The following is a 70583-nucleotide window of genomic DNA, read 5'->3' on the forward strand; positions in this document are numbered from 1 at the left end:
TCTCCTGCCCTGGAGTCCAGGCTTGGGGGCAAAGCGGAGGTGAGAGGTGGACAAAGGACCTTGGCCTCTTTCATATGGCTGTCACGTCCTTCGGCCTGCGAAAAGGAAGGGGCCTGCTTAGCCCCTGACCGGCTCAGAGCCTTTTGTGAATGAGCCAGGGTGTTGGCGGGAGGACCACAAAACTGCAAATCCTCCGCACGGGGAATCCGGGCGCTCTAGCTGGGTTCGTTGGGCAGGGTGACTGCTCTCCGGGAGCGGCTGTCACAGCATCAGGAGAGCCGAGGTCAGTGGCCGGGGCAAGAGGCGACAGCCCACCCCGCTCCGCCCCTGCCCTCCTCGCCTCTCTCAACCCAGAAGAATCGTTGGCAGCGGGCGCGGGGACCCTCGGGCTGGAAGGGGACGCGCAGCCACAGCATTGTCTAGCGGAGGAGAGAGGCTCCGCCCCCGAGGGCGGGGAAGGGGAGGGGAGGAAGAAAGGCGAGAGCACAGGGGTGGGAAGAGATGGGGAGCGAGAGAAAGGGGAGGAGAGAGCACCGTCCGGCACGGTAGGGCTGATAAAGGAGAGGAAGCGGGAGGCAGGGGCGGAGGGGCCGAGGGGCGCAGGAGGGCGGGCGCGGACCCCCAGTCCAGCCGGCCGCGGCCCGGCCTGCCCAGATTGAGCGCAGCCGAGAGATCGCTGGCCCAGCCCTGGCCCCACTTCGGCGCCCCCACTTCCCAACTCTACAGTGTCCGCGGGCGAGCAGGGCGCCGCTGACGGGCAGCACGCGGAGCGCAGGCAGGACACGCAGAGCAGGCAGGGCTCGGCACGCGGGGCGCGGGGCGCGGGCGCGCATTGCCGGGCGCAAGGTGCGGGGCTCCCGGGGTCCTCTCCCCCGCGTCCCCTCGCCTCGCCCAAAGTTTTCCCGCGGTGGCCCGTGCCCCCTGAGGGTCAGCGCCTCTGTCTTCTCCCGAGCGGGTCCGGTCTCTTGTCCCGCAGCCGCTGGTGAGATCCCAGGCGCGCTGACGCCCCAAGGGCCGCGTGGGCGCGGAGTCCCGGCGTGCCCGCCTCGCGGCCCTAGAAAGTTGCGCCTCGGAGCTCGTCCCCCGCCTCCAGTCCTGCTTCCCCCTTCGCCCACGGTGGCGGCGGGAAGGTGTCCGTGCCCCAGACGCAGGGTCTTGGGCTCTCTGGTGAGGCGGGGCCGCGCAGCAGGTGCAGAGGTGGGCAGGCCGCGACATCCCGGAGAGTGTCCTGTCCAATTCGCTCCCTTTTTCCTGGGGCCGTGGACAGTCCCGAGGCGGGTCCGCGTCCCCAGAGCCACGGGAGGACGCAGGGGCCCGTGTCTTCCGGGCACTTCCCGGTTGCGCTGCGGTCTCGGCTGCCTCCCGAGCCCCGCTGAGGTCGCCGTCGCCGGGGACCTCACTGTGCTGTTTCGTGCCTGAAAGAGGCAGGTGCCTTGGGCGGCAGGGCCACTTCTGCTTTTCTGCTGCTTATTTTGCACTTAGCTCTGAGCCAGAGGCCTGGGGACAGCAGATGGTGACGGCGGTCTGACAGGGAGGCCGAGGCGTCTTTTTCATGTCTTGGGTGCTGTGTACGTTCTGGACCGTCCACAGCACCTGTGCGCCACGAGGACAGGTAGAGCGCTGGGCTTCTCAACGTGCTGTGTGCACTTTTTTCCCAGGAGGCTGCAGCCCGGGGAACAAGAACACATTCGCAGAGGCCAAGTCCACAGCAGGTCGGGCTCATAGTAAGTACCTTCTGTGTGGTGACTGAGTATGTGGAGGAATGCACTGACAACGATTTGTCACGGGGAAGATTTGGTTCTGGCAACAGTTGGTCTGGGACAATGACAGGAAAGAAACTGGGATCCCTTTAGATGGCCAGAGACCTGCCAAGACCTTCTTTCCAAAGCCTGTGAGCACAATCTGAGGTCCTCTCTGTCTTATTCCCACCCATGTTTACTCACCGGAAGCTTCTCCTGCAGGTGATCTGAGGGCTGAGCAAAGCCTGGCTAAGATATATTGGGCTCGGGAAGTGTGCAGTGCTGGCTTCCGGGTGCTCCTTTGGGCTCAGAGAGCTTGAAGTAGGGCCAAGAGTGTGGCTGTGTTTCAGACGGAGGTGCTCTTCTCGCCTTGGGGCAAAGTGTGGGAGGAGTGTGGGGTGCACCTGGGCATGTGGGGGTATGGGCTGGTACAGTCTGGTATTCTTCGTGCTGGAAGCCTGGCAAGAGAGGCTCTGCTCCTCCTTTAGTGAATGAAGAGCAGAGGTAGATAGAGTACTGGAGAGGCAGGAGAAAGCTTGGGGACAGCTAGACAAGTCTCAAGGGCTTCACCCCTTCCTCTTTATGCTGTTGAAATCTCTTTAGGAGGATGACAAGTGACTTGGGGGAGCCCGCTGAGAGGACGCCAGGGAAGGTGGGGGTTCCCTGGCTGAGGCATTGCTGCACCTGTATCTGCTTTGTCCAGCTGGCACCAGCCTCACCTTCCCGAGATGCTCTCTGCCCATCCTGGGGGCTGCATAGTCCACCTGTCTGCATCCCCATGTGGCTGTGGTTCGGAAGTCCAGGCCTACTTCCCAGTGTGCATGACACAGGAACCAACGAGGGGGGTGGTTTGCGTGGAGGACCCCACTCTGTTTCAGTTCCAGTCTCTTCCTCACCCTGGGTGAGGGTGCCACCAGGGTGGCAGTGCCCTGGCCACCAGGGTTATCTTTTTGGGCTTGGCTAGTCCCTGGCCTGTGTCCTGTGCCCAGGGCCCTCGGGCTTTGTGTCTACACTCTGGCCAAGAAGGCTGGCTGGGGAGCTCCCTTCAGCCCCTCAATTGCGTCACCGGGAAGGAGGACCCATCATGAAGGCAGAAAGAAGCCCTGGGCTTGATTATACTCCCAGTCTTCTGTGGACCACATTGGCAGGAGGTGTCCTCACTACCTGGGATCTGAGGGTGCAGAGGCAGCGCCGGGTCACCCAGAGAGTGTATGAAGAGGCTCGGAGAGGCAGTGGGTGTCACCAGCCCGTGACAAACAGTGCTAGGTATCCAGTCTCTGTCCTTGAGTCAGGGTTGCCCAGAGCTGTCCCCACTGGCTTTATAAACTTAGGGTAGCAGACCCTCCTGCCACCTCCTCCTCTTGCTGTCACTCTTTAGTTAGGCATCCCAGTGACACCCTGTCCTGCCAAAGTACCTTGTTGTCTTTCAGAAGAATTTTTACAAGTCCTTAAAGTGGAGTGAGCTCCCACAGGTCAGGGGTGCTAGTTTTGTTTATTTGGCCTGCTCGTGGGCTTCCGTGGAGGATGTGGCCTTGGAGGGTGTGGGTCATTGGATGGGGAAGAGGCACAGTAAACAGGGACATCCTTAGACTCAGAGTGAACCCCCAGTGGGTCATTCTTTATGATCCCTGGGATGGCAGACTGAGCCTATAATCAAAAGCTGAATTAGATGTTTGGGGTAACAGCCTGGGGCTTCAGGACTCTGCCCAAGGCTGCTGTGGCTGAAAAGAGCGGGAAATGTCACAGAGGTCAGAGACCTGGAAGGGAGCCTACCAAGCTGATGGGCAGAGTGACTTGGGAGGACTTCTCCTTTTCCTTCTGTTGGTGAAACTTGGCAAAGAGATTCCTGTGCTTTCACTGGACACACTGACCCCTTGTGACTTAGCATAGCAGGCTTGTTCATTGACATGGTGATTTACCCACGGCTTGCTCAGCTGAGTCTTCACGGTTAACTCTCCCTGCTGCAACTGATGAAAGAGGGTCCGCTTTGGTTTCACCTGCACTCCAGCTTTTCTAGCGGCAGGATATGGGGTAAGAAAATAAACACTATCAGTGTCTGGCTTGCATTCTCTTGGCTTCCACTGGTGGTGACAAATACCCAGCCTTCTCTCTGTTCTGCAGGGGTCACTATGCTACATGCTCTGTGGGTCTCAAAGTTCCTTAGCAGGACCAAGTCCCAGGCACTACTCGCCGTAGCTCACTCCCGGCAGTGGCTCTGGTCCCTTTCCTGTCTCACTCATACATCTTCTTGTACTTGAATGGGTGCCTCAGGGTCTACTTCAGGGTGAAACCAACCTAAGACAATCTTTATTCCAGAATTATAAACTCCCTAAAGCCTCAGTTTCCCAAAGAGGCCTTTGCTTCCTTCTCCTGTCCACTTAGGAACAAAATCTTTAAACAATGAAAAACCTTTCCTACATTCAGACTTGGATCTATCACTGGGATCCCTACACTGGGCCATTCTAGACTCTTTCCTGGTGGACTGGGGAATGCAGAAGATAAGACAATAACCCAGTATATTTCTGTCCTCCTCGGGCACCCGTTTTACTTTGGATAGGCAAGGTGTGTCTCCAGAGAAGGCCTGGGAGAGGATTGGGAAGAGGCTGGTTTCTTATGAAAAAGACTTTTTGAACAACTGCTATTTTGTAGAAACCCAAGTGGAATCCAAGCAAGGCCCAGATAGAGGGAGAAATTTTTTAAAACATCAGAATTCAACATCTTTGGTGTAGTTTCCTGTTACTGCTCTGTTGATAACTCTGGGGTGTGTTATCCTGGCTCAGAAATTCTACCCACTGGAATTTCCATCCTAAGGCTGTAATTGGACAGGGAGGTCCCTTGCAGTGTTATTCCCAATCACGATAACAACATCAGCAACAAAAAGCAGAGACTCAATGTCTTATGATCATAAATTAGTTAATTTTGGAATATCTATGTACTGAAATGCCTTCATGTGGTTTGCAAAATAAGTAGGTCTATGTCCATCAATGTAGAAACATATTTCTAAGAAGTCAGTTACCAAAGTGTGTTATATTTGTAAAATATGCATCACCCATTTATATTTGCATCTGAAAGGACGGATGGAAGAACGTTAATGGTGACTGTCTAGCTGGTAGAATTTTAGGAGATTTTGATTTCCATCATTTGTTTTCAGATGTAATCTTTTAAAATTTGGTACTGTGGTAAAATTTTTATTTATCAGAAAATTTACCTTTTAAACTATTTTTAAGTGTCCAATTCCATGGCGTAAGTACATCACAATCTTGTGCAATCATCATGATTTCCAAAATCCCTTATCATCCCAGATAGAAATTTGCACTAGTTGGACAGTAGTCCCCTTTGCTCCCCCCCAAATGTGGTAACTTTGATTTTACTTACTGTCTTACTCTAGGTATATAACTGGAATCATACATTATTTGTCCTATTTGTGGACATTAGTATTTTGGCCCATCTATATTTTAAAAATAAAACATAAAAAGATTTCATTTACTTACATCACAGGAAAGAAAAGGGAAGCCCTGGGAGAGAGTTGTACTCTTTGGCCTCTGGTGGTTCTGTTTCAGGCGGGCCACAGGGCCCTGACCATCCTTCCTGCCCAGCTCAAGTGTCAGGGTTCCATCTCCATCCCTGCCTGGGAGGACAGGTGCAGGTGGCCTGGGCTGAGGAATGTAGCCCTGCTGCTGAGAGCTGGCCATGCCAGTGGCTTGCTGGTGGCTGGCAGCTGGACCTTAGGCCTCAGACCCCTCTGCTGAAGCAGTGAGCTTGGAAGGGCGGTTTGTGGTTCCTCATGCAGCCATCAGGTCCAGCAGCCATGCTGCTGAGAGTGCGTGACATCTGGTCATTGAGACTTGCTCCCAAGAAGACTGGGAAAGTCTTACTTTTTCCATTGCAAGCGTCTCTCATGTATTCCAAACCCTGTGGCCAAATGACCTGCTCAATGCCCTCTGTGCCACCACGGGTGTGGCCATTGCGTGTTTTGTTTACGGTGTGGCCAGGGGCACAGAGAGGCTTTAGCTGGTAGCCCCAAGTACTCCAGAGGGATGAGCAGTAATAGTCTCAGATAATTGGTACCCTCCCAAGACTCTGCATAGGATCATCCACTTGGGGCAAGGGCTGCTGGCTGGGTGTGTGGTGAGTGGGGGCAGAACTGGGTGTGGTGCAGGTGGGGAGGAAGCATTTCCCGTCTCTGAGGTGGAAGGGGGTTCAGGGAGCTGTGGGTCGCAGAACTAGGAAACAAGTCCCACTGCCGGACTCAGACTGCCAGGATGGGCCAGACGGCTTTTCTGTGGGTGCTTTGCGCCATGCAGAGGTGTTCAGTTCTTCCTTACCTGAGCTGGTGGCGAGTGTGTGTGTGTGTGTGTGTGTGTGTGTGTGTGTGTATGTCTTTCCTGGCCAACTCACACTTTCCTCTCTCCAGGGGGCAGAGTTAAGTAAGTGTAAAGGAAGATTCTCCGTAAACACAAACATTGAGGGCCAGGCAGGGGGAGTTCTGTTTTTCCAAGGCTGATTTTCCTAGCTTGTTGGGAGACAGGCTGAGGAGGGGGCCGGCATGATGCCGGGGCAGGCTCCCCCTCAGCCTCCCAGAAGCCTGCGAAAAGCCCCTCTGTCTGGCTCCAGGAAGGATGGGAGACTTGTGTGGTGATGAACTTTACACGCTGTTGGGTGTGTCCACGGGTTAAAGGGAGGTGGACACGATGCCCCACGGTGGCAATCACCCAGCAGGGCACAGGGCATGCCGGTTCCTTCCCATTTTCTCCCTCCCCACTGCTCCTCAAGTCCAAGGAAGCTGCCCTCCTCTGGGAGGAGGAGGAGGGAGCCATCCTGGCTTTGGGTTTCCAACTCTGACCCAGGGAGCAACGAGAGAAAAACCCCAAGGTTTCTGCACACGCAGCTGTGATTCTCAGCCTAAAGCACCAAAAAAGGAAGAAGTGTGGGGTTCCCTTCAGGAAGGGGATGTGAGGTCAGAGGTGAGTCTCAGAGTGGCCTGTGACTTGGAAACCACTAGTAAACAGGACGCAGGGCCATCATAGAGACCTGTGCTTGCAGGAAATGGGGAACTGAACCAGCCCCTCCTCACCTGCTGGATCAGTCAGTAGGTCTGCAGGGAGCTGCCCACACATAGGACCAGGACGTAGACCGTGGGCCTTGCCTGTGGGACAGCTTCCCAGGGGACCAGGACTCTGCTTACATCCTTAATTACTAGACTGGAAGGAAGCTTAATTGGTGCTTACCCAGGTCAGTCATTAAAGCCACCCTGTAAAATAGCTCTGGGTTTTGAGACATGCTGGTCGGGAAACGTCCTCTCATCATGCTGTCCTGGGCCAATGTCACCACTGCACCTGGGCCCAGTGCAGTCACATGGATTCCTCATGAAGGGCTGAAACAGGTGCCTTCTGCAGGGCCTCTTGTGGCTATGGGTAGAGAGGCTGCTTCCGGTCTGGAGGTCATGGGAGAGGGTGCCACAGTCTTAAGTCTCTGGATTCTCCAAGGCAGAATCTAGATTCCCCATCTGACGTGGTCCTATTGTAGGTTGAAAGACCCTTCTTATTCCACTGGGGTTCTCCCCAGACCCCATGGGAGATTGTTGCCCAGAGGCCAAGAAGAAAGCAGGCCCTACTGGCTGTCAGCAGCAGGTGTCACAGTCATAGCCCCACCTGTGCAAGGAGGTCCACATGAAACCCCCAAGGGATGGCATGTGGAGCCTTCCAGGGAGGACCCGGAGGTTCGGCACCCGGCGGGTGTGGGCTTCAGACTCTTCCCTCAGATGTGCCTCTGACAAAGCTGAGGAGATGAGGAAGTGTTTCTCTGAGATCCTCTGTGGTAAATTCATCAATCCTGGGAAGAGGTTCTGTGGGAACCCTCTCTTGTAGCTGGGGATTAGAAACACAGGTCACACCCGAGCGTTGGACTGATATGTGACACGTGAGGGGACATCCTGGGAACTGTGTCCTGGCTCCAAGTGGCAGGGTCAGAACCGGATGTGGGGGAAGGGCGGGCACTGGCTGGTGCGCTTTGTGGACCCATTGCCTGGTTGTTGAAAGCCCCGCAGGGCTGGTGTCAGTGCTGCTTGTGGTGGGAAGGGAAGGAAATTGGGAACTTTGATTTCCCTGGCACTGCCCTTCACGTCCATGGTGCACATTCAACGCATGTGCACACAGTCTCTCACACAGCCGTATGTGTGCCACCCCATGCACACGGGCGTGAACACCCCACTCAGATGTCTGCTCCTCCTACCCCACACAGACATACACATTGTACACACGCCTCGCACCACACCCCCATGCTGTGCACACCGGAGCACACTGCTCACACTTTCCCTTACACACTCACACCTGTTCGTTCACACCCACTGCCTTTTTGGTCTGCAGTGTTGGCCGCCCTGCCCACCTGGTTCTCTGACAGGTAGCTGAGGGCCTTTGGGTCTCCACCTAAATACCCACGGAAGGCCTAAGGCAAGTGGACACCCTGGGGCCTCCTGGAGAGCAGTCAGCTGTTGTCTGGCCTGGAGGTGGCTGTCTGAGTGTCACATTGTGCAGTGCGTTTCCTGGTGACTCACCTGGCCAGGGGTCCTTTGTCCACAGCTTTGGGGAGGTGCAGAGGCCAGGGTGCAGGCCCAGGTGGGGCCCAGCTGCAGGAAGGAGGGAGTGGGGGCAGGGCAGACTCAGCTGCCAGGGGTCCCAGCTCCATGTCTGCCTGTGGTGTCTCAGTTCTTCCTTGGCCTGTGTGCGGCCTGGGCAGCCTCTGTGGCAAACCTGGGCCTGGGTAGCCTGGGTGGGGCCCCTGCCTGGGCATTACCAGTGACTGAGGCTTTTCCTGGGGGTGTGCAGAGTGGGGATTGTCAAAGGGGTTCAGATTGGGGAGGGCTCATTCTTTACACTGTGCTGTGCGACTGAGGGTCCAGTGACTGACTGTGAGCCCTGTCCAGTGACAGGGCTGCTGTTGCTGGTTCCTGAAGCTACCTGCTTTCTCTTCCTCCTTTGGGATCAGCCCCTCATACCCAGAGCTCAGCAGGTACCCCAGAAAGAGCCCTGGGCTTCATGCTGGTGTGTGATGGGAGGCCTGTCTCCTCGTCTGTCTAGTGCTGGTGACAGTGAAGCCTCCCCTTGGGGCTCCTGGAGGCCAAGGCAAAGCACACAGGGCTGAGTCAGAAAGCAATGCTAGGGATTTTTCCAAACCCGAGGTTTTCTGACTTGCACCCAGCAGGGCCCAGCCTCTAGCCAGGAAGTTGATATTGAGGTGAATCTCCCCCTTGTACCAGAGAAGCTGGGGTGTGTGGGGTTCCGCTTGGCAGCTGGGCCAGCTTGCTTTGAGCTTCACTCTGCCCTTGCGTCGTGGGCTGGAGCTGTATCTTTGGCTAGTTTGCTGAGCTTCTCCAGGCCCCAGCTGCATCACCTGCAAAGGAGAAATGACAATAATAAGGCATCTTCACTCTTTGTGCACTGGGGCCCACACCCAGGGCCCACCACGGCTGGGCTCACCCTCTACCACAGAGCCACACACACTCCCTGGCTGAGGGGTCTTTCTTAATGGGCGACTGGGAATTAAAGGAGTCAGAGCAGGGGCACTCAGTGAGTGCTCCTGTGTGGTCACCACTGTTCTGTCATCAGCAAGAAAGTCGCCCTGACTGCTCTGTGCCCTGCACTTGGGAGTCAGAGCCCCGCTGTGAGTGGCTGCTTCTCTTTGGGGTTCTTCCTCTAGCAGGGTGAGGCAGCCTCTTTTGCATGCTGAGAATTCTTTTGGGGTGGGGCGAGGCTTTGCACTTGACATCAGGGCTCCCGTGGGTGGTGCAGTCCTGGGTCCCTGAGCAGAGGGGCTGAGAGGGTGGGAGGGGGTGGGGTTGGCATGCAGGATCGGGGGAAGGGATGGAGCAGATGATGTGGGGAGGGATTGTGGGGTGAGCAAAGAGCAGAGGGGACAGACACAGCTGGCCAGCAAGTGGTCTTGGGTGGCTGAGGTGTGGGGCTACTTTGAATTTTTCAGAGGACACTGAGTGTGCTCCTTGAGCTCTGCAGGCCCAAGTTTGTGCACCTCTCTCTGTGTGGAATCTCTTGGCATCTCTAGATCTTGGCAGTGGCCCAGCCCACAGTCAAGGCTCCTTCCTCGTGTGGCGCAATGGGGCCAGGGTTTCCTGTTTGCCGTTGGCACTTCCTCCCACCCTGATATGAGGGCCTTGACTGAGGCCCCAGGACCCTGGCACTGCCTGCCCTGTCAGTGCTTGGTTACAAATCTGATGCCCTCGGGAGATCTTACTGAGGTAGACTTACTTTACCACTGTAGTATGAATCACGGTGCCAGAGAACTTTTTTCTGTGACCCAGGAGATCCAGTTGTCCCCGAGGCTCGGAGGAGAGGTGGGGACAGGCCCTAAAGGGGAAGCTGCAGGCCTCCTATGTGTTTCCTCTGCACTAGGCCTGGGGCCACAGCCGACTTCCTGGCTTCTGTGACTCCGGTGCCCTGGCCGGTAAGAAGGAACTCCTTTGTGCACCAGTTTTCTGCTCCCATATGCTGACCTTTTGGGATGCCCTACACTGACCCCTTTGTCCTTGGAAATATGAATAATAGGGAGGGGCTACTTAATATCCAAACCTGTTTGCTTTTAGATGCTTCTAAAACTTCTGATCCTTTTTTCAAAGGCTGCTCTGAAATACATCTGGTACTGTCCTCAGTCTACACAGCGCTATCCCTGCCAGATCTCAGTGTTTGGACACTGGCAGGACTGGGGGAGGCTCCCTGATGGCCAGATGTCATTGGTCCAGGCTGCAGCCTGGACATGAGGATTTTTGAAGCAGCCCCAACTCTGGGTGGTCACCTGGCTCCAGGCCAGGTGCTCCTCCTTCCCATCTCCTGCTCTCCCCTTGGTTTAAGGGGAAGCCTTTCCGGGGACTCTTCCTGGCCAGCTGGTGGCTCTGCACAGAGGGGGCCACCTTGGGAACTTAGCAAGAACATCCCTCCTTTCCCCAAGCCCGGTCTCCCTTCTGCCAGGTGCATGTTAGGAAACTAAAAACAAAATCATCAAAAAGAATCCCCAAAGGGGATTCTTCCTCCCTCTCATTCTGGACTTTCCTACCAGGGCTGTGCCTTTCTGTTCTGCTTTTGCTGCTCTCCCCTGGGGCTTTCCAGTGGGCATGGAGGATGAGAGATGCCTAGCTTCAAGGCTGGGACAGAGAGGGTGACAATGAGCTGGCATTTGGGTTCCCAGCTGCAGGGAGTGAGGAACCAAGGCAAAGGACAGAGGGATTCTGCTGTCTTCAGGGAGAGCTCTGGATGGTTTTCCTGCTGCCCAGAGCTGGTTGACCTTAGCTCTGCTTGCAGGAGGCCAGGCCTGTGAATTTGCAGGGCACAAAGAGCCCTTTGTGGGCACCCTGGGACCATTTAAGAGGATGGGGACAGTGGCTTGAGCTCAGCTGGCCCAGAGCTCGGGCAGCTCTGTCCCCACAGTGTAGCCCAGTCCAGTCCCAGGAAGGACAAGCTCCAGTTCCACATGCGGAGCTGGTGAGGCAGATGCTGCGGGGCCCCACTGGATCCCCTTTATCCACTGTGTGTTGTGAGTGTTGACCCCGCTGGCGGGCAGCTGCCATCATCTTGACAACTGCTCCTATCCTTTGGGGATGCCCAGGCTCACCCCTTCTCTCAGGGCTGGCACAGGGCTCAGGCCAGACCCGTCTGCTCCAGCCAGACAGCTCTGTGCTCTCTTCACACCCAGCGCCCCGTGGGACAGGCTGTGACTGACCTCCAGCTGGACCTGCTCCATCCTGAGCTCCCTCCTCGCCTTGCCTCCTGCACACCTTTGCAGGTTTCTCCTAGAAATGCTTTCTCAAGAAACCACGTGTGCCTATTATTGCAGCTACCTGAGAAGCCGAGGCAGGAGGATTGCAAGTGCAAACCTGACCTGAACAACTTAGTGAGACCTGTGTCAAAATAAAAAATGAAAATCGGGCAAGGGATGTAGCTTAGTTTGAAGGCTCTAGGTTTGATCTCCAGTACTGCAAAAAAATGGGGGAGCAGGAATGTAGTTCAGTAGTGGAGCATCCCTGAATTCCATCCTCAGTAGCACCAAAACAAAGCAAAAATAAAGGGAGCCACATGGGCAAGAGTCCTCTTCCCACACTGCTCTTCAACTCAGTGGTTGAGGAACCATCACTGGGTAAGGATCTCAGACAGGAAGTCAGGGTGGGTCTCTATGAGGAACAAACTCAGTCCCACTGACAAGGGGATGGCACTGCCCAGGTGTTTAATGGATCTCATGAAAATATGGACACTCTGCCCTGCATGAGGTTGAAGTTAGCAGGGAACATTGACTGGCCAGTGGCCGACTTGACCAGGGTGTGGGAGGGTCCTGTCCCAACAGGGCCAGTCCAACAGCATTCACATCTCCAAACTCTTTAGCAGACACGCTTTGTAGTTAACAGACATTCAGTATACATTTCAGTTTCTAAAGTGATTTTTCTAAGAAGTGTTAATTTAGAATAACCCCGTCTACAAAGTGGAGTAGATTTAAATGTCTGGGACTTCCAAAGAGCAACTCCACATTTATAACCATTTGTGTAAAATCTATCCTTCCTTATCATCCTTTTCTCGGTGTGATAATGCATGAGGTGTTTCTGTTCTGTGCCCGAGAGCATGGCTGATGGGGGGATGCCCTCTTTCCTTCCTGCCTTTTCCCTTCTACAAAACATGGCGACCGTCAGCACACATTTCCCAAGGCATCATGAGATGCGATGCTTGCAAAGATTTCCCCTGAGCCACGTTGGAGCCTGGGAGAACTCCCTATGTTCCCCATAGTCACAGGGAAGCCAGAAGAATTGCAGTCAGCCAGCTGAGCAAATCCCTCTTTCCAAGGTCACAGCTGTTGGCAGGCGCATTGGAGGAAGTCTCTGATTGAATCCACATTCCAGCCCCATGGCCCATCTTCCTCTGACCCTTCCTTGTGTGAGGGACAATGCTCTGTGTAAGACTTCACTCTAAATTTCCGGCCCTTTGTTACTGCTGCTGCTGGGTTTGCCCTGATGTGTCTATAAACTTAGCTTTGCTTTTTCAGGTTTATTCATAATTTCAATTCATTTTTCTGTGCGCTGTGAACTTGGGCGGTAGAACAGAAGAAATAAAGTAAGCGGAAGGGACACGGGGGGGGGCACGGGTACCGAGCCATGGCCAGAGCTCCCAGCATTGCTTGTTTCTCCCAGGACCGGCCCTTAAAGAAACTGCGGGTCAGTACATTAACCCACCTGATAAATTACCCTTTCTGTAAAGAGTAAACAGATTCCAGGGGTTCAAAGACTGTTTTTAGGCCACACTTCTGAGACCACTCACCCTCTTGGATTCCTCAGAGCACAGGTCACATCCTGACTGTAGGTGTCCTCTTTTGAGGGCCAGTGCTGCCCCCCTGTGTGCGGCCTTCTTTAACTCTGCCTCGGGTGTCTGTCCGTGCCTCTTCCAGAGGTACCTGTGATTCTGTTTGTGTCTGTGGACCTGCTCCATGGGGGAGGGAGGGAACACCATCTCCTCAAACCCTGACTGAAACTGGGTCTTACCATTCCTTAAAGCCCTTTATAAACTTGAGGACCATGGCCCTTTCTCATGGGTATTGCAAATATTTCTTGTGATTTGTCATTTGTCTTTGGACTTTGTGTAGGGTAACTTGTTTGTCAAACACAAGTTTAAAATTTTTATAGGCTTGCATACATTTTTTTTATTGCTATGTCTTCTGAATGTTAAGTAAGGAGGTTTTTCCCACTTGAAATTTATATGCTGCCTAATTTTTTGGTACCGAAGATTGAACTTAGGACTTTGCTTTGGGCTATATGCTCAGCTATTTTACATTTTTTATTTTTATTTTTGAGACAGGGTCCCATTCAATTGCTAAGTTGCTTGGGCTGGGTTTGAATTTGAAGTCCTCATGCCTCAGCCTCCCACAGTGCTAAGATTATACGTGTGTGCCACCACACCTGGCAATGTTTACATTTTTGATATGTCTATGATTTCTTTTGGTAGAAAGAGTAAAATAAAGGCTTACCTTTCCCATCTTCTCCTTTCCAAAGGTCAGCCAAGTCTCCAGTGACATTTTTTTTCTTTTGGTTAGTCTATCTTTGCTATTTAGAATTACTATTCACATTCTGTGGTCCCAGATATATTTGGGTCTATTTTTGTATGCTGAATTGTTTCATTGATCTGCTTGTTTTTTCTTCATACAAAATAGACAATAAATATGGAGAAGACTTAAATTCTGTAATTGATATTCTCAGTAGATTTAAGAGAACATGGTATGAAAAAGGGAAGAGCTAAGCAGTTGGATGCAAAACAAAATCACCAAAGTATAGGCTATGAAGGAGACAGTACACAAAGAGAAATCCTATAGCAAATTCAATCAGTGAGTTAGAAGACTAGCTGGAGGATTCTGATGAAAATAAGAGATGGGGATTATGAATAAAAATGATGAGACTTAGAAGCTAGCACAGGAATGGATGGATGGATAGAAGGACAGATGGGTGGCCGGGTGGATGGGTGGCCGGGTGAGTGATAGAGGGATGGAGAGTGCTAAACTGGGAGGATGAAAGATTGCAAAAAAAAAAAAAAAAAAAAAAAAAGGACCAAGAATGGAAGATGAGAAATGACCAAGAGAAAAAGCTTGAAGACCAGTGCTGAGGGTGAGAAGAACTGTCAGTGGCCTGGCAATATTGAACAGACCCTGCTCCAAATGGGATGTAGAATTTTTTTTTTTTGAGATAGGGTCTTTCTATGTGGTCCAAGCTGGCCTTGAACTCTTGGTGATTGTCCAGCTTCAGCCTTCCAAGTGCCAGGATTCGAGGTGTGCACCACCACACCTGGCCAAGCTCTAAAAATGACTATGGCTGAGTCCTACATGTACACATACCACTCTTTATAATCTGATGACAGAGGCCCGGGCTGGCTCCATGCCTTTGATATTGTGAATTGTGTTGCAGTAAACATGAGTATGCAGGTGCCCAGCAGTGTGCTGGCTTTTATTCCTTCTTATCTCTACCAAGGAGGGGTAGAGCTGAGTCATGTAGTAGCTCTATTTTCAGTGTTTTGAGGACCCCCTACATTGATCTCCCAGGGGCTGTACTAGTTTATAAACCTAACAGCAGTGTAGAAAGTTCCTCCTCTTGGATGACGGCCACTTTCCTAATGGCTAAGGTTGTCAAACATTTCTTCATATACTTATTGGGCTGTGTGTATTTCTTCTGAGAAGTGTGTGTTCAATTCATTTGTCCATTTATCTATTGGACTGTTATTTGGGGGCGTCCTTAAGTTTTTCTGGTCTTCATGTATTCCTGATATTAACATTCTGCCAGAGTAGTACCTGGCAAGAGTTTCCTCTGTAGGTTGTCTCCCTACTCTGTTGGCCGTTTCCTTTGCTGTGCAGAAACTTTTCAATTCCTTGTAGTCTCTTCTTTAAAATTTTCTTTTCAATGGTACTGGGATTGAAGCCACATTGAACTATGCTCCCATTCCTTTTTAATTATTAAATTTTGAGACAATTTTGCTAAATCGTTAAATTCCCCAGACTGGGTCCAACTTGTGATCCTCCTGCCTCAGCCTTCCAGGATGCTGGGATTATAGGCATGCACCACTGTGCCAGGCCCCCTGGTGGATTCTTAGACTTATTTCCCATATCATTGGAGTCCTATTCAAGAAGTCTTTCCCTATGACTCTAAGTGTTTCCCCTGTTTCCTTCTAATGGTTTCAAAATTTCAGGTCTTGTATCTAAGTCTTTGATCCATTTTGAATTGGCTTTTGTACAGAGTGAGAGGTAGGAACCTAGTTTCTACCTTCTACATTCGGGTGTCCAGTTTTCTCAGTGTCAGTTATTAGGGAGGCTGTCTTTTCTCTCATGTACGTTTCGGGCCCATTTGTCAAGAGTCAGACGGTTGTGCTTGTGTGGGTGTCTCTCTGGTCTGTTCTGTTGCTCTGTCTCTTTCTGGGCCAGTATCGTGCTGCTTTTGTCCCTGTGACTTTGTGGCTGGTCATTGTCACGCCTCCAGCCTTATTCTTTTTACTTAGGGTTGCTTTGGCTAGTCTTCAACTTTTGGGTTTCCATATGCTTTTGTGATGGTTTTTCTGTTTCTGTGAAGGCCATTTGAATTCTGCTGGGGCCTGCGCTGGGCCTGCACATAGCGCTCGGTGATACTAATTCTGCCAACTCATGGACTTGGGACTTCCCGTCTTCTACTTTCCTTTTTTCAGGATTCTTCGTTGCAGAGATCTTTTACCCTTTGTTTAGGTTGATTCCTAGGTTATTTATTAATTTGTTTTTGAAGCCATTGTAACTAGAATTGTTTTCTCGATTTCTTTTTCAGCTTATTCATTTCTGAATCCTTAGTGCTGATTTTATATTCTGCAACTTTGCTGGATTCATTTATCAGCTCTAAAAATCTTCAGAGTTTTCTCAGTGTAAGATGGTATCATCTGCAAATAAGGACCATTTCTCTCTCTCTTTCTTTCTTTCTTTCTTTCTTTCTTTCTTTCTTTCTTTCTTTCTTTCTTTCTTTCTTCCTATTTCTTTTGCCTAATTGCTCTAGGAAAATCCCAAGTACTGTATTGAGTAGGAGTGGTGAGAATGGACTTTGTTGTCTTGTTCTGATTTTAGAGGAAATACGTTTAATCTTCTTCCATTCAGTGTGATCTTGAGTACACTGTTGAATGTGAAAACTAATACATGCATAGAAAGCGTATCTTTTTGGATACTCAGTTTTATGGGTAATTATCATTTGAAAAAGAAAAGATTCTCACTAGTCTTGACTTATTGTTTCTTTTTGTGCAATACCTACATACCCTGGTTTTATGATCAGGTTATTTTTTCCTTTGGGGAAGAATAAAAACTTGTATTTCTAATTTAGGGCCCCTATTTTGGGTACCAGGTGGCTATGAGTTTCCGAGGAAACTCAGCCCTTGGCTGTCCCTGCAGCTCCTCCTTCCCTGTCTTCCCAGCCCTTTGTATTAATTTCCCATGGTTGCCATAACGAATTACCAGAACTCAGTCACTTAGAACAACACAGCTTTATTATGTTACAGCTCTGTAGGTCACGAGTCTGCTGTAGTTCTCATGGGACTAAAATCAAGGTGTCACAGGGCGGTTCCTCCCATTTCCACAAACAGCTGTGGAGCTCAGTTTAGGGAGGCCTCGGTTAGGGAGGGTGAGGCAGGTCTGTAACTTCCTGTATAATGTATCAGCAGTAGCACGGACTGATAGCTGGAAATGTCAGAGATGCCAGGAATCAGTGTAATAAAACATTAAGGATAATTGATGGTTTTTTTTTTTTTTTTTTTTTTTTTTGGTCTTTTTCCTTTTTATCGGTACCAGGGATTGAACTCACGACCACCTGCTTGCAAGGAGGTGCTTATGCCGTTGAGCTAAATCCCCAGCCCCCGGATAATTGATGTTTTGGAGTTGTGGCTATCACTGTCATAGTTCTTCACATTTGTGTTTGAAAAATTCTTTTAACAAAATGAAAAGAATCCTAGGGTACACTGTTAGCCAGATGAATTGGGCTTTCATTCATTTATATATACCAGTACAAGGTCAGTGGTTCTCATTGGAGGTGATTTCGACCCCAAGGGACACATAGTGAAGTCAGCCAACATTTTTAGTTGTCACAACTGAGCCACTGTTGCTAGCTTTCTGGGGGTAGAGGCCAGGGATGCCAGGGAACTTCTCCCAGTGCACAGGACAGCCCCGCAGCAAAGTCAGGCCCCACTGTCAAGAGTGCTGGTCTGGAAGAGAACTGACAAATGTCTGCATCCCTGAATGCGTGCATTCACACATACGCACGTTTCATGCCGTCTTGGTTACTTTCTCATTGCTGGGACAAACTGTCTGACACAAGTCAAAGGAGGAAAGGTTTACTCTAGTTCATAGTTTTTGAGGTTTCAGTCCACGGTCAGCTGGCTCCGAGGCAGAGGAGAAAAAGTCCATTTCGGGGCAGGCGGGAGGCAGGAAGAAGCCAGCCTATGTTCCCTCTCTCCCTGGATATTCCTCTCTGACTATAAACCCGTCGATTAGTGTCACCCACACCCAGCGTGGGTGGGGCCTTCATCTGTAGTAAATCCATTCAGTCACACAAGAACCATGCTGATCCAGGCATTGGGCTGTCCAGTATCATTCTGGGTCCTGCCACCTTTGAAAGGCCCTACCTATGAGCACACGAGGGTTTGGGGGAGCACCTAGACACAGACCATATCATGTATTTACATATATTTAAGCAAAATTGGACGTACAATTTGTGATTCATGGTTTCATAATCTATTGTTAGTTTCCCAAGTAGTGAAATTGTCTTTCACATCATCCCACTTTAATGGTAATCATAGATCATACGGTGTGGTTTATTCCAGCTCTTTTCTGGTTTTTTATTTTCTTAACTTACTCATTTTTTGAGACAAGGTCTTGCTATGTAGTCTAGACTGACCTTGAACTCACTATATAGCCCAGACCTCGTTCTCAGACCTACAGGGATCCACCCACCTCAGCTTCCTGAATGCTGGGATTACAGGCATGCGCCACCCCGCCCAGCTTGATTCTGGCATTTTAGGTGGTTTCCCCATCCTCAGGGGACCTCAGTAGACTTGAGCTGCCCTGTCAGATGAATCTGTGCTCAATGATGTGAAGGTCCTGGTCACCCTGGGGACTGACCAAGCATTTGTTTTTGGAGTGCCCCAGAGTTGCCATCCTTTTGCTGGGTGGATGGTCTCGAGGCTCACCAAGCAGGGGCAGCCGCTGTCAGTGTGGCGTCTCACCAGGCCTGATCAGCACTGCACAGCCCAAGCTGAGGCTGGATTGGGCAGAGCTATCCAGTTTGATTCCCTGTCGCCCCACCTGCTGCCCAAGTCCTGTTTTGCTCCCAGGGATGCAACCTGATTCACACCTCCCTCTTGTTTCAATTGCAGAGCTCTCTTTTGGATGAAAAGACCGGAAGAATGGATTACAGTCACCAAACTTCTCTAGTCCCATGCGGTCAAGATAAATACATTTCCAAGTAAGAGCCTTTACCACGGCATGGTGAGCCAGTTCTGTGTGGGGACGCTGTGGGTGGGTGCAAGTCACTGAGCAGGCCTCCTCTGTGAATCAGGCATTGAGAAGTAGCCAGGTGCTGCATGCAGACTGGTGAGAGCAAGGGCAAGCCTGCAGCTGTGGGTGTAGACAGGAGCTGAACCGGATGTGTGTGTGTGTTTGTGTGTGTGTGTGTGTGTGTGTGTGTGTGTGTGTGTAAAGAGGGGCAAGACAGCACATTTAGGGGTTCAGGAGAGAAGGTGTCCTGGAGGCTTCTGGAGGGAGGAGCTGGCTGATGCTTGCTCTGATCTGAATGTTAGTGTCCCTTAGAATTCATACTTGGAATCCTACCCTCCACTTGACAGTGTTAAGCAGGTAAGCTTTGGGAGGTGATTAGGTCAAGAATGGGGTACCCCATAAGTGAGGTGACCTTATAGGGTGCTCTGGGGAGCTGGCCACCATCTGATGTTTGAGGATGCAGGCGAAGGGTGGTCCAGGAGGAATGGCCCCTTGTAGGGCACCGTGGCCGCTGCAGCTTGGCCTTGGGCAGCCTGTTCTCTGGAGCCGTGAGAGCCCATAGGGCATGCCCTATGCAGTGTTGCCCAGGCCCTGGCTGGAGCACTGTGTCCCTGGGCATCATGCCTCCTTCTTCAATGGCCTGGGGCACCTTCTGAGCAGAAATGGTGGATTCGTTGCTTTCTTTGCACTGAAGTCTCTAGAACTCAGACTTTCACTGACGTGATAGAGGCTGAGCCAAAATCGGCTTCCTCCACCAGGAGCTTTCGGGTCTGCTGTGTCCAGTGTAGGAATTATACTTGATGGATGCTCTCATCTGAGATTATCTGGCACTAAGCTGTTCTAGGCTCATTCAGTCAGACACTGGTGCCTGCCATGTGATGCAGGACAGAACAACATCCCCCTCTTCCTCCTCTCCTCGTCCTCCTTTTTTTGTAGTACTTAGAATTGAATTCGGGCCTTCACACTGAGCTCCCCAACTAACTAACTTCCTTCCTTCCTTCCTTCCTTTCTTCCTCTTTCTTTTTTCTGTCTAGACAAAGCCAGGCTGAGTTGCCCAGGCAGGACTTGAATTTCTGATCCTCCTGCCTCAGCCTGCCCGAATGCTGAGATTGCAGGCCGATGGCACTATGCCCATCGTGAGAGCCAGAACATCCTTACCTCTTTGGTGAAGAATTCCCCAGGGACTTTACTGCCCAATAATTGTGCTTGCAGTTTCGGATCCATGCAGCCCTCAGCACCAGCTGCCCTCTGTGCTAGGTTATCTGGAGTCACACTTCTCACCAGTTCATCGAGGTTTTTTTAACTGGTCAGGGGCTCCTTGGAATTTCCAGTGGGTTTTAACTTCTGGTGTGGACCAAAATCTCCCCCACTGAATGGCTGGGTGGAGGGATATGGGACATGGTCACTTCTCGCCGGTGAGAAGGTTTCACCTCTCTCTCACCCTTTGTGCAGCACAAGGACCTGATGTACAGAAGGTGCTTTGGTCAAGAGCAGGAAGTCGCCCTCTCCCATTTACCCTGCCTGGTCCCCATGGGGCCTGCTGTCCTGAATCCTAACGCCCATTGCAAACTTCATGCAAATGGCATCTTAAAGTCTATCCACTCTGGAGTCTGGCTTCTGTCTCCCAACATATAATACCTGAGATTCACCTATGCTGTGCATTTGTCTTCCATATATTCATCCCTGTATAATATTCCATCACGTGACTATGACTTCCTTTATTCCTCCATCCTACAGTTGATAGGGCTTTATACAGTTTTGTTGTGATTTTATTTTTTGAAACATGTCTCACTATGTAGTCCAAGCTGTCCTTCAGCTGACTATGTAGTCCAGGCTGGCCATGTACTTGCAATTCTCTTGCCTCAGCCTCCCAATTGCTGGGATTACAGGTGTACATCATTGTGCCTGGCTGGGGAGTTCATAGTTTTTGAACACATAGTAAGGTCACGTCCGTGAAACCTAAATTGGTGTGGCCCAGACCTGTTCCTGTTGGCCTTTTGGAACATCCAAAAGTGTCAAGTCCATCTTCTCCTCTCTCACAGTGTGCGCGAGGGAGGGGAGTGGTGGAGGGCAAGAGAAACCTGTCCAAGGTTTGCGGGCCTGGAGGGTGCTTCTCTCCGAATTTGTGAGCTGCTGCTGCTGCTCCTCTCGCAGGCTTCGTTTTTGGTCAGACACATCAGCCTCAGCCTGAGATGAGGCTGCCTTGGGTCTGGAGCTGCTTCTTATGCAGCCTGTTCTAGCTGACTCTTGGCTCTGGCTGTGGGGGCCCTGGTGCTGTGTGTGTGTGTGTGTGTGTGTGTGTGTGTGTGTTCACCCATGTGTGCCTGCACTGGAGCCTGGTCAGAGGGAGATCAAAGTGGCTTCTGCTGAAAACGTTGTATTCTGCCCCCAGGAGTGAACTCCTCCTACACCTGAAGACCTACAACCTGTACTATGAGGGCCAGAACCTACAGCTGCGGCACCGGGAGGTGAGTGGTCCTGGAGTGGGCTTGGCAGCTGTGCCCTGTAGCATGCTGCTGGCTGTGCCTCTGTGAGTTCTGGGTCTGCAGGGCTCTGAGTCCCTGGGCTCCCACAGCGCAGTGAGAGGCCTGTCACTCAGGGCGCACCCAGCCTCTCTGCCTCTGAAGGGAGGCCCAGGCCCAGCACAGCCCTGTGTGTGAGAGTGGCCAGCAGCATTGCCTGGGCAGGGCCCCAAAGGAGGTTTTCAGGAAACCCCCTTCTCAGATGGCTCCCAACTACGTGGACTCTTGCTGGGTGGGGCGGGAGCCTTCCCCAGTCCTCTGTGTTTACACATCTGGGCTCAAGTCCCATCACTGTGGCCACCAGGCATGTCACCCAAGCTCTGGGTTGCAGCTGCAGCTACGGTCTCAGAAGGTACATTGCTGTCCCTGACTTGCCCCAGCCCCCATCCCGAAGCTAAGTTACTCCTGCTGGGTCCATTTCTGTAAAGCCTTTATCAGATCAAAGACAAGTTATACAGACATCTGGTAGAGTAATTTATACTCAAGTGTTCTTGACTGATAAGAAGGCAGGGGTAATACCCTCTCCAACACATTTTCAGCCTATCAAGCCACAGCGATTCAATTCATGAGACAGATAACAGATGGAATTTCAGCTGCTCAGGCGGGCCCTTGGGGGATGGGATGAGGGAGGCAGTGGCCTCATTGTCCCTAACCCCCTTTCCCAGGTAAAATGCTGAAGTGGATTCAATCCCATCCAGCAGTCCTGTAGTGTAGCCTCATGAAGCAGGTCCTGCTCAGCAGGAAGGCCATGTGAACAGCCTGGGCTCCCTAAAGCCTTGCCCCCCGCCCCCATCCACGAATGCCCCAGAGTTGGCCCATTCCTCTCCTACCTCCTTTCCGCTCTCCCCATTGTCCTTGGCCTGATTTGCGACTTGCTCCCTAAGGATTTGGTCTCCACCTACCCAACTGACACCTGTGGACCCTACCCAGCAAACAGCAGTTTGGAAGAGCTTTTCTGAGACCGAAAAAGAGAAACCTGACCCGTTTAAACACTGTCCTCACAGCCTCTTTTAATTAGCAATTGGTCTGTGGGCAAGAATCGGGATCTTAAATGGCTTTCCTGGGGAATGGCTCACAGAATAAATCCTCACAGTGCCCGCATGGCTTCGTGGGTATAAATGGGATTTGTTTCTTTGGGATGGAATGTAGCAGTCTCTTAGGAAGGTCTCACATTTAGCTTCTTACCAGTCAAAGAGCTTTGAGCATAAATTTGGAATTCCTGCAGGATTTACTCACCTCTTGGAGAGTCATGGTGGAGCACATGAGGCCCTGGGAGAAATCTGATTAACACAGCCTCTCCCAGCCCATGACCACTCAACACCCTTTTAAGGCAACAGTCCCTATGCCAGAGGAGCTCGTGCTCTGCGGGGATGTGGCTTTAAATCTTCACCCAGCGGTCGGGTTGCTAAACATACATGACGGCCAAAGACACGTCCCTTTCTGTAGTGGGGGAGGGAAAATAGCTAATTCCAGAACTTCTTGCTTCTAATAGTGTCTCCCCTCACTTATTGGAAAAGATGTATTCTGGCCTTCAAAAACAACACAATGTTTTCATAATTTGCACTTGTGTATTTGAGTTTCACAGCAGCTTGTCTTTTGGGTGTGGGAATACTGGGGTTCAAATCCAGGGCCTCGTGCATGCAGTGCAAGTGCTGTACCCCTGGGCACCTCCCCAGCCCCTGTGTGCTGCCCTGTGAGGTCAGCTATAGGAGGGTGGACATCACAGCAGAGCGTGGCTTGCAGCCAGGAAGCGGGGGTCCCTTTCACATCTGCAGGTACACTCAAGAAGTCCTTGTCCCCAGGGTAGGGTTAGCTCTGTGGGGCTCTCCTGGCTCACCAGGCCCACTGTTTTGTGCGCAGGAGGAAGATGAGTTCATCGTGGAGGGGCTGCTGAACATCTCTTGGGGGCTGCGCCGGCCCATCCGCCTGCAGATGCAGGACGACAACGAACGTATCCGTCCCCCGCCCTCCTCTTCCTCCTGGCATTCGGGCTGCAACCTGGGGGCGCAGGGGTGAGTTGCGCAAGACAGGCCTGGGAAGTGATGGGGTGGGGGGTGGGGTCTTGGTGTGTGCCAGTGCACAGCCACCCTCGCCCCGTTCCCACCCCTCTGCTGCTCCTTGCTTCAGCTTGGGAAAGGGCGAGGGGTGCGCGGGGTGATGGTCCTGGCAATCTTCTCTGTCTCCAAGGAAGGGGCCTTGCTGAGCCTGTGTGACAGTGTCCAGCAGTGTGGAGGATTCCAGGGCCTTTGGGGGTGTCGCCAGTGGCTTCCTGCGGCAGCCTGTGGATTTCCAACAGGGATCAGAGCCCACATCCTCCCCCCGGAGCATCCTCCTCTGCTCTGGGGACATTCAGGGCTTGGCCCTTCTGATCAAAGGCCTTCCTAGTTTGGGGGAGACCTTTTCTCTTGAAATGTTTTGTTAGTGTACATTTGTGATATGTAATAAGTACACTCACCATCCAGATTTGGCATATACATGCATGTATCACATCTTGATCCTTTTATTGTGTCTTTTTTTTTTTGTACCAGGGATCAAACTCACAACCTCACGCTTTCCAGGCAGGCACTTATGCCTCTGAGCTAAATTCCCAGCCAACATCTTGATCCTTTTAACTTGCTGCCCCCTCATCCCTTCCCCCCTTGTCCAGATCTCCTTCCAGTGTGTTTCCTGCCACCCAGCTTTGCTTTTTTATTTTTATTTATTTAGTCTTTTTGAGACAGAGTCTTACTAGGCAGCTCAGGCTGGTTTTGAGCTCACTTTGTAGCCCAGACTGGTCTTGAACTTGCAATAATCCTCCTGCCTCAGCCTCCCAAGTGATGAGATTATGGGTGTGCGCTACCATGCCTGCCCTGCCACCTGGCTTTGATTTTGCTCTGTCACTTATTTAGACTTTGGGTTCCATGCCTGTTTCTCTGTATCCTCCATGGCCAAGAGAGGAGGGAAAGCAGCCCTCGGCATGCCCTGCCACTTTCTGGGCCATTGGCTTGGAGGATCATGATCAGCTTTGTTCCTCCTACAATATGCTGATGTTGGCGGCCTTTGGGCCAGAGCCCGGGTGGGGTGTGCCGGCCTCTCCGCCAAAACCCCAATGATATTTTTTTCTATTTAAATGAGGATCAAGCCCTCTCTCCCTGTTGGCCACGTGAAACGTTCTGTGAAACCCCGTGGCCTGGCAGCATCTTGTCTTTCTGTACGATTGAGGGCTCCTGCTGTGCATCCATGGCCCGGGGCTGATGTGGTTTCTTTCCAAGATAATTTACGCAGGAGAGCCCCAGTCTGACTGCATCGGGTGCTGGGAGGTCTGATCCATGTTCTTCGGTTTCATCTCACTTTGCTGGTTTCACACTGCTTTGCTGTCAGCACTTCTCATGGATTTGATTTGATTTCCAGTGGACCAAGCCCTGTCCATGCCTGAGCCTGACCCTTTCTGTAACATTCCGTTCCCTGCGTGAAATGGTATTTGAAATTCTACTTGACCGTGGGACCTTGGGCTAGGCTGTCAAAGGGTCTTTTCTTGGTCTGTATGCATGTTTCTTTTCTGCTCTGTGGTATCGAGCAGGTCTTGGTTGGCTCTTGGAACCTCAGATGCCTTGAGAGTTCCCAAGAATGTGGCCCAGATGCCAAGTTAACATAAGTGAGTGCCTGGATGGCTGTGATAAGAAGGGTGCTGGGGCCAGTTTCTGCTTCACTGAGAAAGAGGCTTTGGATCAGGAAGTGGGGCATGGTAGCTGTGGGTGCCAGTGACTTGCCAGTCCCTGGGAGGCTCTGGCTAGATCCATTGAGGGGCTCAGAAGCTTACGAATTATATTACAAGAGAAACTCAAAATTTTTTTTTTTTTTAAAGACAGGGTCTTATTACATAGCACAGGCTGGGCTTGAACTTGTGGAGATCCTCATGCCTCAGCCCCCTGAGTGCTTTGATTATGGGCATGGGCTCCCATACCTGGCACTCAGATTTTCACTTGGCTTTCCTTGAAACATAAAATCCAGTCTCTGCTGGGTACCAGGGAGCTCACCCTCTTCACCACAGGAAGTTCTTAAGTGGTCAGAGAGGATTCTTCTGTTGACTTGGGGTGTGTTCCCTGAGCTGCTTCTGTTGTCTCTTTCGGCTTTGAGGGATTGTTTGCCTGTTGTGGCTCTTTCTCCAGCGTGTGTGGGAACTCCCTCCTCCCCACCCTGAGGAAGCTGACATCAGTGTCCCTTGGAGCAGCAGCCTGCTCCCTCAGCCCTTTCAGATGCTGGAGCAGTTTTTGAGTTTTCCCTCCAGCAGAAACAACTGTGAACGGCAGTCCTGTCCCAAAAACTAATGGCTGTTTTCAGGCTTTTTCAAATGAGCTGTAGAACTCACAGGTGCCTAGATGCTCAGTGCAGACAACACTCGGGTTTTGTGCTGGGACCGCTCCTTCCTGGGCTGGATGAATCGGGTGCTTGTGCTGCTGCAGATGTTGGAGAAGAACATCTTCTTTCTCTCGAACTCCCCCTCCTGCCTAGCACTCTGCTGGGAATGGGGCCAGTGCATCACCTGATGTGTGCAGTACCCAGTCTGGCCCAGGCAGAGCGCTTCCCTTGAGGGTAGGGTGGCTGGGAGAGCAGATCCCTGCCTGCAGGGAGCTAAAGCCATCTCCCTGTGTCTGTTTCCTGCCTCAGCACCATCCTGAAGCCTCTGACCATGCCTGCCATTCAAATCTCGGAGGTGGATGCCCCTGCTGAGGGTGACCAGATGCCCAGCCCCACAGGTATGTGCAGCACTGCTGTGCATGGTTATCCGTCAGTCTCTAAAATTCACATAGCTCAAGACTCAAGCACAAGTACTAAAAGGAAAGAAAGAAAAACACCCCACCTCCTCCCCTCCCCTAGAGCTTCCCTCCCTAACAACGCCCTGGGCATGTCCTCCTGGAGGGTCTCCTCTTCCCCATTTTATACAATTGGAGGCATTTTGCATAGGGCACTTTCTATTTATATTCATCAATTTATCTTGAGGTTTTCATACAACTGCAAAAAGAGCTTCCCCCTCCATTGTAGCTCCTTGGTGTTCCATTGTATGGGAAATGATCATTTATTCAATCACTCTTTTCATAAACTATTAGATCCTGGTCAGTCTTTATATTGTGACAACTCAGGTCACAGCCAGTGGCTTGGCACATGTGTCATTTTGTACATTGGTTCAAGAGGGCCCCCTGGATCTGAGGCTGTGTGCATCTGTAATTTTGACAGATATTGCCAATTTGCAAATCTCTCTCTAAAGTACGAATAGATCTCAATAAAAACAGTTCAACTCACTTGTGCTTCACAGTTCACTTAATGTTAGTGTTTTAGATTTATAGATAGAAATAGGTCATGGGCGTCCTATGTATTTATGTTCATGTGCTCTAGTAAGCAGTTTTCAAATTTTTGATTATGGTAAAATCATGTAAATATTCAGTCTTTACCATTTTAAAGTATTCAGTTCAGTGGTTCTAAATACATTCATAATGTTGTGCAACCATCATTGTTTTGTATTTCAGAACTCATCTTATATGCAATTTATTTAATTTTTAATAAACAACCGCTCCCCGTTTTCTGGTCTACCCCTGGCCCTTGGCAGGCGCTGCTGTGCTTCGTGTCTCTGTAAGGGGCACTGGTCAGAGTGGAATCGTATGGTGCTTATCAGTCTGTGATTGGCTAATTTCACGCATGCGTTGTCTTCCAGGCTCATGCGTGTTATTGAATGAGCCAGGATTGGTTTGCAAGGTCTTGCAAACCCTCGCTTCATGCTCACTTAAGTGCCCAGCCTTACTGTAACAGTTGTGGGTAGAGTCACTCTCACTGCAGTTCCAGAGCGTGGGTGTGGTCGTTACCCCACTTGTGGGCGAGCAAACAGGGACAGAGAGGCTAGCGACACAAAGATAAAGCAATTCGGAGTCTGGCCCTGAGGTCCAGCTCTGCACCCTTTATTGTATTGTTTCTTAATTATGTATCATGTTACTCCTCCTGCAGGATATAAAGTGTTCTGGAGCTGGACATTGTAGTTCACACCTGTAATTCAGATGGCTGAGTCAGGAAAATCATAAGTTTGAAGCCAGCCTGGGAATTTAGCCAGATTGTCTCCAGATAAAAACAAAAAAGGCAAAAAGACTAGAGATAGAGCTCAGTTGGAGGCCCTGGTTTAATCCACAGCGTCCCAACACACAGCACAACACCTGTTGTTTGGGAGACAGTGGTTCCATTATGGGAACATGATGGGTCCTGAAGCCAAGCACACAGAGCTTCCTTTTCCCTTGTCTCTCAGACTCCAGGGGCCTGAAGCCGGTGCAGGAAGACACGCCACAGCTGATGCGCACGCGCAGTGACGTTGGGGTGCGTCGCCGTGGTAACGTGAGAACGCCTAGTGACCTGCGGCGAATCCGGCGCCACCGCTTCTCCATCAACGGCCATTTTTACAACCACAAGGTAGAGTGGGTGTGGGAAGGCCAAAGGGTTGAGCCAGGTGTTTGCCCTGCAATGTTTGCGTTGTTGGTGGGGCGCAGGCTCTGCTGGCTGTGAATGTTGGGGAGCCCAGGTCTGGGGAAGCCCTAAGGTGGTAGATGACCTCAGGGTGCAAAGCCACGGGCGCCTTAAACACGCTTGAGAACCATCCCCTGCGCTGCCCTCCTCTTGGTCTGCCTTTCCCGTGAGCTGGGGGCTGCCCTGAAGCCCAATGGTGTCCAGCCGCTGCTGGCCCTCCCCACGCCCCCTGGCACTGCCTGCTGCTGGGCTCAAGTCCGGCCCCAGGAGCCAGCGCGTGGAGGGGCTGGAGGCCTCCAGGACGTGAACTGAGTTGCCCATCCCCAAGGGCCGTCTACGCCAGCATGCACTGCACAGCGTAGGCACCACTGCCACCGTGGCCCCTCCTTCCTGGCCTTAGTGTCCCGGGTCTGTGCCCACACACACCCTCACCCCAAATCCTCCGTTCACAGACGTCGGTGTTCACGCCTGCCTATGGTTCAGTCACGAACGTTCGCATCAACAGCACCATGACCACCCCGCAGGTCCTGAAGCTGCTGCTCAACAAATTTAAGGCACGTTCCCTACTCAGGCAGTGTGCCCTGGGGACTCTGGGAGTGGGGGGTGGCGGGCTGTGGAGAGAAAGAGTGGTTTGGGGGTGCCTGGCAGAGGATGAGGCTCTTTAGACCTTCTTACATTTCAAGGCGCTGGCATGACCCAGAAACATGTTAGAAAATCAGATGCTTCTTACATTTCAAGGCGCTGGCATGACCCAGAAACATGTTAGAAAATCAGATGCTGCCTGGTGTTCTGATGCACACCTGTAATCCTAGTACTTGAAAGGCTGAGGCAGGAGGCTCTCCAGAAGTTTGATTTTTTTTTTTCCCCTTGGTACTGGAACCCAGCTCAGGGCCTCATGCTTGCCAGGTAGGCAGTATGCCACTGAGCTATATCCCCAACCTTCACTAGAAGTTTGAGGTCAGCCTGGGCTATACAGAGAGACCCTGTCTCTATAAATAAATAAATAGAAAAGAGAAAAAACAAAGCAGAGTTTTAGTCCCGTTCTGGACCTACTAAGTCAGAAACTTCCAGTAAGACCAGGAAGCCTGTTCCAGGGACCTGTGGGAACCAGGCTGTCCACTGAAGTTTGATAAGCCTTGACCCTTTGAGGAAGGGTAGTTTGAGAAGCAACTAGCCTAGAGCCTGACCTCTGCCTTTGGGCTCAATGCAGGAGTTAACTTCCAAGACACAGCAAGGAACTCACTTTGAAAAGTCATACTTAAATGTGCAGATTATTCAGCATTTGGGAGGCTGAGGCAGGAGGATTGCCGTGAGTTTGAGGTAGACTTCAGTTCCAAAGTGAGTTCAAGGCCACCGTGAACTACATGGTGAGATCTTGTATCAGATAAACGAAAAAAGATGTGCGAATTACAATGATGAGTGCATTTGAAGTTCCTGCTACTCTGTTTTTTCCACAATCCTTTTTCATTCTCTTTGAGGCAAGATTCTTTCTGATTTATTTGAGATGGAGTCTTGCTGTTGCCCAGGCTGGTCTCACGTTCCTGGGCTCAAGTAATCCTCCTGCCTTAGCTTCCTAAGTAGCCAGGACCACAAGCCTGTGCCGTGATGCCCAGCTAGTATTGTTTTTAATGGGAGCCCCTGTGTCCTGGAATAGAGGCTCTGGGTTTGAATCCCTGTTCCTCCTGTTAGCTGGCTGAGTGGGCAGGTGAGTCCAAGTCCCTGTGTCTCTGCTTTCTCATGCATTAAAGGAGGACCATGAGCAGGTGTCCCGGGTGTGACGTGAGCACAACCACAGGAACCGAGCAGAACATGACATTACAGTAAATCTGGACTCTGAAATGCTTCAGAAGCTGACATTTTTTGAGTACTAATCTGACACTCAAAAAATTTCAGATATTGGAGCATTTCAAATTTTAGACTTTTGGATGAGGGATACTCGCCAGTAAAGTCTGAAAAACTCCAGGATCTGAAAAGCCTCTGGGCCCAAACATTTGAGAGGAACAAACAGCCTGTATCAGCACTGTGCTGAGTTGCCCGCACACCTCTCATCCCCTCTGAGGGCTGGGCACAGACACCCTCCTCTCTCCAGCCCTGACAGGGCTGTGGGGTTGGGGCTGGTGGAACAGCCCAGCGCGGGATTTCAGTACAAGCTTTCCACTTTTGCTTCTGATTCAGATTGAGAATTCCGCGGAGGAGTTTGCTTTGTACGTGGTCCATACCAGTGGCGGTAAGTCTGCAGAACACAGTGTACTTTAAAACTTTTGATTAACTCAAAATAGCAAGTTTAAAAAAACAAAGCAGAATAAAGCACCTCTGCCTCATTCAGTTGTACTGGGTTTGGAAACTTTCAGATGTTGTTGGCTTCCAAGGTTGGTGGTGGGCTTGCTGGGTAAGTCCCGTGGGGAAAGCCATATAAGAGCGGTAAACAAACCCAAAACCAACTGCCTGTTAAAAAAGGACTGGGCTTTCTCGAGAGACATCTAAACCCATTTCTTCAAAGAGGCAGCTTCCTAGGTGTTTGAGGCACAGTAGCGTTGTCTCGGGCAGAGGCATGGGGAGGGGTTGCTCTTAGCAGCATCTGTGGAATATTCCTCTACGCATCAATCTCCTGCCTTGTGCGGCCTTATCGCCTAAAGTACAAAGTCAGTCGGGAACCCCCAAGCTGACCACTTCCTGCGGTGAGAAAGGCCCCAGGTCAAACTCGAGGCCCTGTCGTTGTGGTTTCAGAGAAACAGAAGCTGAAGGCCACTGATTACCCGCTGATCGCCCGCATCTTGCAGGGCCCCTGTGAGCAGGTTTCCAAGGTGTTCCTGATGGAGAAGGACCAGGTGGAGGAGGTCACCTATGATGTGAGTGCCCCTGGTTGGGCGGTCTGGTCTCAGGAGGATGGGGATGTGGCTGGGTAACAGTGTGACGCTTTGGCCAAGAAACATGTCCACTTTTGGTGCCATTTTTCAATACCAGCTTTAATGAATTGCTTGAGTCTTTCCAGGGAACCATAACCAGTTAGAAAAGCTTTATAAACACTCTTAACAGGATCAAAAAAATAGCTGTAGCTGGGCCTGGTGGTACATGCCTGTAATCCCAGCACTCTGGGAGCCTGAGGCAGGAAGATGGCAAGATTAAGCCCAGCCTAGGCAATTTAGTGATTTGACAAGACCCTCAGCAGAAAACAGTTTGGGAGTATAGCTCGTGTGAAGATCCTGGAGTCAATTTCCAGTGTGAGAAGAAAAATAAATTTGCAGTGATTAAACCTCATCTGTGTGTTAGTCAGCTTTTGCTGCAGTAACAAACAACCCCAGTCTCAGTAGCTTACAACGGCTTTCACTTCCTGATCCTGATCCTGCTGGCTGGCAGCAGTGGCTCTGCTCTGGGCTGTGGATTGAGATCAGGTCTGCACTGTGTTGTATTCAGAGGTCCAGGCGGGAGGGCAGTGGCCCCATGGGGTTTGCTCCTTTTGGCTGACTGCCAGGCCAAACTGCAACACATGGTTAAACCTCCACCTACATTTCACAGACAGTGTAGAACAATTGGTTGATTTTTGCCCCTGGAGAATAAGGCTGTATTTACTATTCCCCATAATAATAATTAGCATGGTAGTAGTTTATATTAAACACTTACTGTGGCTCCAACCTTAACTGTGGCTTTTGCTATGCAGTGTAATGCCAGACATTAAGGATGTGTCTCCGAGATTTGCTCTGAACAGTAAAACAGTTAAAGCAATAGTCACATGTGCCTGAATCCCACTGGCCAGAGCTCAACATTAACGTGGGGCAGGGCAGGGCGCAGTTAGGCTGGTCCCATGGAGGCAACTGGAACTGGCAGAGGTTCCAGAGACCGAGGGGAAGCCCTAGCTTGACGGTAACTGGCCCCTGAGCCACTCCTCGGCCCCAGGAAGTACTCATTTGGATCCCTGTCTGAAGAGCAAGAGCTACAAAGCACCATCCCAGGCACAGTTCCTTCTGTTCCTTTGTGGGAGAACAAAGAACTCACTTAACTATAATGAGTTCAGTTCTTTCTCTGCATCATTGTCTCAGAAGCAGGTGCTTTTTTAACATTAAAATCATGGGTTGGATTTGTAAGATGAAAGATGAGAAGTGCCATCTCACTGTATAGTTCAGGCTTTCCTTCAACTCACTGTGTACCCCAGGCTGGCCTCCAAATCACAGCAGTCTTCCTGTTGCAGCCTCCCAAGTGCTGGGATTACAAATGTGAGCCCCCACACCCCCATGTCTTCCTTGAGAAGGATGAGGCGTGGCCCTGGTCTCAGAGGGTGACCTGGGTTAGGGGAAAAGAAGTCTCGAGCCTTGCAGGAGACCGAGGGCAGAGGGAATGGGAGGCTCTGAGCCCCACAGCCGGGTCCCTTCCTCCTCCACAGGTGGCCCAGTACATCAAGTTCGAGATGCCAGTCCTGAAAAGCTTCATCCAGAAGCTGCAGGAGGAAGAGGACCGCGAAGTGAAGAAGCTGATGCGGAAGTAAGCAGGGCTCGGGGTGCTGCTGGCTTCGCCCGACCTGGGGAGCACAGCCTCTGTCCCCCACCTGGCAGGGACACCCACGTCATGCAGCAGGTCTCCTGGGTCTTTCAGGAGGGAGGATCAGCCTCTTGGGTGGGGATATGGGATTTAAGCTGGGCTTTCCTTATCTTGTGTCCTTGTCTTCTTTTGATTAAAATCTCTTTTTCTCCCCCCTTTTATGAAAGAAACTTTAAAAGAAAGCATTGGCTTAAAATCTGTAGTCTAGGTTCAGAAATGGGAGAGGTGACCTTCCCTGGGGGTCACCTCAGAGACAATGTTTCCACTCTTTTTTTAACACTGATGTCTGGGAAATTTCATGTGGGTTGAAACCATTAGGAATCTTCTCTCTGGACTTTATGATTCCTTCGCCATGTCTAGTTACACAGCAGACTACATTTCACAGACAGTGTAGAACAATTGGTTGATTTTTGCCCCTGGAGAATAAGGCTGTATTTACTATTCCCCATAATAATAATTAGCATGGTAGTAGTTTATATTAAACACTTACTGTGGCTCCAACCTTAACTGTGGCTTTTGCTATGCAGTGTAATGCCAGACATTAAGGATGTGTCTCCGAGATTTGCTCTGAACAGTAATGTCCACGCCCATCTCTGTGGTGTCGGCTTCAGGGAACTGATCTCCTGCTCATCCTGTGGCTCTTGTCTCTTGTCTCTTGCCAGGGAGAGGCCCCGGTGTAGGCACCTGAAATGCAGGTGTAGGCTGAACCTGGTGAACTGGCCCTCTCGGTAGCCCCCCAGAGGGACAGATGTTGGCCATGTCCCCTGTCACTGCCTAGCTGAGGGTTCATGAGCTGCTGTGATGTATAAGGACCATGCATAGTGCCTTGGGCATAGCGAGCTCTCAGCTCATGGACATTTTACCACTGCTCCTCTTATTTTCCCATTTACAGAAGTCTCTTTCCCCCTGCTTATCATGGTCTTGGAAGTTTACATTTGTAATCCCATGGAAGTTACTGGAATTCTAGCAAGTTAATTCAGTTTACCACCTCCAGTGCAACCCACAGTGAGAAAAAGACACTGAGTCATGCTCGTCGTTATGGGGAGCCAGGGGTCCTAAGTCTAGCCAGGATGGGGTTTCAGCAGGATGAAAGTTCATCAGAACAAAAGCCAAACCCAGGGCCCAACACGGGCTTTATTCATTTGTGAAGAAGGGACTGACTAGAGGATGAGCGACTGTGCGAATGGTGGGAATTACGGGAGTACCGTGTGCTGGGCTGGCTAGATCAGAAAGCATCTCTGCAGTGTGCAGCGAGAAGGGTGTGCAGAAAGACCAGGCTGCATAACACAAGTGAGGTAGTGTTTCATGTTAGAAGGCTGGTGCTTTACTTCTGTGTGCAAACATCTTCTGTCCTGGGAAGTCAGAGCCTCTTAGTTAGCTCAAGGCTCCAACCCAGTTGACAGCCCTGGAGCAGTGCGGCTCTGCCGTCCCACTGGGCTCAACCGTTTAGAGGGAGACACTGAGGTGAGGAAACAGGACTGTCACCTGGTTTCAAAGATCACACATCAGCACCTCAGCAGGCCCTATTTACATTGCTTAGAGCCAATTGAAGGGAAAAGGAAACCAGCTCTGTACACATCAGTACATGGAGACAGGGCCAGGTTTAGTCAAAGTGGAGGTAACTGCTCTTTACCGTCCAGATAGTCTTCACCCATTTTCCAAGACTTCCTGGCCATAGTGAAATAGTCTGATTTGGATTTGGTCTCTTTGTTCCCTCTCGTTCTGGTGTGGAAGTGAACACAGCAGTGAATAGCTATTGAGCGGGCCAGGGAAGGCAGCAAAGGGAGAGGCCTGCTGTCACCCAGGCCCTGGTGTGGGCTGGTGCCCCTGGCAGGCTTGGTGGATTATCTCAAGGACAGGTCTGTGGCTAGCTGCCCTCCACTACAGGATGTTTCTTGTCCCCAGGTACACCGTGCTCCGCCTAATGATTCGGCAGAGGCTGGAGGAGATAGCAGAGACTCCGGCAACAATCTGAGCCACAGGAATGGGGGATCCAGGAACCCCAAGGGCTCCCACTGACCTGAGAAGACCCACCGGAAACTGGGTGCTCCCCTGCCATGGCAATGCTTATGTGCAAGCCACAAGCCAGCCTTTGCTCCCTGGAACAGGAGGAGAAGCCAGTGGGCCACTCCCTGTCCCTGGATCCCTGCTCTCTTACTGTCACTTGCGAGGACTTTTGATTTTAATTCTAAGGACCGGCTGTGTATCTAGACATGTGTGAGGAGATGCATCTGTGTCCCTCTGATGTTTCAGCACGTGGTGCCCTGCAGCAGCCGGCTCCAGCCGTGGAGGCTGGCAGGTCTCTGCCTGCAGCAGGAGAGGCAGAGGAGGACTTCAGGCTGAAGATTTCTCCTCTTACAGGCCAGAGGCAGCCACAAGAATCTGCCCAGGTTTAGAGGGCGAAGAAGGCTTTGCAAGCTCTCCATGTGGGGCACCTGTGTTGGTGGAGATTCTCTGTATGCCTGAAAAGGTCAGTGAGTGTGAGATCTTTGGAAATCAAAAGATAACAGTCTCATAGCCTTGTCTGATGGTGAGAAACAGAAAGATTGCCCTAGGTAGATGGGACAAATCCACAGTTTTTACACTGGAAACTGCTTGCTTTAAATAACAAAGATGAATGTGCCAGTCCATGTGGATGCTGGAGAAGGACAGATTTTGCTTTGTTCCGCCTCCGCCTCGCAGAGTTGGGAACCCCGTGCTTCCTTGGGCTGGAGGAAAGTCCCAGGAAGCAGAGGCCTCACTGGGCGCACATGGTGTGCTCCCTGTGGCCTGGCTTGTTCCAAGAAGGTGGCCGGGAAGTTTCCAAGCCCCTCCTTAGAGCTGAAGGGAAGGGCAGAGGCCCGGCAGCCCAGCCTGTCTTCAAGTCTTCCTGCGCCCGGAGCTGGACCGCATGTTTGAGCTTTCTTCTCTCCAACCTCTGGATTTTTGCAAATTCCTCACTCTGTGTGTGGAACCTGGGCCTTGAGCACTTGGGCCCTGAGCAAGAGCACTTGTCCAGCTGAGGGGCAAGTGTGGGGCTCTGGGCAGCTCTGGTGGGGGTAGCCCAAGGCTGGAGCTTATCTCACTTCCGAGAGATCAACTGGTCTCTAGAACAGCCTCAGTGAGGCTGCAAGGTGGGGACGTCTATCCCTGGGCTCCTGTGTGGCAATGCCCTTTGAAGGACAGCAGAGGCTTGGAGCCCACATGCTGGGCTGTGGAGATAACTGAGCAGGACTGGAAGCTCCTAACAGCTCCAAGCCTCACTGGGACAGGAGAGCTGCATGTCTGTCCCCCTGCTCCCTGGGATGGCATGGAGGCCTGGACAGCTGGGGAAGGAGAACCACTGGCCAGAGCCTCCAAAAGATGATGGGCCTTGGTGACAGAGCCATTCCTGTGCCTCCAGCCTGCTCCTGGGCTTCTGCAGCAGCCACACAGCTGTGTCTAACTGTATGCTCTCAGTACATGGGCTGCCACCCCCAGGCCAGCTTCCTCCATGGGGACCACACGGCTGGCCCCGTGGGTCTTCTGTCAGTCACAGACCTCAGTGGGCATCTGTAAGGTGCACAGAATGGGGTGAAGTGGGGCTTCCATGGTCACAGATATAAAAGAGCAGTTTTGGGAGTGCAGATGCACCCACCCCCGAGCTCTGCTTGGAGAGTTTCTGCGCTGGCTGCGTTGGTCATGAATGTCCAAGGCCTTGGTTGCCCCAGTAATTCTCCTTTGGGGGTAGAAGGGAAAAATTTTCACCAAGTAAATTTTTAACCACTAACTGTTACAGACAACTACTTCTTCTGGTTTTAGAAATTCTCTGTGAATTACTCTTATCAGTGCAGTAGTGTTCAGTGAAAATGTCATAAAATGCCCATTTTGCCAGATCTCTGAGAACGTGATACCAACGCAGCCTTGACTTTCTAAAGTGGGGGTTCAGTAGCAGGAGGAGGGGCGTGTGCTTTACACTATACACTTTTACTAGTGCAGGCCACCCTTTGCTATTTTGGCCCATTTCTTGGAGATCATTTCTTATACTCTAATAATCTGATGAAGAAATGTAGCTGGGTGTGGTGGTGAATGCATGTGTTTGAGAAGCTGAAGCAAGAGGATCTCCATTAATCTCAAGAGCAGCCTGGATTACATATCAAAAACCTGTCTCAAAGAAACGAAAACAAATGAATTTTGGAAATTTGGCCGAGAGTTCCAGCTCAGTGGTAGGGCACATGCTTAGCGTGCATAAAGCCTTGGCTTCAGTCCTCAGCATCAAAACAAACAGCAGGAGTTGGGAAACCTTTGGAACAGCAGCAGCTGAAACAGAGACTTCGCCGTGGTGGCGGGGCCCTGAGTTTCCCACTGGTATCGCATGGCCTTGCAGCCTTGAACCCCTGAACCAATTTCTACAGGCTGTATAACTGTGTGCAGTGAGCCTGAAACCGTGTGGACATCAAAAGCCAGTGTATAGGGTTCTTCCTAACTCGAGGAAAGCAGACCGCTGCAGCTGGCTTTCCCTTTTCTTTCCCCCGCTTTTTATTTTCTGTGCAAAGGTTTATATTACACGGTGATCAAGTAAAGGAAAAACCTGAGCCTTCCAGCTGGGGAGGGGGAACGAAGCGAAGGCCACACTCTCGGGGGTCACAGGAATGGGACTGTGAGGGCAGAGCCGAACCAAAAAGCACAAATGATAAGCCTACATGCTCTCTGGTCTCCAGGCTGGGTGGGCTTCAAGTGGAGGCTGAGGCAAGAGGGTCTCTGGGGAGACATCCCCCCAAAAAGTAGAGGGCTCAAGTCCAAGATTTTGGTCTTGATGTTTCCAGGAGAAATATTTGCACCTTTTTCCCTCCCTATCAAAAAGAAAACAATATTTTCTCCTAGAAACCAGAGAAAGACATTTTATTGTTGCAATGTGACATGCAAGGACATCCAAATCCATTCTGCCAGCAAAAACATTTTGGCAAGCGTTGTTTTCTGTGGAACTGAGGAGCTGTTTCAGTGCTCAAAAGAAAAGAGCAAGGAGTTTTTGGGAGAAGTCCTTTTACTTATTTATTTTTTGATACTGGGGTCTGGACTCAGGACCTTCACACGGAGCCACATCGCCAGCCCTTTTAAGACTTTTTATTTTGAAACTGGGTCTTGCTAAGTTTCTCAGACTGGTTGTAAACTTGTGACCCTCCCGCCTCAGCCTCCCAGAGTGCTGCAATTACAGGGGTGCCACCACACCAGGTTAAGAGAAGTCCCTTTACAAACAACAAAAACAAGCGGGAAAAAAGCCCAAATATTTTATTTCAAAGTTCTGTGACATGGAGAGGTTGATGTCCGAGATAATTTCCAAGAGAGAGGTTTCTGTGAGGTTGAGGGGCTTCAGCACCACATCGAGATGGACTTGTGACCTGAGGCATGGGAGAGGGGGCGGAGGAGACCCGCTGAATGCCTTGGCCATAGCAGCCTGCACTTCATGGTTTCTTAAGCTGCTTTACACAAAGTCCTGCTGCAGTTAGATGAGACATGATCTCCTAGAGCCTCGAGACCTGGTGCGTCCAAGATGTAGCTGAATGCCTGTCCCAGACAGCACAGAGCCTTGGGGTGCCCCCACATTTTAAGAGAGCAAAGAGATGCACACACTGTGAGGGAGGAGCCTCAGCTTCCCCCGACGGGTGGCAGCCCTGATGTTTCCTGCTGTGTCACTGCTCATGTTTCTTAAGGGTTCTCACGCGTGTTTCAGTTCTGTCTGTCCCTTCCCTAGCACGGCCTGCCTTTCAACAGCAGGGCCTGGCTCGGCCCGGTGTTTGGCTCCGAGCTGATATGCGGATGTGTTTAGGCATCTGAACATCATTTGACGAGGCCTCAGTGGAGAGCCGTACACTTCTGTAACCTTTTGGTATGTTTTAATGCACTGACTCTTAGATCTTATTAGAATAAAGCACTTTTTAAAGACGTCCCCTGGGTTGCTGAATCTGTAGGTTGGGGTGGGCTCTGCTGGGAGAAGTGGGGGGGCCTTGGGGACAGGAGTGTGAAGACCACCCAGGAGATGATTTTCTTTTTTTTTTTTTTTTTAATAATTTTTAAAAAATTACTTTGAAGGTAGTAAAATATAGCAGAACAAGACAGAACAAAGCCAGCTGAGACAGTGTAGTGAAATTGGTACAGAACTTCACAGCAGGTTACTGGGATAACAGTAGTAGGTATCACAGTATATCTCATTTTCACAATAATTGTTCTTTCAATCATGTATAGCAAAATAAAATGAACAGAACATTATAGAACTTATCAAAATTATTGAATAGAACGGTACCACTAATCAGAATAAAGCAAAACAGTAGTAAAAATATTTGCCTTCAAAGAGATGGTAGAAGGAAATCCCCCTTATTTGCTGTATTGCCTATGGTCAGCCTCCCTAGAGATGCTCAGATCTCTGGTTCCCATTTGCTAATGGGGGGGCAGGAGAAGGGGGTAGGGGAAGTGGGAGATTGACTATCAGCCTGTGCACTGGTAGGCTCACTATTGCTTAGCAAGGAGGCAGGCTGGTTGCTTGGTTTCCCAGTGCCCTAAGTTCCAGCATGGTGTGGATCTCAGGAGACACTGGTGGTTCTTGCCCTGGAGGGGCCGCAGCCGATAAATTGATTTTCTTACCCCAGAGATTGCATTTGTGTGGGCCAAGACCTGGCCATCAGGTTCTGGCCTGTCTGTTTCCTGTTGCTGTAACAAAATACCCAAGACTAGGTAATTCATAAAGAAGAGAGGTTTCCTTACGGTTGTGGAGGCTGGGAACGGAAGGGCACAGAGCATCCACTCGGCCTCAGGGCCAGGGCTTCCCCTGCACTTCACCGTGGCGGAGGGCACCGGATGGTGAGACAGAGCCAGTGTGCTGAAGAGTGTACTCTCTAGTTCTGTTTTCCTGTTCCTCTTTGGTGCTGGGCTGGAACCTGGGCCTTGGTGCATTGGCATCACAACTGTGCCAGCAGCCGCTGCCCTGCCTGAGCACTGACAGTGGGAACACAGTCACTGCTGCTGACCAGGGGCAGCAGGTTTTCACCACCTGGTCACCTCCAGATGTCCCAGCACTGGTATATGGGCACCGAGGTCCTCACATGTGGGTCTGGGGACACATTCAGATGCAGTGTGTCCCAGACTGATGAAATGATGTGTGCTCCTAGCAGAGTGTGAGGCCGCTGCCCGGGAGGCTGCGTTTACAGACCCTCCGCCTGGCCCTGAAGTCCCCAGTGGGCTTCGTGCTCAGCCTTCTAGGACTGGGCTCCCTCACTTGAAAAATCCCAGAGCTGCCCCACGGAGAGTGGGCCCCCAGCTGGCCTGGGCTGGAGGGAGCCCCAGTATCCTCAAAGGTGACCGAAACCCAATTTCCCCGCTAAAGCAGGGTGGTCAATCCTGAGTTGGTCAGCCAGGGCACCCAGACACTTGGTCAAACACTGGTCTTGTTATTTCTAGATGAGGTTAACATTTAAATCAGCAGATGGGCCTAGGATGCCCTCCATAAGGTGAGTGGTCTGATTCACTCCTAAGCAAAGAGATGGAAGGACCCTGAGGCACAAAGAACTCTGCTTCCAGCCCGCCTTTGGGCTTGAATTGCACCCTTGATCAAGTGAGCCAATCCTTAAAACATTCTCCATCTACATACAATTTGTGTGTGTGTGTGTGTGTGTGTGTGTGTGTGTGTGTGTGTGTAACCAGGGCAGTCAGACCCCCACATCCACAGGTTCTGTATCACTGGGTTCAGTCAACTGTGGGTCAAAAATAGTGAAAACAAAAACAAAAGCCAGGCATGGTAATGCACACCTGTAATTCCAACACCCTGGGAGGCTGGGGCAGGAGGATCACAGTTATGAACCCAGACCTGGGCAACTTAGTGGTTTATCAAGGACCTTGTCTCAAAATCAGCAGCGGAGCTAGGTGAGATGGGTGCACCCAGTAACCCTAGCACTCAGGAGCTGAGGCAGCTGGATCATTGCAAATCTGAGGCCAATCTTGGTTACATGTGAATTCAAGGTCAGCCTGAACTACATAGTGAGATCCTGTCAAAAAAAAAGACAAAAGAGATTAAAATAAAGATTTCTAGGAAGCTCCATAAAACAAAACTTGAATTAGCTGTGTGAAGACCCTCCTGTCTCTGGAAATCATTCAAGCACAGTTTCCCTTACATCGTCTGTGTAGTCAGATCATTGATGGCTACACACAAAAGAGTGCATACTTTTTGTTGTCTTCGTTCCCTAAACAATACTGTAGAACAACTATCTCCGTAACAGCTTACATAGTATTAGATACTCTAAGTCACTCAGAAAGCCGGGTATGGTGGTGTAACCTGTAACCCCAGCACTTGGGAGGCTGAGGCAGGAGGATTGCTGTGAGTTTGAGGTCACCTTGAGCTACAAAGTGAGTTCAAGCCCAGCCTGAACTGCATAGTGAAAGCTTGTCTCAAAAAGACACATAAATAAAAATAAAAAAACAATCACCCAGAAGTGATTTAAATTTGCAGGAGGATGTGTGCATGACAGAGGAAGAGAAAAACACTGGATAAGTTGGTTCCTTTTGAGTGTTATTCTGATTTCCTGTAGAGTTTAGTCAAAAGATGGCCTTTTGGTTGGCACATGTATTAAACTGAGAGGCGCAGATGGGCAGGCAGGCGACTCCTCCCAGGCAGGGAGATGTGGTCCCTGCACCTCAGGGATGGAGGGAATACAGACAAAATGGTTTGCTTGGGCTCACCAAGCAGTGAGCCTTGCAGAGGTTTAGATGGCCCCCATCTCACCCCACAAATACCAGTAGCCTTCTGCCAAGGTCGCTGACAGCTCTTGGCATGCTTTTATGAAATGATTTGGAATTGTCTATTTTAGGTAATTAAGTTACTACGGAGTGGTTTATTGTAACAATACCCTACTGTGAAGAACATGTTATTGTAATGCTTCAGTACAAGCAAACTCTACTGAAAATTGAATTTGGGTAAAATTGACTGCTGTTTTCACTTTAAAACCATGCAAATTTTTTTAAAAATGTGGTTTCAGTTAAGTATACATATTATATAAATATGTTAAGCATGTTATATAAGTTAACTCTGTATGAGTAATAGATTACTGGTTTGTAGTTAAGGTTAGAAGTTTTAACACTATGGGGCCGCAGGCAGGGACCATGGGTCCTGGTTAGCTTGGGTCATTTCCAGGTTATGTCTGCTGTTCTAGTGTAGCTATTAAAGCATTTCCTTTGACTCCGAAAAGCTCTCTGGATGACGAATATGATCACTCTACTGAATGCCCAAGGAGCAGCTTGTAATTTTAATAACAAGTTTTAAAGAAGCAGCCATAAATTTGAATTGAAATAAACACAGGTCTTGAAAGAATACAAAATATAATGTGGCTATTTATATACCAATGCTTTGTTAATGCCGATTTAAATGTTCTTGCACTAGCATAAGGTGTACATATAGGTATATATGGAATTTTAAAGTCAGATGCATTGGCGTTAACTAATGACTGGCTTTTTTTTTCCTTTTTTTGTTTTGTGTTTTTGAGACAGGGTCTTATTATCCAGTTCAGGCTGACCTTGAACTCACTTTGTGGCCCAGTCTGTCTGGACCTTGCACGATCCTCCTGCCTGAGCCTCCCAAGTGCTAGAATTACAGGCATGTGCCACCACACCCAGCTATGACTCTGGTTTTTATTCTTATTTTTTTAAAAAAGTATTTTACCAGCTTTACAGAGGTATTATTGACAAGTATACATGGTATCTACTAAAGCCACCGAGCTGGATGATTTGGTATACACTGTGAAATGGTTACTACAGTCACACTGACACAGCAGAACCAGAGAGGTACAGTTGTGTCTTGGGCGTGGTAAAGATACTCCTGTTCTACTTTCCTGGCAAATTTTAAATAAAAAATGCAGTAATATTAGTAATTATGGTTACCAAACTGTACGTTAGATCCCTAGAACTGATTCATCTTAGAAGTCAGAGTTTGTAGGCTATTTGGGGGCGATATCACACCCAAAGCACAGGCACAAAAACCAAGAATGGACAAGTAGGACTACATCAACCTCAAAAGCTCCTGGCAGCAAACAAGCACCAAGATGAAAAGACAACCTAGAAATGGGAGAAAACATTTGCGAACCACTTGTCTGGTGAGGCTACTGTCAGAAGCATCTCAAGTCCTCTTGGTGAAGAACTGGCCGCCAGCCCCGTCCCGCCTGCCGAGCTGGCCCTGCAGCCAGTGCCTGGAGAAGCTCGGGGCTGGCCTTAGTGGCTCTGTGCGCCTGAGCCCTGAGCCTGGAGCCTGGAACTAAGTATCTGGGGCAGTGGAAGTCAGGATTCTTTTGGGGCTGACTCCTAAGTAGCAAGTAAACTGAATTTTAAAATAACGGACTCAGGTGCCTTCTAGGACTGGAAAACGCTGAAATAACATGGCGGAGTAGAAGCAATTTTAAGATTTCCCTCAGAATTTCCCCATCTTAAAAAACCCCAAGGGCACTGAAGATCCTCATGGACCCCAATGCCAAAGACAGTGCTTTTGACTCTTAGTCAGACTCACCTGGGGACAGAGTCCCTCTCCCCCCTCCTGTCCCAGCAGGTGGCAGTGCACTGGGACTTCGCCTCTCCTGCAAAGCAGATAGTAGCTGACAGAAGCCACAGTGACATGGGTCTCACTGAATCTTGCATCTCATCACCAAGGGTTTTTAAAGCATTGGTGTCTGGAGGCCACACTCGGGGACTTTGATGTCATTCTTCCGGATGTGGCTTTGTGAAAGAATTTTTACCACAGTACCTGCTGCCTTGTTCCTGTGTGCCCTGATTTGAGAATGCCTTCAAATGATCCTGAAAGTTTCAGAATCCAAGCAATCCTAAATAATGAAGCAACCTCATGCAAAAACATTTAAACATGATAAAACCACTAGGATGGCTCTAAGATTGCTAAATGCTATTAAGCAACCCTAAATGACCCTAAGGACATTAAACTAGCCTAAATGACTCAGCATTAAAAAAAAAAAAAAAGACCATAAATGACCTTAATGTGGTCAAAATATAATAAAAAGGCCTAGTGGAGGGGGGAGGAGTGCCTAAACCCAGGAGTTCAAGGCCAATCTGGAGACATAGCACGGGGTCACTTCAAAACCATTTTTAAAAATTGCCAGCCATGGTGGTGCTTGTGATCCCAGCACTTGGGAGACTGAGACAGGAGGATCACTGAGACTAGCTTGGCTATGCAGTGAGTTTAAGGCCAGTCTGAGCTGCATAGAAAAACCTTCTCTTGAAAGGAAAAAAAAAAAAAAAAAAAAGAAGAAGAATCTAAATGCGCCGAGGATATAGCTCAGTAGTGCAAATGTCTGCCTGGCAAGCATAAGGTTCTGAGCTCAATTTCTTGTACAAAAGAAAAAAGAAAGAAAAGAAAAAGAAGAAAAGAATCTAAATGAGACAGGCATGGTGTGGTGCACATCCCTGCAATCCCAGGGAGGCTGAGGCAGGAGGATCACAAATTCAAATTCTGTCTAGACAATTTAGTGACTTAATGACATTCTGTCTCAAAAAAAAATTTTTTTTAAAGACCTGAGGATGTAGCTCAGTGTAAAAGCCCTGGATTTAATCCTCAGTAGCAATACAAAGCAAAAACAAAACAAAGCAAAAAAGCCGGTCTAAATGTTACCAAGTGCTACATTATCCTGAGTAGTCCAACCACTGTAAAAATCAAACAATTTAAAACCCAAATTCTTTTTTTTTCTTTTTTTGAGACAAGGTATCTCTGTGTAGTCCAGGTTGGTCTTGGACTCCTCAGGCTGGCCTCTAACTCAGGTGATCCTCCAGCCTCAGGCTCCTGAGTACTGGGATTACCGGCATCCACCACCACACCCGGCTTCCAAACCCTGAAGAACAACAGTAACCCTAAGGGATCTCCAATGAGTTGTGAAAGTCCTGCACAGTGGTGAAAGATGATAAATGGCATAAACTCTCCAGAACGATCCAGTGATTCCTAAGAACCCTAGAGGTTCCTTAAACCTGAATAAACCAACTCTAAGCAAAGACCCCAATTATAATCAGGAACCTTAGAGGCCATCAACTCAAAGAAAGAAAGAAAGAGAGAAAGAAGAAAGGAAGGAAGAAAGAAAGAAGAAAGAAAAGAGGGAGAAAGAAAAAGAAAGAAAGAAAGAAAGAAAGAAAGAAAGAAAGAAAGAAAGAAAGAAAAAGGAAGGAAGGAAGGAAGGAAGGAACCCAAGTCCTCCTCCAGGCTGCCCAGTGCACCACTCCCTGGAAAGTCCCAAGGCTCAGCTGGTGGCCTCTTGGTCCTCGGCACCTGCAGGGCGGCTTCCAGAGAGCACGCCCACCTTCCCACCCCACCATGCTTACTGCTTTTGATTCAGCTCAAGTCCTGCTTCCTCAGAGGTTTCTTGAGTGCTGCATCCGTGGCCAGGCTCTCTCCACCCTGTTTTCCTCAAAGGACAGTAACTTCCAGTCCAAATGCATTGCTAATTACGCATCCCACTAGAAATCTAAATTCCATAACCCAGATCCTCAGGCAGTGATATACCTGGCCCTGGGGTCATATCTTTGTAAGGGGTGAATGAATATCCAAGCTGCACCCTACACTCTTAAGTACCAGAGCCAGCAACCTCACAGTCCTGACCCAAACTTCCTAATGATCATAGCCTCGATGACCACAGGTCATCCCAGACTGTCAAATGCACCAGGCATGACCTCACATGTTCCCAAGTCCTTTGTGATCTTGAACTATCCAAAATGGCCCTCTAGGACTTCTAACAAATTGAAGGTCCATTAGAGGAATAAATTACTCAAAGCAAGTATTTTTTATTTTTTTAGTCAATGCAGCTAAAAATGCTAACTGAACTTCAATGGTTTCAAATGGTGAAAAATGATATAAATTGCCCTTAAAAAGCTGCCAGCAATCCAGAGAGCCTTGCAAATCTCTAAAAGACCGTCAGTATTCCTGAACCTAGATGTCCTGATTTCCTGCTCCGAGGACCTGGCCCTGAGGTGTTGTCCCCCATCCTCTGAGCCCACAGGAACCTGCCAGAATCATCAGGGCCTCACAGCACCCTCTCTCCCTCCAGGCATCGAGGAGCAGGGCAGGGCTCCAGGCCTCCCAAGGAGGGCATTTGCAGGGCACAGGCCAGTGGCTGGTCAGAGCCCTGCAGGGCACTCACCTGGGCCTTCTGATTCAATTTCCGGCTGTGTTCCTGGGGCTCTTCAGGGCATGCACCCGCAGCCTTGTGCTGAGCTCCTGACCTGGGCCCCTTCCTGGGCTCTTCCTGACCTTGCTGGGTCCTGCTGGCCCCTCTTGTGTTTCTTCCTGCATGAGCTGCTTTCCGGATCCAGGGGCCGCTCTGCCTGGCTGCTTCCCCCTCCCTCTCTGACTCGCCTAGAGGCTGCACAAGGGCTGATCAGATTGGAAGTCTCTAACTTTCCTCCATCTGGGATCCCAGGGCCTCCATGTGCACGAAGAATGAATTTAGAACTCCTACACCTATGTCAGGACCCTTCCTGCCAGCCCCTGGCCACTCCTCAACCTCACTTGCACACCTGCCCTTCTGTTCCCTTGGTTCATACTTGCCTCCATGCATGTCATACTCACAAATGTAGGCCCTTTGCTTCTGGAAGGAAGAGATGCCAGATCTTGCATGACTGATTCATTCCCTTTCATTCTCACCTCTCAGGTCTTAGCTCCAATGTCCCCTTAGGAAAGAAGCCACTGCTGACCACCCTAGCTAATGTCTTTCTTCCTGAGATTCCCTTTTCCAGACTGGTGCTGACTTGTGGTCCTCCTGCCTCAGCCTCTCAAGTAGCTTGGACTACTGATGTCACCACCATACCCTGCTAAAGAAAAGCATTTTATACTGAGATAAAATCTACATACAGAGTTGGGGATGTAGCTCATAGTAAAGCACTTGCCTGCATGAGCACAGCCTTGGGATCTGTCCCAGGCCCCCTCCCCACACGCTTGCACTACACACAGATGTAAGTGCATACTTCTCTGTGGATGTTCCTGTCAAGATACAGCTCTCTCCTTTATTCTTATGGTACGGAACTGAGCCTGGGACTTTTGCACTGAGCTATACCCCCAGCCCATTTTTATTGTGAGACAGGATCTTGCTAGGTGGCTAAGATGCCCAGGTGGGACATATACTTGAGATCCTCCTGTCTCAGCCTCCCAGGGTCCTGGGAATACAGGTCTGCGCCACCACACTCGGTTCTCGGCTCCTCCTTACCACATTACCTTGACTCGCTGACCTCATTTGGCTCAAGAACATTTTCCTTTTGAGTAATGTTTAGCTGTTTATTTGTGTGTTGTTTCCTACTTTGTGACAGAAACTTGCCAGGGTGCTGGCTGTCTCACTCGCTCGGTTCCTCTGGTTCCACACACCCTTCCAGGCTGCAGACGGCCTTGAACTGCTAACGCGCCACACATCTCATGGGGATGGGACCTCAAGTCGCATGTGCAGGGTAGACCTGTTAGGGTCCTTCCTTGCCCACACCCGGGCGGGCCGTGTCACCCTGGGGTCACACGCGTAGACGCGACGCCTGAGCAGTGCAGCCTTCCACCAGGCCCCCCGGGGTGGCGCGCGTCCGAGCGCAGATCTGTAGGCGCGAGGGGCGCCTTTGAAGACCGATTCCTGTCGCTGCAGAGCCTCCCAACAGAAGATCCCAGGGCAGGCCTGTGAAGCTTCAGGTTTTTATTACTACTATTTTAAACATTATCTCGGGCGCACCCTTGGAGGCAGAGGGCCAGGCGGCGCCCGCCGGCGGTGCTTCCATCTCTGCGGCTCCAGGAGGGGTTCCCGGTGCTTGCCCAGCCAGGGCGCTAAGCCAGAGCCTCCCGTCCCGCAGCAGCGACCGGGACCGGGCTGAGATCCGCGCGCGACGCTCCCCGCAGGGCGCAAAAGCGGATCCTCACCGCGTCCCGGGGTGCAGGCGGGCGGTGTTCGCGCGCCCCCTGGCGACGAGGATTCCGCATAGCTCCCTAGACCCGGCACCCCTGCGCTGGGACCCCCAAAGCCAGGCCGGATAAAGACCAGAAAGCAAATTCTCCTTTCACGTAATCAAAAAGCAGAAATCCTAACGATTTAGCTACTTTTTTTTTTTTTTGGAGACAGGGTCTCGCTATGCAGTACAGGCTGGTGCTGAGCTCATTTTATAAGCCAGGCTGGTCTCCAAATTGCAACTGTCCTGCCTCAGCCTTCCAAGTGCTGGGATTACTGTAGTACACCCAGCTGATAGTGACATTTTGATCGTGATGTTCTTTATTAAAAATAGTTTCTGATGGTTATCCTTGCCCATTATATTCGTCCCCAGACTGCCCTTTATTGATTTTGTTCCACAGCTTGCTCTTCTCTCTCTCTCTCTCTCTCTCTCTCTCTCTCTCTCTCTCTCTCTTTCTCTCTCTCCACACACACACACACACACACACACACACACACACACAGCTTTTTAAGGAGAATCAGCAGGAGCCAGGCGCAATGCGGGGGCGCATTCAGCAGGGGCCTGACCTAGCACCCCTCCTCTGGACCGGCTAGCCAAGCTTCCCCGCAGCTGTGCTGCAGCCTTCTCTGCTCGAGGGCGCCTTCCCAGCTGTAGGCTAAAGCCTCCTGACACCCGCTTGCTGTCTTCTGAACAGTGCCCAGTCCCCTCTGGCCAGACGCTGGGTCCAGGACGCACTCCTCAGCAGAGTCTGTGCTGGAAGATGGGTGCCCTGCGCATCAGGCTGTTTCTTTGTTACTTACCCTCCTAAATCAGTGCCAGTCGTCTCTGCACTGTGTTTAGAGTGACTTTAAAGGCTTTTGCCTCAACAGAAATTATGGCAGTGGTCTAAGGAGGCAAAAGGCCAAAGCGGGAATGCCTACCATTTCCTGCTTCATCAGGTAATTGCCCCCACACATCTGCTGGACGGTTGGCCACTCGGTGGCCACAGCCTTCTCAGTCAGCCTCAGTCTCTGCTCCTGCTTTGGTAACAGGCTGACCCTGTTCCCGAGAGATTAACTAGTATTTACGTTCCTTTTTTCCTTTCTGAGCTATCTCAGATTAGCCATGAATTAGATTCCTTTTCTGGTATTCTTATTTCAAGAGATCTCTATTAATTGATCTACAAAAAGGTTCACACTAGTCTATTTATTATAGTTCAAATTGGCCAAATGTATTTCAGTGCACTCTGATTTTATAAGATGATTGTCAGTCTATATATCTATTGTCTGTCCATTTGCCTGCTCTATAAACAGCTGTTTCTTTTTATTTGAGCTCAACAATTTTTCCTCCTCTTTTAAATTTTCAGATCATTTAATCAAGGTTTATTTGGTTTATAGATTTACAAAACATGCTTCTGCCTAGGTTGCCAGTGGTCAAAATGATGCTAAAATTGGTTAAACAAAATCCTTTGGGGTGAGGAGACATTGGACAAGACTCCAGTTGATACACAAGAGAGTGGCCACCTTGTAACTTTAACCAGCTCTTGTTCATTAATTTGGAGGCCCCAATATTCTCCATTATAACCTCCCAATAATCTCTCTTATGGGAGACACCTCAAAGTTCATATGACTAAGACAATTCATTGTTGCTAATCTGATGGTCTCTTCATACCTTCAAACATAAACTTGGGATTGTTTATGATGACAAGTATTTTCTTTTAGATCCAGACATCTGTCTTTTTCTTGTGCTGCACCAGGAGATTCAGGTCAGACCAACATGAGGTCACCACTCAACTGATAATTTTTAAACAAAATTTATGTAATGTGTACGTTATACTTAGAGATGCTTAAATAGTGAGCAGTCCAAACAATGTCACAAATCTCTTCAGTGCTCAAATGTTAAAATACCCATGGTTAATAGCTATTTAATGTTCTATGTTAAGCTTACTGCCTCTACTGCACTGTACTGTTATCAATCTTCTGGATGTTCAACAACTAAAAATAAGCGATAATTATAAATTCTTTTTGGATTTCTTTTGCTGGGATCCACCAGATCTTTTCCAGAAAAAAAGGTTATATGATGCAGGGGGTGACAGAGCGACGAGACCATTGCTGGGACTGAGGCTAGGACAGGGGCCAGGTCTGAGCCTTTCCCAGCCCGTCCACCAGCCCTGACTCAGCCCTCTGCCGACTGGCAGGTGCCAGGCATATTGGGGCCATAATTAATTATACTCAACTGACATTAAATGACCCTGTGGCTGATATCTCTCCTAAATAAATAGGTAAAATTAATAAAACAGGCCATCCTCCAAAAATCAGATGGCATTAGACATTCTAACAGCATAAGAGGTACTTATACAATTGTAAAACCTCAATGTGTGTATGAGAAGTGAATGACATGTCAGTTCCTAAAATTCCCTGGACCTTATCCTCCTTATGGGGAGCCATTGCTAAAGCTATAAACATAAATACTCTATTTATTGTATTATTTGACTTCTGCATACTTAATTGATTCTTTGCCTTTGTCTCCTTTGGACTTAGCTACCCAAGATAAAAACCAGATGTCTTGTGACTGTGAAGAAGACAGATATCTTCCACTATGGGTCAGATCCTAAGACAAAAGGCTAAACTTGTCCCTCAGACCCCACAGGGAGACCTTCTTAATATGGCTTTTCATGTTTTCAACAACAGAGATAAAAATCAAAAGGAAAAATAACAATCTGATCTTTTAGCGGGGACACTTGGAGCTCTGAGACAGGTAAACCGACACAAGGTGGAGCTGCCTGAGCCCCTCCTGGACCATGCTTCAAGTACAACAAAGAAGGACATTGGGCAAGAGAGTGCCCCAACCCCAACATTCCCTTGGGGCTTTGCCCCTATTACAGTCTCAAGGGCCATTGGAAGAGCGACTGTCCTAGCTGCCAGAGTCATCCTCTAACTCCTTGCTCTCATAGGAGATCTCGTCACCACCAGATTCATCACTGACTGATCTGCTCGGACTTGCTGCTGAAGACTGATGGGGCTCGGGGTCCACAGCCACCATTAAGGTGTCCTTCTCAGAGCCCCAGACTAGAGGTCTCAGGTAAGACATTCTCTGCATTTGTGGACATAGAGGCCATGTATAGTGTTCTTCCTGAGTTTTCAGGCTGTTATATTAAGTCCTCAGTCTCTATAGATGGTGTTGACGGCCAACCTACGCAGCCTTTGCAGACAGGGCCTATTCCATGCATGTTCCAGACTCCCTTCTTCTCTGGTCCATCTCATAGTTTGAGACACCTCCAATCCCACAGGCATTACCCATGCCATGCCTATTTTAATTCATTTCAGGGATCCTTCAAATTTTCCTTGCATTACCCAGTATCCCACAGCTCCCAAACATTTACAGAGACTTACACCTATAATTAAGTGCCTTTTAGACAGTGGTTTTTTTTTAAACCTACCCATTTACCCTAAAATACTCCCATTCTCCCAGTATTCAAGCTTGATGGGTCTTATTGTCTAGTGCAGGACCTTGGGGGTAATCAATAATACCACCCAGTGGTGCCAAACCCTTATACCATGCTCTCTCATATCCCTCCCTCTACTACTCAATTTACAGTCATAGATCTTAAAAATGTCTTTTTTATTCCTCTGTGTTTATGTAGACTGACCCAGACACTCTGAGGTCTCAACAACTTACACCTGTCATTTCTATAGTAAAGCCTCTCCTCAGGGACACATACCTCTCCATTATTTTCCTACTCATCAACTTCAAGGACACAATCCTGGTCAGGACTGGCAGGTAGATTTTACATACATGCCCTGCCACAAAACTCTAAAATATCTTTTCACCTTTGTTTGTACTTTTTCAGTATAGATAAAAGCCTTTCCCACAACCAGGGAGACCACTAATGTAGTTACTAAAGTCCTGTTTCAGGAAATCATCCAAAGTTTGGTCTACTTCAGAGTATTCAGTCAGATAAAGTCCAGCCTTTATTTCTCAGATCACTCAAAAGGACTACAACCAAGGTGGAGTGGCCCCTACCTGGTCTTCTTGGCACCCCCAACAGCAGTCAAAGTTGCTGGACTGCCATCCTGGTTCCACATCACTCAAGCAGTGCCCACCCAGCCCTAAATCTAACCATCCTGAGTGGTCATCTCATCTTCTATTGCCCACCCATCTCCGTCTCACCAAGGCCTCACAGCCACAACTCCCAGGCTAAGTCATGTTTTGTTATCCAATTTGGTTGTTAATTCCTTATATTCTATTAGTTAATTATTTTTTTTTTACAGCAGGGCTCTTAACAGTCTTTCCTAAAGACTCCCACATCGTGTGTAAGATCATCTTCATGTTGTTCTATGTGACAACTGTCTTAGTTCTGTCTCCCCTCAGCTGTTTAGTCGAACGTGAGATCCCTATAGGCCTAGGCTCTTATCTCCATTATAGCGACACAGCCACAGCCCTCCCCACCCCTCTTATTCTTTCCAGCTCAACTCCTGGACCAGAGATAAGCCCTACCTGCCTACACTTTTAACTTTTACCTTTTAGGATAAAAATAGTCACCTCTCATAACTTCACTCCTCCTAACCCCACACTTATTTTTCAGAATTCTACCTTACCGTGGTCCTGATGGAACGGCATATTTAAATCAAAGACACCTTTCCTTCTACCTCCCCTGGGTCCTTAAATATGATAGTGGCCTGCCTCCTCATGACACCTTGTCTCTTTGTTTCCCAGTCTAACGTGCAGGCATTTGCCAATGATAAAGTTGTCCTGGCTGAAACACCTGGCACCAGCTTTTTTTTTTTTTTTTTTTTAAATTTTATTTAAAAGGAAAAAGAGAAAAAACAAAACAAAACAAAGCAGTATAAGGGTACAAGTAATACAGAACTACAAAAAAGAAAAAAAAAAAACAGTAAGAAATCACCAGTTAATAGATTATATATTATCATCTTAGAGATAGTTGCTCAAGTCACAGTATCAAAGCATACAAAGTGGACATTCAAACAGTGAGACTGCAAACAGTTGTGTTCAATGATCCAACCAAAAACATTAATATGGCCAGCTATTTAACACCCCTAAACACACTTGCTGTTGTATCCTTTAGAGCACTTTTTTCCCTCTCTTATTTAAAACAAAATTTACACATTTTGGGTTTTATTACTCCTTAGTTCTTATTACTTTTTTTGGGGGGGAGAGAATAAAGTCAAATATGGCAAAACAAAGCTGTCAGTCAAAACCAAGGATAGACATAGCACATGATGTAAAAACAGAGCACAAGATTATCAACAATGGTTACCATAATGTCTCTTGTTTCCTTAAAAAGAATTGTCTATCTCATTAAGTATTATAAAGTTGAACAAAATAGTAGAGAACAAGACCAATAAAACTTAAGCATTGTAAACATTACAGGACTTCCAAAGGAGACAATAGTCAAACTAGAATGGGCATCTTAGTGAATCTTATTGCCTTCAAAGTAGTTGCCTATACCCTCAAACTTGATACTATCATACAGAATGGAACAGAGTCTAATCAATCAAAACAAGATAGTGGGAGTATTACAGGACTTCAAAACAAGTTAATAGGAAATCAAAAAAAGTAACTATTATGTATCCTGCTAATTTTTAAAATTTTTCCCCTTAATTAAAAAAAACATAAAAAATAACTAAATAATTTTTTTAATGAATAAGGGAGAGATTGAGATAAAAGAGGACATAACAATATAACAATACATGTCAAAGCATGACTGTTTCAGCAACTTAGTGCTTCAAAACCAAATAACCCGACTTACTAGTAGTTACCATAGTGTCTTTTTCCTTGAAATATTAGAATAAAACTTCATATACTATAGCTTCAAATATTTCCATATCAAGAAGCCCAGAATAAAGCCTTCCCAATTAATAAGTGAAAACTTTATAAGACTTCAAGGCCACATAATGGGGAATCATGATTACCACATATTTTTATATATTTGAATCATTACTTACATTAGGGAAACTATTCGGTATTCACACATGCGAGATTGATTTATTTCACTTATGAATATGGTCTCAAGCTGAGCCCATTTATTGATAAATATCTCAATGTGATCCTTCTTTGTAGCTGAATAATACTCCATTGTATGGAAATACCACAACTTTTTTATCCATTCCTCAGTTGACGGACACTTGGGTTGTTTCCAAGATCTGGCGATTACAAATTGTGCTGCTATAAACATAGGTGCACATATATCACTGTGATATGATGCTTTCAGTTCTCCTGGGAATATGCCTAGAAGTGGAATAGCTGGAATAAATGGGACTTCCAATCCCAGCTTTTTGAGAAATCTCCAGACTGACCTCCACAAAGGTTGTACCAGTCTACACTCCCACCAACAGTGTAGGTGAGTTCCTTTTTCCCCACAGCCTCTCCAGCATTTATTGTTGTTGGTTTTCTTGATCTTGGCCATTCTTTCAGGAGTGAGATGGTATCTCAGTGTGGTTTTAATTTGCATTTCTCTAATGACTAATGATGATGAACATTTTTTCATGTATTTATTTGCCATTTGTATTTCTTCATCTGAGAAGTGCGTATTCATCTCAGATGCCCATTTTTGGATTGGATTTTGAATTTTGGGGGTCTGAGTTTTTTTTAATTCTTTATATGTTTTAGACAAGAGTCCCTTGTCTGAGAGAGAGTTCACTAAAATCTTTTCCCAGTTTGTGGGTTTTCTTTTCACTATGCTGGAGATTTCTTTTGACATGCAGAAACTTTTTCTTAAGAAGCGTCCCAGTTATTGATTCTGGGAAGTATTTCCCGTGCAGTTTGAGTCCTGTTCATGAATTCTCTACTCCTATGTCTTCAAGGTTTCTACCCAATTTGTCTTCCAATAGATTTAGTGTTTCTGTTTTAATATTCAGATCTTTGACCCATTTGGATTTTAATTTAGTACATGGTGATAGACATGGGTCTAGCTTTAGTTTTCGGCAAATGGAGAGCCAGTTTTTCCAGCACCATTTATTAAAGAGACTCTCGTTCTTCCAGTGAACCTGCTTGGCTCCTTTATCAAAGATAAGGTGGTTGAGAGTGTTTGTAGTTGTGGTTGTATCTTCTAATCTATTCCATTGATCTTCGGCTCTGTTTTGATTCCAATACCATGTTGATTTTACTACTGTTGCTTTGTAGTATAACTTCAAGTCAGGGATTGTGATGCCTCCTGCTTTGTCTTTGTTGCTTAGAATTGCCTTTGCTATTCTAGGTCTCTTCTGGTTCCAGATGAATTTTAGGAGTGATTTCTCTAGATCTATAAGGTATGTTGATGGTATTTTTATTGAGATTGCATTGAATCTGTATAACAATTTTGGGAGAATGGCCATTTTCACAATGTTTGTTCTTCCTATCCATGAGGAAGGGATGTTTTTCCATTTTCTGACATCATCTTCAATTTCTTTTTTCAGTGTATTATAATTTTCCTTGTATAGGTCTTTCACTTCTTTCGTAAGAGTAATTCCTAAATGTTACATTTTTTTTGCTTGCTAATGTGAAGAGTGTGGTTTCTCTTATTTCCCTGTGATTTTGTTGTTCGTGTATAGGAATGCTATTGATTTCTGAGTATTGATTTTGTATCCAGCTACATTACTGAATTTATTTATTGTATCTAAGAGTCTTTTAATGGAGTTTAGGGGGTCTTCTATGTAGAGTATCATGTCATCTGCAAACAATGATAATTTAACTTCTTCTTTTCCTATCTTTACCCCTTTTATTTCTCTTTCTTGCCTAATTGCTCTGGCTAGTACTTCCAGTACTATATTAAATAGGAGTGGTGATAAAGGACATCCTTGTCTTGTGCCTGATTTTAAAGTAAAGGCTTTCAATTTTTGGCCATTTAGTATGATGCTGGCTGTTGGTTTGTCATAAATGGCCTTTATTATATTGAGGTAAAGACCATCTATTCAAATTTTCTGTAAAGTTCTTATCATGAATGAATGTTGGACCTTATTGAAGGTTTTTTCTGCATCTATAGAAATGATCATGTGATTCTTATTTTTGGCTTTATTGATATGGTGGATTACATTTAATGATTTATGTATGTTGAACCATCCTTGCATTCCTGAGATGAATCCCCCTTGGTCATGCTGTATAATCTTCTTGATGATTTGCTGCATCCTATTTGCCAATATTTTATTGAGGATTTTTGCATCTGTGTTCATTAGGGAGATTGGTCTATAGTTCTCTTTTTTAGTTGGGTCTTTCTCAGGTTTTGGTACTAGAGTAATATTTGCTTCCAGGAATGATTTAGGAAGGATTGCTTCCCTTTCAATTTCATTGAATAGTTTGAGGAGTGTTGGCATTAGGTCTTCTTTGTATTTCTTGTAGAATTCTGCAGTGAATCCATCTGGGCCTAGGCTCTTCTTTGTAGGTAAGGACTTAATTACATTTTCAATTTCATTAACAGAGATTGGGTTATTCAACAGTTTTACATCCTCTTGATCTAGCTTTGGTACTTCATATGTTTCTAAGAATCTGTCTATTTCTTCTGTGTTATCAAACCTTTGAGAGTAGAGGTTTTTGAAATAGGTGTTGATGATCTTCTGTATTTCTATTGGGTCTGTAGTGATTTCACCTTTTTCATTTCTTATTGCATGAATTTGAGCTTTTTCTTCCCTTTTTAAATAAGGTTGGCTAGGGGCTTATCGATTTTATTTATTCTTTCAAAGAACCAACTCTTTGCTTTGTTGATTCTTTGGATTGTTTTCTTAGTATCTATTGCACTGATTTCTGCTCTGATTTTTATAATTTCCTCCCTTCTTTTGGCTTTGGGCTTGACTTGCTCTTCTTTTTCTAGCTGTTTGAGGTGTAGCATCAAGTTATTTATTTGTATTCGTTCTGATTTCTTGATGTGGGAACTCAGTGCAATAAATTTTCCTCTGAGGACGGCTTTCATTGCATCCCACAAATTCTGGTAAGTTGTATCTGCATTTTCATTTTCTTTTAGGTATTGTTTAATTTATTCTTTAATTTCTTCTGTGACCCACTGATTACTCAAGAGTGTGTTATTCAGTTTCCATGTGTTTGCGGGATTTTTGCAGTATCTTTTATCATTAATTTCTAATTTCAGAGCGCTATGACCCGATAACATGCAAGGGATGATTTCAACTCTTTTGCATTTGTTTAAATATGTTCTATGAGCTAATATATGGTCTATTTTAGAGAATGATCCATGTACTGCTGAGAAGAATGTGTATTCTGATGTTGTTGGGTGGAACATTGTGTATATGTCTATCAAATCCATTTGTTTACAGGTGTGATTCAGTTCTGTTATTTCTTTTTTTTTTTTAATTTTTTTTTTGTCTTTTTTTTTATTTTTATCGGTACCAGGGATCGAACTCACGACCGCCTGCTTGCAAGGCAGGTGCTTATGCCACTGAGCTAAACCCCCAGCCCCAGTTCTGTTATTTCTTTGCTCATTTTCTGTCTGGTTGATCTGTCCCTTGGTGTCAATGGTGTATTAAGGTCTCCTGTTACAATTGTGTTACTGATAATTTGAGTTTTCATTTCTGTTAATAGTTGTTTTATATAAGTGTGTGCTCTGGAGTTTGGTGCATATATATTTAAGATAGTTATCTCTTCCTCTTGGAGTTTTCCCCTAACGAGTATGTAGTGACCTTCTTTGTCCTTTATGGGTCATTGTTGGTTTAAAGTTCACATTGTCTGCAAACAGATTGGCTACTCCTGCTTTTTTTTGGGATTCCTACTACATGAAGTATTGTTTTCCATCCTTTGACTTTCAGTCTGTGAGTATCCTTCTGGGTTAGATGGGTTTCCTGTAAACAGCATATGGTTGGATTTTGTTTCTTGATCCATTCTGCTAGTCTGTTACTTTTGATTGGTGCATTGAGACCATTTACATTAATGGTTATTACTATTAAATGCTGGTTTATTGTTGACATGTTATCTCTCTGCTGTTGCATCTTTATCTTTCTGTTTTGCTTAATTATCTGCTTTGCTTAGTGGTTTTTTCCTTTGTGCATCTAAACTGTCTTTCAATATTTTTTGCAGGGTTTTTTGGTGTTCATGAAGTTCTTCAGCTGTTCTTTGTCATGGAAGTATCGTATTTCACCATCAATTTTCAATGATAGTTTTTCAGGATACATCAGTCTAGGTTGGAAATCATTTTGCTTTAGGATCTGGATTACTTCACTCCATGCTCTTCTTGACTTTATTATTTGTGCTGAGAAGTCTGCTGTGATTCTGATAGGTTTTCCTTTATAAATGATCTATCTTTTCTCTCTGACAGCTTTTAATAATCTATTCTTGTGTTGGATTTCTGGGATGGTGATTATTATATGTCTGGGTGTAGTTTTATTTTGGTTATGACTATTTGGAGTTTTATATGCTTCACTGATCCTGATGTCGCTTTCTGATCTCATGCTTGGGAAATTTTCAGCTATTACTACTCTAAATATCCTCTTGATATCCTTTATGTTGTCTCCTTTTTCATTAATCCCTATCATTCTTATGTTATTTTTCTTTGCATCATCTTGCAGTTGTTGAATTGTTGTTTCCCGATTCCTTGTTATTTTTAAAAGATCTTTCCTTTTCTGTTCACTAGCTGCAATCCTGTCTTCAAGGTCTGAAATTCTATCTTCACTTTCATTGAGGCAGTTTTTACAACTTTCAGTGGAGTTTTTACTTCCTGTATATCTCTGTGCATCTGCATTATGTATTCTGTTTGTTTCTTATATTGCTCATCTAGGGATACTATCTTTTTGTTTAGTGCCTCCAATTTTTTATCTGTGTTTTCTTTAGATATATTCAGAATCTCTTTCATTTCTTTAATCATTTCTTCTTTTACCTGGGAGATTATTTCGAGTTTGAATTTCTTTAAAGCTTCCTGGAGTTGCTTGTTAATTTCAGTAGCTGTTGTGTCTGATATTTGAGGTGAATGGCATATATTTTCTTCTATATACATTGCTCCTAGGGTTTCTTGAGATGGGCTGGAGGTTTGAGGTTGTAATTTGGTCGTTTGTTTTGTCATTTTCCTATATTTCTGTGTTTCAAGTGTTATTTGAAAGCTTCCTCAAGGTCTGTTGGAAATCCCCTTCTATGTTCACAGCTCCTGAGACTCTGGCACCCCATTACCCCAAGCCACTGGGCCTGTAGAACCAATGGCCCTCTTCTGCCTGTTTAGAACTCTGTAGTTCCAGATAAGCTGGGCTTCAGGGACACTGTGCACCCCCTGCTTGTTGGAAGCTCCACAGTTCTTCAAGCACAGCTGGGATGTGAAGGCGGATGTAGATGCCTCAAACCCACTTATCCACTTCACTGCACCCGGAAGCCTGGAGGGTCCCGAACAGTCGGGGCTTTGGGCAGAGTGTGCTAAGCACTTACCACAGGCTGCGGGGCCTCTGGAAGCTGCGATGCTCCCCTGCTTGCTGAGCTATCCTCAGTCCTCCAGACACATGGGGAGGAGGATGTAGGTGCCCCAGATCCGCCCAGCCCCTCCTCTGCACACTGCTGGTGAGGTGCAGGAGTCCCAAATAGCTCAAATTAAACTTCTTTTTTTTTTTTTTTTGTCTTTTTCCTTTTTATCGGTACCGGGGATCAAATTCATGACCGCCTGCTTGCACGGCAGGCACTTATGCCGCTGAGCTAAATCCCCAGCCCCCACTCAAATTAAACTTTACCGGTCCAACTGCAAACTTGCTGACACGTGAAGGTGCAACTCTTGCTTTTGTTCTGTGGTTCTGCTCCAACACTCTCGGCGCGACGGCCGCAGGGGACCCTGGCACCAGCTTCTACATGGGCATCAACCATCATCCCATCAAGCTTCCTAACTCCAATACAAAGCCCCCTTTCAGCAGGAAGCAATAAGAAAGAGACTTCACCCTTTTCCTAACAATACAAAGGTGGGAATGAAAGGTTCTTGCCTCTGTAGAAATTATGGCGGTGGTCTAATGAGGCAGAAGACCAAAGTGGGAACACCTACAACTTCCTGCTTCTTCCCCAGCTCCTGTTTGCACATGAAGAAAATTCCAATCAGCTGCTCAAACATCAGCAATGCCTTCCCTAAGTGCCACCCTAGTCAGAAATTATATGTATATTCCATGCCCCATGTTTCTGGAAGAGAAAGCGAGGCCCTGGCAGTTATGGAGTTCTCTCCTTGTCCTTAGAATAATGGCTATTTTTCTTTATATTCTCTCTTTTATCATGCTGAAAACCCTATCAGGACTCACTTCCAGGCAGAGTATTTATGGGAGGCAGCTTCTTCTTCTTCTTCTTATTTTTTTTTTTTTTTTTTTTTTTTTTTTTTTTTGTGGTACTGGGGATCAAACTCACAATCTCACACTTGCCAGGCAGGTGCTTATAGCATTGAGCTAAATCCATAGCCCGAGGCAGCTTCTTTTCCAAGCAGTCTTTTGTGTGTGAATTTATAGATGGGGCATCCACAGATCTGAAGTTACCCATTCTGTCTCCACTCTACTTTTCAAGCAACTAAATTTTTAAAAAATCACTTTTGGCTTTGCCGGATGGAGTGCCTACTCAGGGCCAAGCCTTTCCTGAGGGCAGGGATCTTATCTCGGGGTTTGGCTGTTGTGCCAGTTTACAGGAAGGTCCTGTACCCCCGGCCCTGCTGTTCTCACAAGTCAGCCATGCTGGCCAAACAGGGAGGGGCTTGTGACAGCCCCACACCTGGGAATGACACTTGCTCTGGGCCTAAGATTTTGACACTTTCCTGGTGTGTGTTGATGTCTTCTGATCAGACTCTTCAGGTTCTAACACTGGTTTTTCTGTTCTGAGATCTTGGGCTACTCTGTCCTTCTCCATTTCTCCATCCACAGTGCACGCATGGTCAGTTCCCACCTCAAGGCACTCAGCAGGGGTCAGACACCATTAAAACATTTACAGCCCTGGGGGAAGGGGGCTGAGGCAAGAGGATCGCACATTCAAGGCACATTCAAGGCCTGGGGAACTCAGTGACCTTGCAAGGCACTATCTCAAAATAAAAAATGACAGGGCCACAAAGGCCCTGGGCTCCATCGCCAGCCTGGAGGGGGAGCACTGATGGACCAGAGGAGGGGAGCAAATACTTTTTTTTTTTTTTTAGTTTGGCTTAGACTAAAACATCAAATTTTTTGTTGGCTTGGGTTTGTTGTTTTTGTTTACAAAAATTCTTACAAAAATCCTAACAGGCTTAAAAATTATTGTAAAAGATGCACATGCAAATTAGTGATATCTAGAAGTCCATGTATATCATTTATCAGTGATAGCAGAAATTCGGACTGTCCCTGGGGGCTTCCAGTATGAAAGATTGGAATGCTGGTCTCCTCACTGCTGGCTCTGTCTTTTGGAGCCACTGCTTGGGGCGGGGAAGATAAAGAGAAGGCTGGGGAGGACCATGCGGAGGGTCTTGAAGCGACAGGCCCTGTCTGAGGCACTACCTCCAGGAACCTCTACCCATTTAGCATTCTGCAAGCTCATAACATTCATGTGTGTGTGTGTGTTTGTGTGTGTGTGTGTGTGTGTGTGTGTGTGTATGTTTTGGTACTGAGGATCGAACTCATGACCTCGCGCTTGCCAGGCAGGTGCTTATACCGCTGAACTAAATCCCTGGCTGTGTGTGTGTTTTTGAGACAAAGTTTCACTGTGTAGTTCAAGGCTGGCTTTATACTTGCATCTATCCTCCTCTTGCCTCAGCTTCCCAAGTGCTGGGATTACAGGCATTTGCTACCACACCGGCCTAATATTTGCTTTATAACTAGAATTTTAAGTATAGAGAAATCTAGTTGTTGAAACCCAAAGTTTTCAGTGCCATTTGCCACCCAGAAAGTCGAAGCCTGCTTTCATGGTGACAGTCTGGGAATCTGTGTTGTCCTCAGGGTGACTGGGGACCCTGGCTTCTTCTTACCCTTGTGGCTGTGGTGGCTGTACAGTGACTCTGGGGCAGCTGTCACTCTTCCCTAGGGGACCCTGGGACTTTCCCCTGCCCTCTGTCTAGTGGTTTCCTTTCCTGCCAGTTCCTTTTCTTCCTGCCAGCAGGAAGCAATCAACAGCCGGAACAGAGTCCTGGACCTCCAGGCTTGACGGGGAACAATGGAGCCCAGGCCAGGTTTCCCTGCCCCCTTCCTCCTCCTCACCTGTGGTCTTGCTTAAGCGGATGCCCTGGGCCTCACAGGAAGATGCCTGCTGGAGTTCGGGCCTTGGGGAGCAAGGCTCGACACTGGGGCCACAGAAGGGCAGGGACCGTGGTGTGCTGAAAAGATGGACAGTCTGGGAATTGCTTGAATTCCTCAGTGTGTCTGGAGTCCTGATTCCTCATTCTAAAACACAGGGTGCCTGGCTTTCCCTCAGGGCTCCTCTTTAGGCCCCCACCCAGCCTGAGGGGGGTCCTGCCTCTGTGCCTGGGTTCTTTCTCAGGTGAGCCTGGAGCCAGATGACCATACCAGTGCCCCTCACCCTGAGAGGCAGCCTGCTGGGGGGTTCCGAGTGTGTCCCTGGGTCTCCTGGAAGATCCCCGCAGCAGCAAAGCACAAAACCCATGGTTCCCCTCCCCTTGAGCTGCCACTTAAATCACTTCAACGGGATGAATCTCCACCTCTGAGAACCCCAGCACGGACCCGCATTGCTAGAGACCTGTGACTTTAGTTCTGTCTATGGAGGGTGGAGACACTGACGGATTGTGACAGGAAGGAGCTCAATTTCACAGATATTTCCTTCCAGGCTGAATGGAGAGCAAAGCAATTTGGAGTGCCCACAGAACAGAGGCCAAGAAAAGTGCCAGAAAAAGTGCCACCCTCAGAGTTGCAGCCAGAGCCCAGTATGGTCATGCACACCTATAATGCCTATACTCTAGGAGGCTGAGGCACGAGAATGGTATATTCAAACCTCATCCTGGCAACTTAGCAACTCATAATGGAAAATAGGATTGCAGAGCCAGGACCTCTCAGCCTTGTTTCAGGCCAGGAACACCAGCCCCAGCCAGTTGTGTTGTGGGCAGGACGCAGGACAGGTGGGGGCAACTGCTCCTTCCACCCCTGCACAATGGCCTTGATCCCCAGCAGCAAAAAAGTGACCAGCTATTGGGTCTTGACTAAGATCTCTGATCTCCCAAATGAGTGTATGGCAGAAGTTAAATAAAAAGAGACAAGTTGTATGGTTTTAGGGCTCTAAGAGGGTCAAAATCCTTTAGCTGAGCTCGCGAGACTCTGAGAGCTAAGACAAAGACTTTTCTAGATCAGCCCACTTTTATTAGGACCAAGGACAAAAGGTGGGGAAACTGAGGAAAGTACAGGCAATGAGCAGGACCTTGGGAGTCACTTTAAGGACGTCTCCAAGTAATGAGTCAAGTCAACTTAGTGAAACTCTTTTATCATGAATACATGGTAGGAGTGAGACTGTAGGAGTGGTGTCTGCAGCTGCAGTCTCTATCTTGTTAATTGGGATTGGAGACAAGTGTACACAGCTGTGGCCTTCTGGTGCCTTTTGAGGTATCTCTGGCCTCACAGGCCACTACAGATCTCAGCCAGAACCAGTGATTCAAAGAGGTTCAATTACTATGAATCAGCTCCCGTCTCCAGGCAAGGGTCCGAGGTCTAGCACAGACTCACAAATAAACATGGAAAGCCAATTAGTAAAATTTAAATCCTGCTCAGAGCCATTTTGTAGTGGTCTCCAACATGCAGCCTTCATGATGAAATTACCAAAGTACTAAATGTGGTGGTTAGGAGTGTGGCTTGGCTATGTGCAGTAGCACATGCCTGTAATCCTAGCACTTAGAAAGCTGCAACAGGGGGACCTGTCTTAACAATAGTAAAACAAAGGACAGCTTTGGAAACCACACTGGCCACCTGGGCCCTGACTTCCTATCAGTTGTGCCCAGCTTAGGACTCAGTTCCTCCTTCTGTAACAAGGAAGATTATGGTAGGGTCCCCGTTCCTCCCTTTTGTCTCCTCTCTTTTGTTTTTGTAACAACAGCTGGATCAAGGTGAGGCATGATTGAATGTTGTCTAGGAGTCTTGGCTATCTTTTGACAGACTATATGTAGAATAATGAGAAACGCACAGATTATTCCAAGTATACCAACATAAAGCCAGAAATGTGTCTTTGGATAGTTGAATGAATTTAATTGATTTAAAGCATCAGAAAATTTGTCCCAATCTTGAATTTGTTTGTCAAATTTTTGGGTTTGTTGGGACATTGACAGCACCTTCTTCTGGAGAGCATCACTATCTATAGTAATATTTTGATGGATAGCTCCTTGTATATGTTTTTAAATATCCTCCCAAGGGTGCATAGATTTGTTATAAGGCAAGAGAGTTATGTAGAAACAAGTGGCTTATAATGGCACAATTTCATTTATGATAAATCTCAGGTGGAGAATCTCTCCAAGTAAGGGGTCTAAGTAGTGGTGGATCAGAGACACAAGTCTATTACTCTATTCTTGAGACCGGTGTCATATATATAGATACTGCCAGCAGAGCCATTAAAGCAACCAAAGATTTTTAGGGGTTGGTGGATTTTTTTTTTTTTGGTGACTATATCTTTAGCCTCATGGATCATTGATTGGATCACTCTTTTTTTTTTTTTTTGATCTCTTGGGGGAGCTGGAAATTGGTGTTTTGGCTGACTGGCAGGTCTCTCTGGGCCCAGGTTGGTGGAACCATCACCTCAGCATTGGTTGTGTTTTTCATCAAGGATGCATATTTTTATACATCTTTTACCTGTTAAGACAAGCATAACCTCACTTTTACATTATTAGATGTACTGATCTTTTAAAGTTTAAATTAAGCATTAAGTTTAAATTAAGCATGAAAAAGGCAAAACTTGGTTTATCTGTGGGAAAAAGAGGGATGTTAAAAAAGCAAACTTTTAGATCTAGTATGTCGGAGAGGCCAGTCTCTAGGAACTGCAGTTTGATTGGTGGTCCTGGCTGCAGCACTCCCATAGGAAGTAAGCAGGCATTTACAGTTCTTAAATCTGGTAGTGAGCTCTATTTATCTGACTTTTTTTGAATAACAAAGACAGGAGTATTTTAAGGGCTAACTGAGCTTTAGCTGTAATTGCTTTTCAACTAATTTTGTGTAATTGAGTTAGCTTTTCCTTTTTAAGGGGCCATTGATCTACCCAAACAGGCTCCTTGGTTTTTCATTGTAGAGGGAGAGCTGTTTTGTGGGGAGAAGCATAAATGACCCTTGTCAAAAAACCTGTTGATATCTAATACTTTGCCTGTCATCTTTATGTGTAATCTTAACAGGCTCTTTGATTTTTTTGTAAGTTTTTTTTTAATCTTTTGCCTTTCTGATATCCCATTTTAATAATCGTTTTTTAAATTTTAGGATCTGAATCATTTGTTTAGTTTTCAAATTGGAACTTGTTTGTTTAGCTTTAAAATCAGAATCACTAGTCAGCACTAGCGAAATGCTCTTTTGTAACAAACCTCTTTCTCACAAGTTAACTGGAATAGGTGCCACAAAAGGTAAAAAGAAACCTTTTTGTGGATCTGGTCCCTCATAAGGCAAAGGTGAGGGACTCTAACAAATGCTGAGGGGTCCCCAGTCCGATAAGGAATGTAGGGGCCCTTTTGTGTCAGCCACGTGGCAAGCCATTGTTCTAATGCAATTACAGACACATCCTCACCAGTGTCTATCAGACCCTCAAGGTATTTTCCATTAATTTTTATAAAACACATAGACCTGTATTAGTCACTTCCTGTGTAAAATAAATTTCTCCTTTTGTAGTCTTGCTCTGAGGGTCTCTCTCTCTCCTGAGCTGTCTATACTTAACAAAAGAAGGCTTCTTTATAGGTAACAAAATCAACTGCACCATATAGTATCCCTGTTCAAAAACCCAGATGTCTATAGCACATGCAAGAACTTGTATCTCATCTCTACAATCACTATCAATCACACTAGGCACAACAGGTATTCCTTTTAAATTTAGATCAGCCTTTCCCAGCACAAGACCAATTGTTCCTTCAGGTGGGGACCACAAATTCCTGTGGGAATTAGGGTGGGCTTGTCATCTCCAATAAGTGTGACTCTGCAAGTGGTAGAAAGATCTAATCCCACACTCTGGCTTGTTCCTGTGGTGAGTGAGTTAACATTTCTCTGGGGAGCCACTTTGTTATTATTCTTGAATTTGCTGGCAAGTTTGCACTGGGTAAAGTTGACTGAGATTTTTGACTCATTGGTTACACTTCCTCTATTGTTTGGCCAGCCTGAGGAGAGGCCCTCATGTCATTTTTTGGCAATGGTGTACCGTCCTTATGGAATTTAGAATGACGGTATTTGGCCCAATGCCTCCCTTTTTGGCATCTCTGGCAGAGACAAGACCTGGCACCTGAGTCCTCCTCCTTGTTGGAGGCACTTTTTTCTTCACATGTTGCAGCTGCAGCCTCTGTCCTTTTAGATCTACCAAGAATTCTGCAGTTTTTTATTATGTCTCATTTTTCCACAGTTAAAGCATTTTATGTTACTCCTTTTTGCATTTGTAAGACCAGCCATAACCTGAGCCATCATAGTTGTCTTGTAGGGCTCAGTTCCAATGTCTTGATATGCTCAAAATATACATTGTTAAATTATTAGTTGACTTTACAGGATTTAAAACCTGTCAATCCCAATTAGCATTTTCATATGCTAATTTTTAAATTTTTATTTAAATTTTTTTTTATTGGTACCAGGGATTGAACTCATGATTTCGTGCTTGCAAGGCAGGTACTTATGCCACTGAGCTAAATCCCCAGCCTCATATGCTAATTTTAAAGTTAAAATGTTTGCAGCTTCTGTGTTTGATACCTGTCTGAGAATGGCTTCTTGTAATTTTGCCACAAATTGACCAAGAGTTCTTGGGGTTCTTGCACACTATGTAAAAAGGACATCACTAGAGCCCCATCCTCTGGAGTAGTTGTCTATGCTTTTTGTTTTTTAATAATTCTGCCAATTGTAGACATAGCTCTTTAGGACACTGAATCTGTTTCTCAAGTGGTGCACATATCCCTGTCCCAGAAAGCATTTCCTCATTTATTGCTGGACATGGATGGGGACCCTCCTGTCTTTACGAGCCTGCTTCGAAACAAGAGTTTTTAGCTTTACATCAAAATGGAGGAATTGAGCAGGAGACAGGCATGTTTGTGCAAAATGTTTGATATCATAAGGTATCAATTGATATGTATCCAAAACATTTTGTAAGAGTCCCACAGAAAATGGACTTTGGACTACATTGTTAACCACATTTTGTTTAAGATTTTTTAGCATTTGTATTTCAAAAGGCTTATGAATAAAATACTCCTGATGATTATCATCTGTTTCAATTCCAACTGGGAAGCAAGCAGGGAGGGTATTATTTTTTCCCTTTGTGGCTGCCTCTTCCTGCACTACCTGTAAGTTTCTGGATAGAGCTGCATCAGATATTATTTGTAAAGGCTCTGGCCCCTGCTGAGTGATCCCTTTAAGGATTTTGTTTTGCTGGCAGGCGCCTCAGCAGGGAGTTCTCTTATTCCCTCTGTGTCAGAGTAGGAGACTATTGACTGTGAGCTCTTTAACGGGACTTAAAACCCAAGGACCAGATTCCAAGTTGAGAATGTCTCAGGGGAAGTGATTTGTCTTGTCCTGTGTGCCTTTTACATATTTTTTCTAAAGTCTTTCTTTGAGTGTTTAAGCAGGCTTTGGAGCAGTTGTAAATATTTTTGCTCCTCAGCTGAAACGTTTTGCCCCATATTTTACTCCCAGATAAAACAGCTCTTCACAGTGGGAAGACTCGCCCTTTTATTCCCTCTCTTCTCCCTAGGTGTCCCTGGCGAAGTCTTCATCCTGAGAAGGCCCCCTCCATATCCAAACCTTTCCACTCTGGGAGGACTTACTCATTTAAGCTAAAATTCCTAGTCCAAAGATTTTTAAGTCCATGTTCGGACACCAGATAGGGTCTTGACCTAGATCCTTGATCTCCCAAATGAGTGCATGGCGGAAGTTAAGTAAAAGAGACAAATTGTATGGTTTTACGGCTCTAGGAGGATCAAAACCCTTTAGCTGAGCTCAAGACTCTGAGGGCTAAGACCGAGACGTTTTGGATCAGCCCACTTTTATTAGGACCAAGGACAAAAGGTGGGGAAACTGAGGAAAGTACAGGCAATGAGCAGGACCTTGGGAGTCACTTTAAGGACGTCTCCAAGTAATGAGCCAAGTCAACTTAGTGAAACTCTTTTATCATGAATACATGGTAGGAGTGAGACTGTAGGAGTGATTTCTGCAGCTGCAGTCTCTATCTTGTTAATTGGAATTGGAGCCAAGTGTCTGCAGCTGTGGTCTTCTGGTGCTTTTTGAGGTATCTCTGGCCTCACAGGCCACTACAGATCTCAGCCAGAACCAGTGATTCAAAGAGGTTCAATTACTATGAATCAGCTCCCGTCTCCAGGCAAGGAGCCGAGGCCTAGCACAGACTCACAAATAAACATAGAAAGCCAATTAGTAAAATTTAAATCCTGCTCAGAGCCATTTTGTAGTGGTCTCCAACATGCAGCCTTCATGATGAAATTACCAAAGTACTACATGTGGTGGTTAGGAGTGTGGCTTGGCTGTGTGCAGCAGCACATGCCTGTAATCCCTGCACTTAGAAAGCTGCAGCAGGGGACCCTGTCTTAATAATAGTAAAAAAAGGACAGCTTTGGAAACCACACTGGCCACCTGGGCCCTGACTTCCTATCAGTTGTGCCCAGCTCAGGCCTCAGTTCCTCCTTCTGTAACAGGCAAGATTATGATAGGGTCCCTGTTGGGGTGCAGCGATGTGTGGCTGCTGTCTCTGCAGCTTGGAGAGTAATAATCAGCGTCTGTGGCTGTCAGATATTTTAATCCACAAGTCTTTATTTTTCATATTAAATTTTTTATTAACACCATCACAGAATCTGTAAGAGTCAGGAGTGTGGAGATGGTGAGCACCAGTGAGAGGGAGATATTTAATTAAATCCCACACAGAAAACCTGCCTTTGGGTGCTGTTCCTGCAGCCCCAGGGGCCTGGTGGCAGCCCCCACTTGAGCCTCTCCATCTGCCTCCAAGGCTGCTTGGGTTCTTCTCTGTGGCCTTGGTCCAGTCAGCAGCCACCATGTCCTCCATGAGGGGACAGGCATCTTGGGGGGACCACGTGGACCCACCAAGACCTCCATGTAGTGTGACCCCCACCCCACTGAGGGTCCCCCTTTGTGCACCTTGACGGGGCGGGGAAGTGCCTAGAGGGGAGCCATGTGTTTGGGGGACTCCCGGCCACTGTCTGCCCCTCCCCCTGCACTGCTGTTCCTCCGCTGCTCCAGGGTCCCCAGCTGCCCTAAGCTGTGCCTCAGAAAACACAGGGACCTCTCTCCTGGGGCCACAGGACCTCAGATCACTGCCCCATGTGGACAGCACTTGGAGGGTGAGGCAGGAGGGTCACCGTGAGTAGGAGGCCAGCCTGGACTATATAGTTATGCAATTCAGACTGGCCTTCAACTGAACTGCATAGCCTGGGTGGCCTCCAATGTGCAGCGATCCTCCTGTGTCGGCCTCCTGAGGGGTGGGATTACAAGCGTGCACCATCACACCTGGCAAAATCCACTGTTTTAAAATGTACAGTCAGGGTTTTTACTGTATTGAGGAAGCGAATGTGATCAACACTGTCAAATTCCAGAATCTCAAAAAAGAAACCGTGGGGCTGGGGATTTAGCTCAGCGGCATAAGCGCCCTTGCCTTGCAAGCAGGCAGTCGTGAGTTCGATCCCGGTAACGATAAAAATGAAAAAGACCAAAAAAAAAAAAAAAAAAAAAAAAAAGAAAGAAAAGAAAAAGAAACCGTGTACCTATTATCACTTACCTCACCATCTCTCCCTTCCCCAGCCCCAGGCAACTGTAATTTACTCTGTGTAGAAATTCATCTATTCTAGGTTTCTTATATAAAGGGAATCATCCATTATGTGACTTTTTTTTGGCATTGGGGATCAAACTTATGACCTTGCACTTGCCAGGCAGGTGCTTATGCCGCTGAGCTAAATCCCCGGCCCCATTGTGTGACTTTTTAGAATCTGATTTTTTTCCATTTAGTTTAATGCTCTCTCTCTTCCTTTTTTTTTGGGAGGGGGGTGATTTTTGAGACAGTATCTCACTATGCAGTTCAGGCTGGCCTTGAGCTCACTTTGTAGCCCAAACTGGTGTCGAACTGACAATGATCCCCCTGCCTCAGCCTCCCGAATGCTGGCATTACAGGTGTAAGTCACCATACCCAGCTAGTTTAATGTTCTCAAGAGTCATCCATTTCCATCCCCTCTTATGGCCAAATAACATCCAGCTGTAGTAAGTGGGACCAAATCTTGCTGTTTCTTTCTGAAATTTGATCTGAAAGCCATGTGACTGACCCTGATGTTTTCATTTTTGAAGCCTCCCCTATTTTCTTCCTAACCATGTTTATTGACAGAGAGCCAGTATATAGTGTAGGGCACTGAGTTAGTTTTGCCTTGCAATAATAAAGCCACCGAGACAATCAACTTCAAAATCGGGAAGGTTTATCTTTAGTCACAATTTTGGAAGCATCAGGTCGTGTTGATTGGCTCTGTTGCTTTTGGGCCGGGGCTGGACAGGCTTTGTGGGAGAGGAGATGCTGCCCATCTCAGGATCAGGGCGAGAAGGCTAAGGAACAGGTGCCCACAGTTGGCTCTGGGGCAATCTGGGTGCCAAGGCCACCCGCTGGGCCCCAGCTCTTTGAAAGATTCATTTCTCACCAGGGTGCACAGTAGGCCGGGCCCCCCTTCGTGGTGGGGAGTCACTCCACGCAGACATCCCACCTCGGTCCTCTTCAGTGCTCCTCCTGCCCCCTCCTGCTGTCCCTAGGTCTCCTGCCCATCTGCAGAGGGTCTGCTTTGTGGCACAGAGGGACCCTACTGTGTGTAACTGCCACCCTTGTTTTCCTGCTCATCTGCTGGTGGGCAAATTCAGTCGTGGGCTTTGCCACCGTAGCCATGGGTGTGCGCGGATTGCTGCAGTGCGACATCGGACTCTTTCTGGAAGATGCCAGAAGGGGACAGTGGATCTGAGTGGAATTTCCACTTTGAGCTTTTTGAGGACCCCTACCCCAAACAGTTCCACAGCGGGGGCACGAGGCACACCCCTACCCACAGTGAAGGGGTCCCTCTCCCCATAGCCAGGCCAGCACTGGTAGTTCCTTGAATTCAGGGTGGTAGCCACCCCTCCTGGGGCCCGGTCATCTTCCCACAGTGCCACGCTGAGAGCCAGGTCTTACTCTCTGTTGCTCGTGTTTTCAGAGAGACTTTATAGCTTGGCACACTCTCACCTCTGCAGGGAGATGCAGAGGCAGGACTGAGCGCCCTCCGCGGCCGAGCTGCGTGCTGTCGCAAGCGGGCCAGTCAGGCAGGCAGCACCCACGGGTGGCTGCTGTCATCGGGCTGTCCCCTCTCCTTGGATCCTCTCTGCCAGGTGAGGCT

At 47.8% G+C, this 70583-nt stretch overlaps 1 protein-coding gene across 6 annotated transcripts; it reads left to right on the forward strand.

Annotated features, from left to right (window-relative positions):
- The first annotated feature begins 211 nt into the window (after nt 1–211).
- Nucleotides 212–38200, forward strand: Rassf2 (Ras association domain family member 2). 6 transcript variants are annotated; one of them, XM_023560047.2, is made up of 12 exons: nt 212–283; nt 1659–1724; nt 18638–18726; nt 21151–21226; nt 23141–23292; nt 25928–26016; nt 27549–27709; nt 28216–28317; nt 29939–29990; nt 30491–30612; nt 32142–32239; nt 34202–38200. In XM_023560047.2, exons 3-12 carry the CDS (start codon nt 18668–18670, stop codon nt 34269–34271), a joined length of 981 nt encoding a protein of 326 aa, XP_023415815.2. In that variant the 5' UTR covers nt 212–283; nt 1659–1724; nt 18638–18667; the 3' UTR covers nt 34272–38200. The 6 variants fall into 6 exon arrangements, with proteins under 6 accessions (XP_023415815.2, XP_003476649.2, XP_063104810.1 ...); XM_003476601.5 differs by lacking the exon at nt 212–283 and adding an exon at nt 456–545; XM_063248740.1 differs by lacking the exon at nt 212–283 and adding an exon at nt 700–793.
- Nucleotides 38201–70583: the final 32383 nt, after the last annotated feature.

Source organism: Cavia porcellus, unplaced genomic scaffold, assembly GCF_034190915.1.
Source record: "Cavia porcellus strain 051 isolate PalLab524CR breed Dunkin Hartley unplaced genomic scaffold, mCavPor4.1 scaffold_5, whole genome shotgun sequence".
NCBI lineage: Eukaryota > Metazoa > Chordata > Mammalia > Rodentia > Caviidae > Cavia > Cavia porcellus.

What these genes read in the sequence shown, in the direction of transcription:
- Rassf2 (XM_063248738.1), top strand. Translation starts at nt 10,125, where the DNA reads ATGTGTTTCCTCTGCACTAGGCCTGGGGCCACAGCCGACTTCCTGGCT. An exon ending in CAAGATAAATACATTTCCAA is followed by an intron (nt 18,727 to 21,150) that starts GTAAGAGCCTTT and finishes TTCTGCCCCCAG; the next exon opens with GAGTGAACTCCTCCTACACC. An exon ending in TGGAGGAGGTCACCTATGAT is followed by an intron (nt 30,613 to 32,141) that starts GTGAGTGCCCCT and finishes CCTCCTCCACAG; the next exon opens with GTGGCCCAGTACATCAAGTT.